Source organism: Silene latifolia, chromosome Y (assembly GCF_048544455.1).
Source record: "Silene latifolia isolate original U9 population chromosome Y, ASM4854445v1, whole genome shotgun sequence".
Lineage (NCBI taxonomy): Eukaryota > Viridiplantae > Streptophyta > Magnoliopsida > Caryophyllales > Caryophyllaceae > Silene > Silene latifolia.
The window spans coordinates 335067922-335140010 of record NC_133538.1 but is presented as its reverse complement, the minus strand read 5'-3'; the positions used below and the strand labels follow the sequence as shown (position 1 = coordinate 335140010).

At 38.5% G+C, this 72089-nt stretch overlaps 3 protein-coding genes across 5 annotated transcripts; 2 read left to right on the top strand and 1 right to left on the bottom strand.

Moving 5' to 3' along the window:
* Positions 1–12011: 12011 nt before the first annotated feature.
* LOC141631434 (uncharacterized) lies at positions 12012–14216 on the bottom strand. The gene is made up of 4 exons (XM_074444104.1): positions 14017–14216; positions 13098–13796; positions 12206–12994; positions 12012–12117 (listed from the first exon to the last, which is right to left on the bottom strand). Exons 1-4 carry the CDS (start codon positions 14214–14216, stop codon positions 12012–12014), a joined length of 1794 nt encoding a protein of 597 aa, XP_074300205.1.
* A 7297-nt stretch (positions 14217–21513) lies between these two features.
* LOC141631433 (uncharacterized) lies at positions 21514–22116 on the top strand. Its single transcript, XM_074444103.1, has one exon. The coding sequence runs from the start codon at positions 21514–21516 to the stop codon at positions 22114–22116; it is 603 nt and encodes a 200-aa protein (XP_074300204.1).
* A 21070-nt stretch (positions 22117–43186) lies between these two features.
* Positions 43187–71601, top strand: LOC141634479 (mitotic spindle checkpoint protein MAD1-like). Of its 3 annotated transcripts, none has more exons than XM_074446636.1 (17): positions 43187–43591; positions 44538–44637; positions 45042–45202; positions 45653–45850; positions 45961–46053; positions 50993–51121; positions 53459–53706; positions 60143–60314; positions 61207–61317; positions 61400–61603; positions 67492–67654; positions 67851–67941; positions 68042–68111; positions 68913–69041; positions 70391–70429; positions 71159–71280; positions 71400–71601. In XM_074446636.1, the coding sequence occupies exons 1-16, from the start codon at positions 43391–43393 to the stop codon at positions 71246–71248; spliced, it is 2199 nt and encodes a 732-aa protein (XP_074302737.1). In that variant the 5' UTR covers positions 43187–43390; the 3' UTR covers positions 71249–71280; positions 71400–71601. The 3 variants fall into 3 exon arrangements, with proteins under 3 accessions (XP_074302737.1, XP_074302736.1, XP_074302735.1); XM_074446635.1 differs by having other exon boundaries at positions 71395–71601; XM_074446634.1 differs by having other exon boundaries at positions 71159–71601.
* The last annotated feature ends 488 nt before the right edge of the window (positions 71602–72089 follow it).

Below are 72089 nucleotides of genomic sequence, written 5' to 3'. Positions count from 1 at the left end.
TTTATTTTAGCCCATTCTTACCCGTAGCCTCACAATCCCAAATCACCTCGGCATGTGTCATGGTCATTAAATGGTTGGAATGCATATGTACAGTTGTAGAGATTTTATTCATGTTAGATTGCAGGCATGTTTTTATGGGTCGTAGTTAGGTGAGAGACTTATTTCAATCATTCTTCTTTCTTGCACAATTAAATTCTCACCCTATTCTTAAAATTGAGTGAATGAGTGACCCGTGAGAGTCCGATATACACGAGTCTTGCAAGGTTGAAAGTTTGGTAAATTCTTGAACATGTTCAACTCGTTTGCGCTTGACAAAATGCTTTGATATTATCTGTTGCATTAAATTGGTTGGGCATGATAATACGTTCTTGTTTTGAGAAGAAATCCGTTCCAATAGGGTTTTAGATTGAGTCTTAGTGCTTGCTTGGGGACAAGCAAGGTTTGGTTTGGGGAGATTTGATACGTGCATATTCTATACACTTTATTAGCGGTTTTGGCACGTATTTCTATGCGTAATTGTTATCTTTAAGCTATTATTTCTCCCGAAACGGTTTACTTTGTATTTCCTATGTCATTATTATAGGAATGACCAAAAGTAAGCTAAATCAAGCCTTTATCTGTTCCCGGGGGCAGTTTATGGAAACTATGAAGTTAGGAGCTCAGAACTTGATTGTCTCGGAATGCGTGCATGAAGTTGGAGGGCTGGAATCTGCTACAGCACAACTGGTCTATCGACCAGAGACCCCAGTCTATCAACCATGGAGTTCAGCAGAGGACGCAGTGTTGCCAGCACTGTACTGGACGGTCGATCGACCGTGTCACTTGGTCGATCGACCAGGTTTCGAAGCTGCGGGTTCTTTTACGCGTTTGTCTTTTGAAAGCCCACTTGTAATTTATCTTATGGGCAGAACGTTTATTAGTAGAACGTAACAAATAATCTATGGGATGTTTTTTTATTATTCAACAACTGAAGTTTTAGACCTAGTTATGAAAACACGAAGTGGAGGCTACGAACAAAAATCAATTGTTTGTTCATCGAATTCTTTAGTAAGCTTTAATTCAATTTCAATCTTTTCTCATTCTGGTTTTGTTTATTTCTAGTTACTTCTAATTTATGCTTAAGCAATTAAATTTCAATCCCTTAGCTTTAATTCTAATTCAATCATGTCAATTTTATTCCGTATCTTTAATTATGCAATTGTCATATTCTTAATCATGTGTAGCTAAATTCACATGCTAGGAATTAGGGAATCCATGGCGCCATGAGTTGATTTTGTTAAGTTTAGGTTGAACCCGTACCGGTCTTATTTACTTTTGTGAGATTTCACCCCTTTGCTAGATTGAGAGATTAGCGGAGTTAGATTTCTTACAAGTAAGTGGATAGACTAGTGGAGCGAAAACAATCTAGTTTCTTTCTAGGGTGAAAGAAGACCGAGAGGCTTAGTTCGAATAGGGACTTAGAGGACCTATTTGACATCCTGAGACGGTATTGGATAGACCTTGACTTTGCTTGACTGACCCTTAAGCCATGGTGAACCGAAGTTCCTAGCTGCCTTTTAATATCTATTTTAAACTTCATTTACATTTCAGTAATTAGTTCAGAATCAACCAACCAACCCCCCCAACAATTGTTACTTCAATAGATTAAAAATAGCAAATAGAATTGATCTTGTCTCTCTGTGGTTCGACCCTTGCTATCACTAGCTATAGTTTTAGTTTGGTTTATAAATTTAACTTTGATACAAAATCACGGTATCACTATTTAACACTACTTATTTCTGGACTTTAGCTGAGTTCGGGGAACGTTTGAGTCTAGTTAGTGAAGGCTGCCTTGAGCCTCATAGGAATCTCACACGTCATATTTGGGCTAAACTTTCACACAGTCCCTATGGTCAGCGTCGTGGTGCCCACGTCCATTTACCCCCGCCTGCTATTTTCTCCGTCTGCTTGGAGAAACTATTTTTGCTTGTCATGAACCTAAGAATGTTAACAATAGTGAGTTATCCATCTTAGCTTGGTACCTGAACATTGACAGTGGTACCCCATTTGTTTAAAATATTGCATATTTGACAGCTCAGCATTTTAACAGTGTCGGGTCAAAAGTAGCGGGTACGATAGCGTCTGGTGGGCTAGTGACTCGTATTGCCCACCGCCTCTTTCCTGATTTTCCCCGTGGTCTTAAGTATTATGATAGGGATAATGTTCTTGACATTTCTGTTATGTATTCAATGAACTGGCTTGCTACTGACCGTAGGACGTGGAAGATTTGCACTTCCACTTCCGTGATTTTACCTTCACCTTCTCTACTCCGTCTTTCACCTTTGCCTACTGTGACGGGTAGAGTACCACCACCTCCACCTTCTTACTTCCTTTACTTCTCTCCTCCCGCTTCTAGGAAGCGGAAGAGGACTTCCCATGCTGTTAGGGAAGTTGGAGAGTCGTCTGGACCTCCATAGGCTGGGCCTACACCCGCGTCCATGCCCACGCCCATGCCTGCATCTTCTACCTCTACCTCTCAGCCGGTTTTACCGGCTAATTTTATTCCACCTCCTGTTTTTGAGGTGCCTGAGGTCATGGACCAAGGGCGTCGTGATACTTTGCTTTTAGATATGTGTAGGAGGGTAGCTAGGATGGAGCGGGATTAGGCCCTAGCCTTATTCCTTCTCTATGAGTATTATCTGAGTAGAGAGCGTCCGATGCCAGCTGGGTGGCCGCATCCCTCATTTTACCGGTACCCGGAGGGTGGGTACCCTCAGCCTGAGAGCGAGGAGGACACGGCCGAGAGAGAGGAAAGGATTAGAGCTGACCTTGATGAAGGAGGTCGTTCTAGGAGGAGGAGTGAGAAGGAGGAGGAGGAGGAGGAGGAGGAGGAGGAGGAGGAGGAGGAGGAGGAGGAGGAGGAGGAGGAGGACCCTACCTTTCAGGTGGCTGACGAGGAGGGAGTCAAGGCGGTAGTCTTTGGCTACTTACTTCCCGGTTCTTTGGGTTGGTTTGGGGAAGTTATACATTGTAAGTGTTATTGCTCTTTATTCTTTTTATCTCCTTTAGTTTAGTTTCATTTATATTGCATTTGAGTTTGTGTTTCCCTTTCCCTATTATTCTGCTAGTGTGTGTACTGGAGGACAATGAGGGCATTGTCCGTTTTGGTTTGGGGAGGGTAATGCATACTTTGAGTCTGCATTTGCATTTATTTTACATTCACGTTTATTGCATTTTAGCTTGCATTGTTATTTAATTCTTAAATAACAAAAATCACAAAAAATTAGAAAATTTCAAAAAAAAAAAAAAAAAAATACACTTTTATTTTTGCATTTAGGTTGAATCGGAATGGAGTTTTTCTGTGATGACTTTGCACTGTAAATAGTCAATTTGCTTAAGCCTTGCATAAATTACTACTTTTTAGCAAAACCTTTGCATTTCACGGATTTTTGTTTTGAAATTTAGTTGAACGAATAGACTTGACTTAAAATTTTGGCAAATTACTTATAAATTCTAAGGAATTAGAGCTTTATAAAACTGGTGTCATCCATAACCAGTTTCATGTAGGTTTGTGAGTAGTTACTCCTTGCATAGCATGTAATATCAAATGCATAAGTATGAAATTCAATTGCTTTTTGCCTGCATACATTCGGGTTAGTGGCCGGTATCATATGTAGGAGACTGCTTCCAATTCCCTTTTATTTCATTTCTACCCATATGTTCCACTTAGCCAAAAATAGCCTATTTTAACCCCATTTAACTACATTCCAAATCTTAAGCCTACCCTAGTCAAGCTAGTGTAGTAGTTACTGGTTGAGGTATGTTTTATTGTTATTTTGGTTCACATTGGATATTGTTGGTAGAATGAATGAAAGGAGAAGGAAGAATTGAAAAAGAAATTCGGAAAAAAAAATGAAAAAAAAAACACAAAACCAAGACGAAAAAAATAAAAGAAAGAAAAAAAATGGAAAAATAATTTGAATAATATCGGTTTTACTCCTATGCTCTAATTTTATATTATGAGGAGTTGCTTATATTTGGTTTAGTGAGTTTTATGCCAAATAAAGGCATTGTGTTTAATTTTGGAGTTGTATTAGAATTGTATATGGTTTATTTGGTTTTGTTAGGATACTAGCTTGGCCTATACCCTCTCATTCCCAAAATGGTTTGCCTCTTCTTACCCATTACCTCACTTTTCCAAACTATTGTAAGTACTCCGCATGTGATAGGACCTTAATTGGATAGAATGTATGTGCACGGTAGCTATAATTGTCTATCATACTAGATTGCATGCATGTTTATGTCGGTCGTAGTCTAGGTGAGAGACTATATTTTTCTTTCTCTCTTACATTTATACGCTTACCCTTTGCTTCATTGAGAGAGAGTGACCCGTGAGAGTCCATTTTTGAAAGTCTTGCAAGGTCGAAGGTTCAACAATTTCCAAAACAGTTATAAATTCGTTTATTTTGATGCATGGCTAATAGTTGCTAATTTTCATGCATTAAATGGTTTAAGTAGACGATTTGGAGCTAGCTACGAGTTTTACTCCTTTCCACTAGTCTCTAGTTTAGTTGCATACAGCTTGCTTAGGGACAAGTAAAGGTTTGGTTTGGGGAAGTTTGATGCGTGCTATATATATAGACTTTTTGTACTTATTTTGTACGCATTTCTATGCGATCCCCGTAGTTTTAGGCTACGAAATACCCCGAATGGTCTACTTTGGTTTGTTTGGCTTTAATTACAGGAATGAACCCGGAAAGAGCAAAACTGAGCTTGGAACTGCCTCTATAGCTTGCATTTAGGAGATGGATGGAATTGGAGCGGAAATACTACTGTCTTGGGATGCGTGAAGCCGTCTTGGAAGCTAATCAACGTCCTATATGCTGACACAGTGGTAGCTAACTCGATCGAGCATGTTGACTGACTTAATTGCTCGATCAAATCCTTTTTGGTGCTGAAGACTTCTCGATCGAACTCCTGCTATGCTCGATCGAGAAGAAGTGTTTATGGTGTTCCTCGATCGAGTAGGTGTTATGCTCGATCGAGAGGATTTTGTTGGAGTATGTTCGATCGAGTAGTTTCAACTTACTCGATCGAACAACTAGTGGTCTGACACAAGATTTTATTGCGTGATCTTATTTATTTATTTTATTAGTTATCGTATTTAGTTAATAAATATCTTTCTTACATAAATAAGAGAGACCTAATTAGGTTAAGGGGATTCATGGAGTTTATTATCGGTTTTGCATTGATATTAGGAGACTCTTGTTCGACGCTTGCCTTTTTATTTCTCGGATCTTAATTTGTGTAATTTCATACTCTCTTCTTATTCAATTTAATTCGTAGTATTAATTCCCATTTGCAACCTTTAATTCTCTTGTCTCATAATTACTGTTTAGGTTATTAGAATTAATATTTAGTTTATGCAATTTTTGTTAATTCATCTTTAAATCATGTCAAATCTAGTTCTATCTATTGTTATTAGTTTTATTACCGTTATGAGCAGTTAAATTCCAATTGCTAGGAATAGGGGAGCCATGATAGTAAAACAATGACGATATAATTAGATTTAGGAGGTTTTAATGTGAGAATTGTTTTATAGCAATATTACAGTAATTATTTAGTTGAGTGCATGCGACTATTTTAATTAATCCGGTTAAATTCAGACCTAGATTGGAAGGTTGAAATGAATAGGCCTGTTATGAACAATAGACTACCCTAATCAGAGCGGAAGCTATTTAGAAAGAATCTAGGACGGATAGCGGACCGGGAGGACCTTTCCACTACCCTTCTCACTACAGACCGACTGACCTTACCTTTAGCTGAATTGCGTAATATCTTGGTGAACCAACCTCCTAGCATCTTTCTCCTTATTTGATCACACTCTTTTTCATACTTTCCAGTTTTAATTGTTTTTCCTATTATTATTTTAATTTTAGTTCATTTAGTTTAGTTAAATCAAATAAACCAAAAGTCCCCAATTTGTGACCTTAAACAGACTAGATAACAAGTAGATAGCGACTGCCTCCATGTGGATACGATACCCAGCTTACCTCTACTGCATAAGTTTAGGCCGGTTAGGTTTTATTTTTGATAGGTTGCAACAATCCTCATCACCTCCCTTGTTACACCTCAGAACTCTCCTCTAGTTTTCCCTAATCAAAATACATCATATTTTCTCCTTTATCTCACACAAAATACACCTACACCACTCCGAAGTTGCCCTTATTTACCCAAAAACGTGAACCCTAGAAATTGGGTATTTTTCTAATTTCGGACAAAATAGCAGCAATAGGGGCGATTTTCGGGTCGTTTTTTTTGCGTATTTGAGTGTCCGGGGTTTGTCTCAAGACCGTCTCAACAAAGTTTGGAGCCTTTCTTCAAGGTTTGGTCTTAATTTTCACTTTTTCTTTTCTTTGAGTTAACTTGAATTAATCTATTTTACTCTTTAGAAAGGGTGTATATTGTTGAGTTGCTCTTACTCTTAGTATTGAATTTTTGTGGGCATTGGAGGAGTTTGTTGTTAAAGTGGTAAAAAAAGGGGAAAAAATTGGGTTTATTGCTGAAATTGGAGTTGGTTATTGCTGAAATTGGAGTCTTTGTTGGAGAATTGTTGTTAAATTGCTGACTAGTGTTGCTATGGGTAATAAAAAGCAAAAGAAATCACCTGTTGATTATATTGGGTGCGAGAATTTGAGTGCTCAACATAAGAAGGTGTGGCGACTTTTGTATAATAGGGTCATTATTGCTACAAAATTTATCGATCCCTTTGCTACTCAATTACTCGGGATAAAGGTGCGGTGGAGGAATTGTTTGAAAAGGTGGGTTTGGGAGCTTTTTGTGACCGTAAGGTACCCACTTTCCGGAGGTTTACCTTAGAATTCCTCTCCACATTACAAGTTCATAGAGATAATGACCCACCTAGGATCACTTTTCACCTTGATGGAGAGGAGAGGGAGTTGACTTATGATGAGTTGAGAAAAAATTTTGGGATTGATGAGAAAGGGGACGAAGAGTTTAAGAAATTGAGCTCACAAGAGCAAGAAATTTTATGGAAGGCACTAAAGGGGGGGAGGAGGATACCGTACTACGGGTGAGAAAAACGCTGATATTCCTCACCCAGCCCTTCGCTACATTCATAGAGTGTTGAATTCTACTTTCTTATGCAAGGGATAACCGACACACTTGCCCAAGTCGGATTTGAACTATTTTTGGGCAATGATGCCCGAGAGTCAGAGTTACCCGGATTGGCTTGAGATCTTTCTTTTCGGGTGTGAGAAGCACCAAAAAGCTGCATCTGGAAATATTCCATTTGGAGGTATGATTACTTTAATTGCTCGTCACTTTAAAATTAAGGATCCGAACAACATGGTTACAGGAGAAACATTTGTTAGTGTGGAGTTTATGCAGAGTTGTGATATGATTGTGTATGTGGCTGATTATGCGGCTTATGTATGGACCGTTGGTACTGATCATCGTCATTACTTGAAGTTACCTCGAGGTGTTGAGGGCAGGCCATTGCCATTGGGGCCCACTTCGGCCCATTTCTACATTCCACGGGATGTCGCTCACGGAGGTTCAGAACATGTTGAAAACCGGGAGACACCACTAGTGTCTTCTACTTTTGAGATGGTCGGTCCATCTAGTTCATCAGGTCCAATTAGTTTCTCAGATTTTGAGAAGTGGGGTGATTGGAGGGAGAAGATGGAGGATATGCAAGAAGAAAGCCTAGATAATTCTCGTCTTTGTGTTGAGATGAACCGGTGTGTGAACCAATTTTACTTGATGAAGTATCCGGGAGAGTACATGGAGCCTTCTTCAAAATTCTATGCTGAAGTAGCTGCGAAGATGGAGGCCCGGTTGGCTAGGAAAGCGGCACGTGATGCTCGATCACGTGGCGCTACTTTCTCTTCACATTCTTGAGCTTATGAGGTGCTCCCTTTCCTTTATTTTTGATTTTTCTTATTTTCACACATTTGAGGACAAAGTGTTGTTCAAGCGTGGGGAAGGGAGTTACACTCATTGTATATAATTTTCATTTGCATAGTAGTTGTTTTTATTCATTCATGTTCTTAGAGACAAAAAAAGCTAAAAAGGAAAAAAAACAGGAAAATCGAAAAAAAATGAAAAAAAATTGAAAAAAAAAAGAAAAAGACAAAAAGAGAAATACCCGGCTAGGTGAAAACCCGAAAGTACGCCTAGGCAAAAATGGGAAAAGTGGCCGAGGATGGAGTGAAAACCCGAAAGAGCTCTCCGGGTAAAATGAAGAAACGAGTTGCGTGCCACGAGAGTTAGTGTGAGGTAATAGTTAAAGTGAAAACCCGCAGGGGCGGGCGCTCTAGGCAAAATGAGAGATCTAGGAAAAAAACATTAATTCATTCTATTTTTGGTGGGGTGCCATAAGAAGGGTTCTAAAGAAGGTCGGTCGGGTAGGATTAGTGGCTAAGGTGAGGAGAACCGCGGTGCGTTTTTGTTGTGAGCACCTTGCTATAGCGGTTGTTGGAGCGGTTGTTGGTCTTTTGCTAGTAAGAAGGAGTAGAGGTGCTTAGGAAAATTCACATGGCTAGATGTGGGTATTGTTGAGGTCTATCTTGTTGGTTGTGAGAGGATTATTTTTGCTATTCATGTGAATTATTGATTAGGTTGGAGAGATAAGGGGCGTAGATTTGCCGAATTGCTAGGTGAAGCTTGTTGTTAACATTCTGAGAGAGGTGTTTTATTGTGGTATTTGAGTTTTGTTGACATGGTGACATTAATATACTTTTGAGGGATGATATAAGAAGGGCAAGAGAGAGTCTTTTGAGTCGCTTGTGATCGGATTTTTCCCACATTCCTCTTGTAAGACCTTGGATGTGGGTGTTGTTTAAGTTTCCAAGTCTTGCTCGAGGACGAGCAAAGGTCTAAGTGTGGGGAAGTTTGATATGGCGTATTTGGTATAGGTTAAGAGTAGTGATTTATGAGGATTTTTGGAAGAAAAAATGAAGTTTAGACTTGTAATTGCATAATTTACCATTTTATTGTTTTGATATTAATTTGGAGTAATTTGGTAGAATTACGGATTAACAAGTTTAAGGAATGTGTTGGGTTGACGTTGGTTTTTGAGATGTGTGTTAGTATGGATGGCAAGAGAAGATGTACAAATAAGGCTCGGTATGAGTTAATAAAACAGGCCCAAATATCCGTGAAGCAATCCGGGAATAAGAAGCAAGGAAAGGAAGGAAGCGGCATTTTTGGCGAAATTTTACCCGACCCGCGCTGGTCGCGGATGGTCGATCGCGCATCAATTGGCCAAAGACGACTTTTGTGCTTTGTTTTCCTAAACTTTATTTTATTATTATTATTATTTTTATAGAAGGATGCGCGCAGCTTTCATTAAAAGAAAAATAAAAGTTTATTATTATTATTATTATTGTTGTTGTTGTTGTTGTTGTTGTTGTTGTTGTTGTTGTTGTTGTTGTTGTTGTTGTTGTTGTTGTTGTTGTTGTTGTTTTGTTGTTGTTTTGTTGTTATTGTTGTTATTATTGTTATTATTAGTATTATTATTATTATTATTATTATTTTGCAAGAAGATATGCCTCTTTTTATTCATCCACAAGGGGGAAAAGAGGATAAAAACTTACAAAGCTCTATCCACTAGAAGATAAGAAATCTAGGAATGCAATCTAGCCTTAATAAGAGGGCATCTAGTATTCAGACAAGCAGAAAGTTTAGTCCTAATAGCAAATTTAATTTGGCTTATAAGTTGCAGAACATTAGACTCTTTGCCTAAGAAAATCCGTTTGTTTCGTTCTTGCCACAGGTGATATATAGCAGCAGCTATGCAACCCTTCCTCCATTCATGCTTCCAGTGCCTCTACCCCCTAGAGTTAGCAATCCATCTTAGTTCAGTACCAAGATCATTGCTTCTGCCTGTAATATCCATCCAACACAGCAAACCATTCCATAGCTCTTGAGAGTAGGAGCATCTGGAAAAAAGATGCTTGTGGGATTCGGCTTGAGCTTTGCATAATACACATCTATTAACTATGCACATTCCTCTAGTGGTAAGGAGATCAACTGTGGGCAGGCATTTTGCAGCAGCAAACCCAGCAGTAACCCTATGCTTAGGGATAATTGATCTCCCCTGCAGAGCCTTATTCCAGTGAACTGCACTACCCTTAGACCTAAACCAGTCATAAGCCATAGCCACCTAAAACTTTCCCTTCCTGGCCCAGCTATTAACCAGGGATATACCAGCATCAGTTAACCCAACCCTGTCCATAATCTCATCCTTTACCTTAATGATGTTGCACATACTTTTAGAGAACATGTCCTTCATAGTAGTGTGCCAAATAGAATCAGTAGGAAAAGTATAGGCTTGATTCCAGGCAACCCATATCCCTACATAATCATTGCCAAGCAACCAAATCCATTTAGTTATCAAAGCTTTATTCCAGGAAAGCAGCTCCTTAACATTGAACTCACCCTCCTGACAAGGCCTACATATATGCTGCCATGATTTGAAGATCATCTTTTTACACCCTTCCTCAATATTCCATAAGTAATCCTTGCATATCTTGTTTATTTTTTTTCATGATATTCTTAGGTAGTAAAGCACTTGCACACCAGAAATTGGCAATGCCAAAAATAACAGAATTCAAGATTTGAATTCTCCCTGCATAAGAGAGGAAGCTATTTAACCAATGGAGTAGTGAGTTCTGGAGCTTGGTAAGTAATGTACCATAGACTTCTATGCTATTCTTAGCAGAATTCAGTGAAACACCTAAATAGAGGAAAGGAAATTTCCCTTCAGTAAACCCATTACATTGTAGTATCTGGGCTTTAACAGAGTTTGAGACATCCCCAAAGTACACCTCAGTTTTATGAATATTAGCTCACAAACCAGACCAAGATGCAAAATTCTCAAGAATCTCAACTGCTCCTTTGACTGAAGGGACATCTCCCCTAGTAAAGAGTATGAGGTAATCAGCAAAAACAAAGTGGGTGAGCTTGAGTTTAGCACATTTAGGATGAAGTGACACCATAGGCATAGTGTCAAGCTTTCTCAAATATCTAGACAAAATTTTCATGCTCAAAACAAAAAGATAAGGGAACAAAGGATCCCCTTGCCTCAGGCCACTCTGACCTTTGAAAACCCCATGAGCTCCTCCATTGACCTTGATTGAGAACCAGGATCCAGAAATACAACCCATGATCCACTTGATGAACATAGCAGGGAACTTGAGAGCAGTTAGCATATTTTCAGCAAATTGCCATTGAAGGGAGTCAGAGGCTTTCTAGATATCAATCTTAACTAAACATCTAGGAGTAATATATTTCCTAGTGTAATTCCTGACAAGGGATTGGGAGAGCATTATGTTTTCAAAAATACTTCTCCCTTGCACAAAAGCAGCTTGTTCAGGACCCACCAGAGAAGGGAGTGCCCCCTAAAATCTACTTACTAGGATCTTACTTACAATTTTATAGATGGTAGAGCAATAAGATATAGGCCTGTAATCCATAACACTAGAACTGACTTTTTTCTTAGGTATTAAAGTGATGAGGGTAGAGTTAGCTTGCTTACTCATTTTCCCAGTCCTGAAAAATTCTTGCACAACTTTGCACAAATCTTGTCCAATTAGATCCCAGGAATCTTTGGAAAAAGCAGATAAAAATCCATCTGGCCCAGGACTCTTGCCAGAGCCTATACTGAAGAGAGCAAGCTTAATTTCATCAGCAGTTACATGCTTAATAAGTTGATCATGATCCTCCGCAAGGATACAAGGGCCTTGTTGGATAAAGGCAGTATCAAGAGGAGAAACAGCCATGGAGGTCCCCAACAGGTGTGCATAATAATCAACAAAGCCCTCAGCAACTTCAATGAGCCCAGTTCTCTCAATGCCATTTCTATCAACAATCCTCCCAATGATCTATTGTTGTTTCCTCTCCTGGATCCTGGAGAAGAAATATTTTGTTGAACAGTCACCATGAGTGATGTTATCCACCTTAGCTTTCTGTTGGACCATGCTAATCTCAGCAGGCTTAATAGAATTCTATTCATCCAGAAGGTCTCTTTCTTGAAGAATGAGATCCTGAGATAAAGGACAGCTTTGCAGTTCCTGTTGACATGCTAGGAGAGCAGCTTTGGCCTCAGTAACCCTAGAGGAAAGGTCACTATATTAGAGTTTATATATGCAAGGCCCTCAAACTATTCTTCACATGCCTTAACTAGCCAAAAAATTGGTACATAGCAGTACCAGCCACAAAGTGTTGCCAAGCCTGAGAAATGAGGCCTCTATAGGAAGGATGGCTAAGCCAGCAATTAAGAAAACTGAATCTAGATTTAATAGGGGGATCCTTATAAATATTAACCAAAACTGGTGAGTGGTCAGACGCACCAGAAGGCAAGAAAGCAGTATAAGTAGCAAGGAAATGAGAAAACCAAGAAGGATTAGCAAGAGCCCTATCCAGCTTGGACCACACCCTATTACTGTCATCTTGTTTATTAGACCAAGTGTATTCACATCCAGAGCCCCCAGCATCCTCCAAATGACAATTTAGAAGACAAGCATTGAAATCCAAAATATCATTCAAATCAGGTGGTAAGGGGCTAACCCTTTCACTGACATCTCTAATCACATTAAAATCACCAAGAACAATCCAATCAGTCACAGTGCTCTTAATGGAAGAAAGTGCCAGCCATAAATCCTCTCTTTCCTTGGAGTCATTACTACCATAAACCATGGTGATGAAAATCCTCTGAGAAGTAGCATGATGAGTTAATGCACAGTGTATGAACTGAGCATTAGAGATCAGAGGAATCACAGTGACTGTGATTGGCTTCCAAATGAACCAAATCCTGCCATTGTAGTGTCTATCATAGTTACATATCACACTATAATTTTTGAACTTACTTTTTATAATTTTCCCAGCATTTTTCTCCTTTATTCTTGTTTCAAGCACACCTAACACATCCAATTTATTAGCCCACAAGAAATCTGCAATTTCTTGTTGCTTAAGAGGATCATTACATCCTCTAATGTTCCAGGAGCAGATCTTCATGAGAAGCTTTATCAGGGGGCTCTTTTTCCACTATAGTAGCAGTAGGATGATCAGTGACAGCTTCCAAACCATCAAACCTGTTAGAGATATCTAAGCATATAGATCCCCCACCAGTAGTCTGAGTGTCTGTTAAACAGTCTCTCTTCGTGGCAATTCGAGACCTCCTACTAACTAACTTAGAGTTGCACACAAGTTGAGGGGAGCTTTGGCCTAGCTCATGGCATTCTGAGTGCTTTACAGTTGTTCTAGGAGAGGAGACTACAACCAGTGCAGTGGGAGAATCTAGCTTAGAACATTTTGAGTTCTCCACACCTTCACCAGAAGGAGCCACCTCCATTGGAGCAACTGAGGTACCACCTAGCTCATGAAATCCTGAGCCAAGCTCCTCCTCAGGTTGTGGGCCACAAGTTGGAGCAGGGACAGAAATGTTCTCAGTACTGGCTTTGGATTGATGCCACTTACAGCTACCCAGTTGGTGCCCAAGCTTCCCACACCCAGAGCAATGGAAAGGTAACCATTCATAGATAACCCTCTGATTAGTCTGGCCATGGAAAGGGGTGTTCAAGACAATATGATCTAGCAAAGTAGCAGCAACATCTGCTTCTACCATAATTCTAGTAAAAGAGAGCTTGGCTTTACATGTGGTGTTAACATCAGCAAATAGGGGCTTCCCTATCTTACTGGCCATCTTTCTTAAGACAGTCTCAGACCAAAGAAAAGGTTCTAAGTCAGGAAACAAGACCCAGATAGGAATTGTGGAGACCCTATCCATTTTCCTAGAGAAATTAGGGTGTCATTACTTCAGGATTAAAGAACTATTACCCAATTTCTAAGAACCATCTCTCAAAACATTGTTCATGTCTTCTAAATAGTTGAATTTGAAGCTAAACCACCCTTTTTTATAGTATTGCACAACAGGAGAGGCAAGATGCTTCCAGCTCTTCTGGGCAAACTCTTGAACAGTTTTCAGATTAGGTTTAGACCCTAAGAAGTTACCCATAAGAGTGCACTTCCAGTAAATCCAATTCAGCCTTAAAATCCTCTAATTCAACATCAATTTCTGTGGAACTATTACTATTTGCATCAAAAAATAAGGACATTCCCAGCTGACTTGTTCCTTTTACAAACTCATTCCATTTCTTGGCATTTCCCCCAATTCTCGGATTTGGCTCAGAAACTCTAGGATTTGCCCCCATTTTCCCCACTATTAGGAGCCTTAGTCAACATAGTACCAGCAGAATCAGGTACAGTATGAAAATTGCAGGTGCAACAGTTACAGACTCAATAACAGGAGACACTACAATTGAGCTCGGATTTTCTACAACAATGGCGGAATTCGCAGTAATAGTCGATGAATTAACAACTAATGTCTCAGTAGGAACAGGTGATGGAGAGTAGGGACGTGCTCTAGTAGCAGAATTATGAACAACATTAACAACGTAATCGCTAAGAAGAACAGGGGAACGAGAAATTATACCCTAGGTTGAAGAATTCTCAGGAGAGTGAGCAGGATTTTCCAAGATTTTAGTACCAGATTGATCAGCTTGAGTCAAGCTTTCCAATGGTGGTCTTCCTTTGGGAGGTCGACCCCTACCTCGAGCCATGGAAGCTAAGAAAAAGTACGAAAATGGTGATCGCAAGCTTTTTTAGTGAGAGAAACTTTTCTCTAGCACGGCCATTATTATTATTATTTTTATTTTTATTTTATTTTATTTTATTTATTATTATTATTATTATTATTATTATTATTATTATTATTATTATTATTATTATTATTATTAGTTTTTGGTTAAGAATTACTATCATTATTAGGTTAAGTACTTAGGTTTTGGTATGGATATATTATTCATTCAATATTGTTTTTAGAAAACTATCAAGAAAAAAACCCTATTGTTATTCATCAAGACTATGTGTAACTAATCTTTCAACTTGGACTCAAGCAATTGAAGTACTCAAGATCCGATTGTGATTTTGAATGTTTTAGTTCCTAATCTTGATTATTGTGAATTGCTTATTTCTTAATTATATGAATGTTGGTTGATAATTGGTAGGTGTACAACTAGTAACAGATTTCTTCATTCTAATGTTAGTATTGTTAATTGAACATGATTTATTGATTAACTTTACATTGGTAACAACTGGGAATTAATATTGAACGGGATATGTTAATACTAGTTCTTTGAAGCAATTCACATAAATTTCTAAAGTGCAACTGGATTGTATGCACTATTAATTCTCTATCGGATTCTCTAAATTATATTTCTATTGTTTAATTAAACCTTGAACTGGATTTTTAGGGTTGTTTTACAATTAGGGTTGATTAAGAACGGGATTCGTTTTAATTAACTATTCGTAAGGAGAATTATAATTTCATATTTACGATAGAGTAATCAAGATTAGTAATTAAAACCGTTTTACAGTGATCAATTGTTATTGAGTGTGGATATATGCTTGGCTCTAAGACCTTTTAAATCACTTGATACACCGAAAGTCATTAGCTTTATTACTTAATTTGCATTATCTATTCAATTTAGTTCGTTAGATAATCAAATCAACACCCCGCTTGTTACTACGATCTCTAAGTACATTAGAGATTGGCTTTTCCTACATTATTATTTAAATAAATTGCTAATTTGATTCCCTTGGATTTGACCCTTATTTCCTCTTTACTACTATTTAGTATTTTGATTTAAGTGATAAAAATTGTTAATTTGAGGCATACGACTTTAGCCTGTCAAGAGTGTCATATCGAGGGTTTGTGGTAAAACCCAAGGTAATGATGATTGCAGCTATGATTTTAAAGTCATATTTGAGGAAAGGATGTCATATGATCCTTTGCCATGAAGGGATACTCGCATGGAGGAGCCATCAGCAGCAAAGATACCGGTTGTGAGTGAGTTCGGCGATGTCTTTCCGGAGGAGATACCAGGATTATAATACCCTAAAATTTTCAAAACGGTTTCAGTTTTCGTCAAATCCAAACTTCGAGGACGAAGTTGTTTTTAAGGGGGGTTGATTGTAGTAACCCAAATATTTAAAGTTTATGACTTTTAATTTTGATTATATTTAGAATATAATTTTTAGAAGAAGAAAAAAAAATTATAAATCGTTGTGTTTCCCGAATTGATTTTTAATTCCATATAAATTACACCTTATATTAATTCCCCTAAGTTGTTTCAATTGCTCATCAGCTGACTAACCTATTCATCTTGTTTTTCCTTGTTTTCTATTTCCTTTGTTTAACTCATTTGCATTCTTGACCCATCTTATGTATAGATAACCATAATTAACCTAAATTGACAAGCCTTGTACTTTTTCTCTCTTTTATAATCCTTGTCTCTTATTTTTAATGTTTAGCCGTTAAACCCATTCTTGATTCACAAATTGCTCTTTGTTGTACTCAGTGAAGCACATATCCCCATGTGCCCTTCTTATTTTACTTTTTTTTATAAGGAAAGGAAACTAGGTTGAATAAAATCAACCTATAACATCCTCGCGGATGAGAACAGTAAAAAAAAGTCCAAACTTTTAATTTACCAAGTAAATCATAAATCATCATACAACTAAAAAAGATACTTCAAAACACCAAGAGGAAAAAAACAACAATCTCAGGAAAAGTAGAAAAAACAGAACAAGAGCAACAACATATGGAAAATAAGACCAAAGATCAAACTTACAAGCAGGAAATTAATGTGACAATTTAAGCCAATCTAAAATTCCAAAGAAGGAAAATAAATTTCCAATATCCAGAAAAAATGCTAAGAAAGAAGATTTATAAAATCAAATCCTCCCAATATTAATATTGTTTTGCTAAAATCAGATATTAAGATTCAAAAAAAGTTCTATTTCAATTCTTGAATTATACCTTCATTCTTAAGATAAATGACTGAAAAAACTCCAATGCTAAAACGGAGAGTAATTAAAGTCGGATCTTATAGAAGGTAAAACTCAAGAAGAGTGACAAGTAGAAAATTCTAGCAAAAGAGATGGGAAGAAGCTAGGGATTCAACCCCATTTCTATTTCTGGGTTTCTTTTTGCCTTTTTTGAGAGAATTTTATCTCTCTAAGTATTTAGAGAGAGAGAGCCCACTCCTCTTTCTATTCCCATTTAAATTTAAATTCACCCTTCTTATTTACCTTTAACACTACGTTCATCAATTTGTACTTCTTACGCTGCATCATCATCATGAAGTCCATCTATACCTTCTTATTTTTTTTTTTTCTAAATTCCTTATGTTGTTTACATATACTTTTATGAAAATCATCAAAATCAAAAATCGTGGCCTAGTGCTCTGATACCACTTGTGGTAAATAATCTGTATACTTCCCTTTATATTGAAGGATTATAACGAATTTAACAGTGATGATCAATAGTCATAAACAAAATACATAAACAAAGTATAAAAGATTCAGAATTAACCTTCGGTCCTAGCAAAATTGGCCTAAGAACAATATCAAAATTGATATTCGCCTATCAGTTGCTCCCAAGACGATATGAGATATGCCCTATTGTTTGTGCTAGAATCGATCTAAAATTTTCTGTAAAATTTAGTTGTTTTGTGTTTTTTTCTGATGAGAGAGAGAGGCTAGGTCAAGAAAAGAATTAGGGTAGAATAATTCTCTCCCTTTCTTTCTTATACTGACCGAGATTAGGAGTCAATTAGGAAAGAATAAATCTTTCCTAATTTCATCCTAATTGACCGAAATAAGGAGTATATTCTCCTTATTTTTGGTCTTTCCAAAAATATATAAAATGTGTTGAATTGTCATCTAGTGAGGATCGAACCCATGACCTTTTGGTATGTGTACCCTCACTATTACCACTATGAAACATTCATCTTGTTGATATTAAATATAACTGATTATATTTAATTACGAATTAACAGATTAATTCGTCCAAGCTAACATTACATATATTTAATTTAAATATAACTTATTATATTTAATTTACGAATTGACAGTTAATTCGTCTCAACTAATATTATTTAATTTTCATTAAATAATTATCTCATCAACACATTGACTAACTATTTAGTCATATTGGGCATCAATGTGATTATATTTCTATAATCACATTTCCCAAACACATCCTATAGGTGTGACCTGTAGGGACCAGTTGATCACCGCCATCTGTATGATAATAACGTCAAACTTTCTAGCAAGCCAACCGTTATTAGGTAAACGTTAATCAACTGATTAAATATACGAAGTATACCCTTGTGAACCTGTAAGAGATTTACAAATGTTATCACACTAATTTGTGGAGGACACAAGCTCTAACAAACTCCCACTTGTCCTCACAAGTGTATGTGCGATAACCGATTCTCATATCCTATAAAATTTCTCCCACTCAATGTAAAACAATTTGCAAATCCGAATTCACAAATGTCGTATTTTACAAGCAATCAATATCAAGAGTGGTTTCCCCGACTAGAGAGTAACTTAACTGATAAACGAATCAACATTCGAGCATGGCCATGCATTTCAGTTACAACTCCTCGAGTGGCCCTGAGAAATAACTATACCTGATAAGGGTTGGATATTTTCCTCAACTCGAATCCTGCAGATGTAAGCACAGTATGAAATGACCCAGAAAAAATCTACTTAGCCTCCGATTCACGGGCAGCATCGTGAGAAAGAAACCAAAGTCACCCAAAAGCGCCTTAATCTCAAGAGACAGTCGATAGTCAAAAGAATCAACTCTAGGAACACAATGGATGTCCTATCCACGACCTGGCACCGAATGTTTTAAACATTTAGGACTCCATTACGTTATCACAAAAAGTTGTCCTACGAGGTATCGACATAATCTCGCATCTGTGATCGATCAGTCAACCATTTGACTTATGGCTCGTTGAACCCACCATCAATCGACTGCACAATATAATAGCCGGAGTTATCAGCTCACATTGGCGATTACGGACCAAAACAAATATAATGCAATTCAGTTCACTTTGTGGCGATCAAAATTGTCAGTACAATCCACATGAAAACAAAATATTATATATAAGACGATGAAGTTATAAATAGTATATGAAAAAGATAATGTATCAAATCTATAATCAAGTACTACAACTCAGGAACATGTTTAATTCCCATGGAATTAACATGCCCTACATGCTTATCATAATTCAACGGTTTGGTGAGAGGATCCGCGATGTTATCACCCGTCGCAATCTTGTCAATCACTATCTCTTCTTGATCCACGTAATCACGGATCAGGTGAGCTTTCCGAAGTACATGTCTAGATTTGTTGCTAGACTTTGGCTCCTTAGCCTGGAAGATGGCACCTCTATTGTCACAATAGATGGTGATCGGGTCGATCGAAGACCGAGACATCAAGATGGGGCCGTACTTGCTAACTCTAAACGGCCACTTTGTGAAAGCCGGGGAGGAAATGCCGAGTTTAGACTTCCCCGAACCACTGTTCAACTCAAAGGACAACAAGCTGGTCCCCGGAATCGAAGTATTCCGTGATTGTTTCTATAATTCCGAAGACATTATGGCAGTAGCTACAATAAAGAAGGAGTCTGTTCCGATCGAAGATGGGAAAGCTATGGGTCTCCTCTTTGGAGAGGAAAAGAAGCCGGAAATACCAAACGAAGTCTTGGTAAACATGATCATAAGGAGTGATCGTTTCGATCCATCTACCCTCATTACTGATGTAGATCCTCAGAGGAATACGTCTGGATGGCGGAAAACCATGAAATGGACCGACAACAAGGGTTCGCTTTTCAAGATGACCATTGGAGAAGGGCAAATGTTCAAACCTGATGACGATTCTGAGTCTGAGTCTGAGTCCGAGTCTGAGTCTGACATAAGTCCTAAGGCTAAGTCTAGGGTTTTAGGTGTCGAAGATACCCCTTCCCCAGTCTTTCCTTTTCCCGTAACTTCCCCTAGTGCTGGTATTCCGGGGCCAGTCCCGAATACTGCTCCTATCTCGCCACTGACCTCTAATCAGTTGGCCCAAATGTTAACGCAATTTGCGCCGTTTCAAATCAATAATAAGATGAATCAGTTTGCTTACGACTTGTCTCATTTATATTGCGATTCAATTGATTGTTTTAATAATGTTGAGAATGAGGTCGAGGATAGACAGGTGGAAGAAGAAGAGGAGGAGGTGGAACCGCCTCCCCAGTTAGTAAAAGGGTTGGAAGAATACGACCAAAGAAGCTCGGTAATCGAAGATACCGAAGTTGTTAATGTGGGGACTACCTTAGAGCCTCAGGAGCTTAAGATAGGAACAACCTTAGATCCCGCAGAAAGGAAGGGGTTTGTTGAATTGTTGAATGAATTCAAAGATGTATTTGTTTGTTCCTACAAAGATATGCCGGGTATTGATAGGGAAATTGTAGAGCACAAGATTCCGATCAAGCCAGGGTTCAAACCAGTAAAGCAGAAGCCACGTAGAATGCGTACCGAGTGGTCTTTGAAAGTCAAAGAAGAGATTGATAAACTTGATTCAAGGCCGGGTTCATCAAAGTATCGGAATACTCAGATTGGATAGCTAATGTGGTGCCGGTCCCAAAGAAAGACGGAAAGGTTCGGGTCTGTGTTGATTTTCGTGATCTAAATAAGGCTAGCCCAAAGGACGACTTTCCGCTACCTCACATTGACATCTTGGTTGACAATACCGCTAACCATACATTATTATCCTTTATGGATGGGTACGCCGATTTACAACCAGGATAAAAATGGCCGAGGGAAGATATGCACAAGATCGCTTTCACAACACCATGGGGCACTTATTGCTACGGTGATGTCGTTTGGATTAATAAATGCAGGTGCGACTTACAGAGAACAAAGAACGCGTTGTTGCATGATATGATTCATAAGGAAGTAGAGGTCTACGTCGATGACATGATCGTAAAATCGAAGGAACGTAATAACCATTTGATGACATTACGAAAATTCTTCGAGAGGTTGAGAAAGTATAATATGAGATTAAACCCACAGAAGTGCACATTCGGGGTCACCTCTGGCAAGCTTTTGGATCATATCGTTAGCCACCGTGGCATCGAAATCGACCCATCAAAGATTAAAGCCATTATGGAAATGCCCCATCCTAAAACCGAGAAAGAAATTCGAGGTTTCTTGGGCCGAGTGCAATACATAAGCCGTTTCGTCTCAAAATTAACTATGATCTGTGAACCAATTTTTAAGAAATTGAAAGTTGGGGAGCATATTGTGTGGGATGACCAATGCCAAGCCGCGTTTGATAAGATAAAGGAAGTGTTATCTTCTCGAGTTCTCGATCCTTTTGAGCGGCTTGCCTCTATCATTGTATTTAACGATTCTGAGATACCGCGATGGGAGCAATCTTTGGCACAAACCGTTGACAAAGAAGAAAGAGCAATTTACTACCTTAGTAAAAAGTTCTTGGAGTATGAATCAAAGTATACACCATTAGAAAAGACATGCCTAGCTTTAGTCTGGGCAACGAAGAAGCTACGTCACTATATGCTCAGCTAGAGTGTGAGTATATATTCCAGAATGGACCCCATCAAGTACTTGTTTGAAAAGCCGGTGCTAAACGGCAGAATGTCAAGATGGACCCTCATGCTATCGGAATTCGATCTCAAATATGTGCCGCTGAAAGCGATAAAAGGAAAGGTCGTTGCCGATTTCCTGGCCGATAATCCAGTCGAAGAAACTGACATTGTTGACACTTGGTCGTTCCCAGATGAGGATATTGTCCATGTCGAAGATGGTGTATGGGATCTATATTTTGATGGGGCTTCGAATAACATGGGATGCGGAATAGGTGTCCTTATCATTTCACCGAGAGGAGAGCACGTACCAGTTTCGATCAAATTGGACTTCGCAGTCACAAATGCCGCGGAATACGAAGCATGCCTACTTGGTTTGCAGAGCTCTAACAAGTTAGGAGTCATGAAGTTGACAGTACACGGGGATTCCTCCTTGGTCATTAATCAAGTGACGGGGTCATGGAAGATCAAAAGTAGCAGCCTGGCACCCTACCAGGCTAAGATAGAAGAGCTAGAAAAACTCTTCGAAGAAGTGCGATACGTGTACCTCCCAAGGGAGGAAAATCAGTTCGCTGACGCACTGTCAAAACAGGCGTACAACAAATAAACTGACTAAATATACAAAGTATACCCTTGTGAACCTATAAGAGATTTACAAATGTTATCACACTAATTTGTGGAGAACACAAGCTCCAACAAACTCCCACTTGTCCTCACAAGTGTATGTGCGATAACCGATTCTCATATCCTATAAAATTTCTCCCACTCAATGTAAAACAATTTGCAAATCCGAATTCACAAATGTCGTATTTTACAAGCAATCAATATCAAGAGTGGTTTCCCCGACTAGAGAGTAACTTAACTGATAAACGAATCAACATTCGAGCATGGCCATGCATTTCAGTTACAACTCCTCGAGTGGCCCTGAGAAATAACTATACCTGATAAGGGTTGGATATTTTCCTCAACTCGAATCCTGCCGATGTAAGCACAGTATGAAATGACCGAGAAAAAATCTACTTAGCCTCCGATTCGGCAGACCGTGAGAAAGAAACCAAAGTCACCCAAAAACTGCCTTAATCTCAAGAGACAGTCGATAGTCAAAAGAATCAACTCTAGGAACACAATGGATGTCCTATCCACGACCTGGCACCGAATGTTTTAAACATTTAGGACTCCATTACGTTGTCACAAAAAGTTGTCCTACGAGGTATCGACATAATCTCGCATCTGTGATCGATCAGTCAACCATTTGACTTATGGCTCGTTGAACCCACCATCAATCGACTGCACAATATAATAGCCGGAGTTATCAGCTCACATTGGTGATTACGGACCAAAACAAATATAATGCAATTCAGTTCACTTTGTGGCGTTTAAAATTGTCAGTACAATCCACATGAAAACAAAATATTATATATAAGACGATGAAGTTATAAATAGTATATGAAAAAGATAATGTATCAAATCTATAATCAAGTACTACAACTCAGGAACATGTTTAATTCCCATGGAATTAACATGCCCTACATGCTTATCATAATTCAACGGTTTGGTGAGAGGATCCGCGATGTTATCACCCGTCGCAATCTTGTCAATCACTATCTCTTCTTGCTCCACGTAATCACGGATCAGGTGAGCTTTCCGAAGTACATGTCTAGATTTGTTGCTAGACTTTGGCTCCTTAGCCTGGAAGATGGCACCTCTATTGTCACAATAGATGGTGATCGGGTCATTCGAACTAGGAACTACCGAAAGCCCTTGTAAGAATTGACGCATCCATATCGCTTCCTTTTTTGCCTCCGAGCGGCATAGTACTCGAATTCAGTAGTAGAATCTGCTACAACACTCTGTTTGGAACTCTTCCAGCTGACCGCAGCACCATTAAGAGTGAAGACGAACCCGGACTGAGATTTTGAATCATCTCGATCCGTTTGGAAGCTAGCATCTGTGTAACCGGTTGCGCATAGCTTAGTATCGCCTCCATAAGTCAATACCCAATCCTTAGTCGTCCGTAGGTACTTGAGGATATTTTTTACTGCTATCCAGTGTGTTTCACCTGGAGTCTTTTGGTACCGACTCGTCATACTCAATGCATATGCCACGTCTGGACGTGTTCATATCATGGCATACATGATCGATCCTATTGTAGATGCATAAGGAATACGACTCATGCGCTCTATTCCTTCAGGCGTCGTGGGTGACTGAGACTTGCTCAACTGCATCCCATTCGTCATAGGAAGGTTCCCCTTCTTGGAGTTGGTCATGCTGAACCTCTCAAGGACCTTATCCAAATAAGACTCCTGACTAAGTGATAACGTCCGTCGTGATCTATCTCGGTAGATACGGATTCCCAAAATGCGTTGTGCCTCACCCAGATCTTTCATCTGGAAATGGTTCTTCAACCATTCTTTAACCGAAGATAGGAGAGGAATGTCATTCCCAATCAAGAGTATGTCATCGACATACAATATGAAGAATACAATCTTGCTCCCACTCGACTTGATGTATAAGCATGGTTCCTCGACCGATCGAGTGAAGCCATACTCTTTTATCACTTGGTCGAAACGATGATTCCAACTCCGAGAAGCTTGCTTAAGTCCATAAATGGAACGCTTAAGCTTGCATACTTTCTTAGGATGCCCAGGATCTATGAAACCTTCGGGTTGCACCATGTACAACTCTTCCTCCAAATAATCGTTTAAGAAGGCGGTTTTCACATCCATTTGCCAAATTTCATAATCATAAAATGCTGCAATCGCTAAGATTATCCGAATGGAACGTAGCATGACTACAGGTGCAAAAATCTCATCATAATGCAATCCGTGCACTTGAGTGAAACCTTTTGCCACAAGTCGTGCCTTATAGATATCTGGTTGCGCGTCTACAGAACGCTTTATTTTGTAAAGCCATTTGCACTGTAGAGGTTTTACCTTATTAGGTAAATCAAAAAGATACCATACGTTATTCTCATACATGGAGTCCATCTCGGATTGCATGGCTTCGAGCCATAGCTTTGAGTCGGAACAGGCCATAGCACCTTTATAGGTTGCGGGTTCATTACTTTCCAGAAGTAAAACGTCATTCTCCTCGACCATACCAATGTATCTGTCCGGAGGATGAGAGTCTTGATACGTGCATTTTATATAGTCTTTTTAGGCCTTTTTATGCACGTATTTCTATGCTATTATTGTAGTTTATGCTACGAAATGCCCCGAATATGCTACTTTGGTCTGTTTTGTCTTATTTGCAGGAATGAACCAGAAAGTAGTGAAATCAAGCCTTTTACCGTCCGTTTAGCATGCATTTGGAGGAAGAGTGAATTTGGAGCGGGAATGTAGCTATCTTGAGATGCGCAAAGAAGAAAGATAGCTAGGCGAGTAAAGGAAGAACTTCAAATTGCTAGTGCCTAATTTGAAGAGCCATATCTCACGTTCTACAACTGATATTCAGGTGATTCTAATTGGAGATGAAAGCTTGTCCTCTTAGATTTCCAACGCCACCGGAATCGCCCTGTTTGCCCAAGTAACGAAGAAATGGCAGCCGTTTGAAGTTCAGTGCGCAAAGCAGGAAATTGTTGCTGGAAAGTACTCGATCGAGTACAATTATGCTCGATCGAGTCCTTTTTCTACTCGATCGAGTAGTTGCATTTTAGGATTTACTCGATCGAGTAGATTTTCTACTCGATCGAGTGGTTTAAGCTTTAGTTTACTCGATCGAGTGGTTTTAAATCACTCGATCGAGTGGATTCTCTTACGAAATTGGGCTTTTAAGCTTTATTTCGCTATTAGGTTAATAACTTCCTATTTTCTTATAAATAGGAGAGTAGGACGTCTTTTGTAAAGCACCCACACACTATCAGACGATGTTTTACTATCGTTTTTCATTCGCCTCTTATTTTAGGATCTATTTCAAAGTAACCTTTCTCTCCCTTTTCCTCTTTAATTTAATGTTTGTTCCTCTTTCTCTCTTTATTTATGTTCTTTATTTAATTATATCTAGCTAAATACCTCTGCTAGGATTAGGGAATTTAATGAATGGATGTTAATTCTTTGATTAGGTTATTAGATTCGTCGTTGTTGTTTAGTCTTTGTTGTTAATTTGCCCTTAATCGTATCTTGCTAGTTGATTGAAGCAATTAGCCTTTTAATATTGGTAAACCTTGACCTGGACCGAAAGGTTGGAATAGGCGAGACCCGCAGTGAACAATAGGATGCTTTAGTGAGGGCGAAAGTTAAGCTAATAGTATTTTAGGGCGAATTGAGACCGAAAGGAGATATTCATTGCCCCTTAGACCGAGACACCGACTGATCTGTGACCTTACTTGCAATTAACTGACGTTCATTGATGACCCGAAATTCTAGTTTCCCTTTTCTCTGTTAATTTCCCTTAAGTCTTTCTCTCTTGCCTTAATCTCGTAGTTCAGTCAAAACATTTTAAACCCCCGTTACTCATAGACTAAAATTAGACAGATAAATCTCATTTTGCCTCCCTGTGGAGATCGACCCTACTTACCGCTAGCTTCTGTTAGTTGTACTTAGGTATTTATTTTTGATACTGCGACGACCGGTATCAAATTTTGGCGCCGTTGCCGAGGAGGCCGCGTAGTTTTATTTGTTTTTATTTAGTTTATTTCTTGTCTTAAGGAGCTTCGGTTCCTTGAGACCGTTATTATGTCTTTCGTTCTTCTCTTTCCGCAGGAAGAGAACAAAATTTTTGGTACTTATTTAGCCAGGTTTTTGGAGTGGCTCGAGCCCAGACGAGATGCATTTTCTGAACTCCAATTGTGCTGGACTATCTTCTGGGGTATGAATGACCCTACGCGAGCATACCTAGAATTTATTGGTAAGTGGGATTTTGAAGGAATCCCCGTAAATGAGGTATTAGAATTATTTGATTGGTTTGCTGCTGAATCTCTTAAACCCAACTTTTCTCTTCATGTTGACTCAAATGAGGGGGTGGGTGAGACCTTAGAAACCAATCTAGGAAGTGCTGACGGAGACATAGAGGAGACCACTAGCGTGGTTGACGATCCTTTTTATGAGGATAGTTTAGAACCCCTTTATGATTCTTGCACTGATAGTGAGGGTGATTTGAAGGCTCTCTTTGAGAATCTCCATCTTGACGAGTCTAGCGATAAGGAGACTGAGGAGGTAGATTTAGACAGTCTTGAGGTCAAATGGGATACTTATGATGATATAGATGATGAGCCTATTATAGAGGACCCGATTGACCCAATTGACTTTACAACCCCTTGCATCTAGGATGATTATCCACCTTCACCTTTAGCTGACCAGACTCCTTCACCTCACAGTTCTTACCCGTCTGAGCATTTAAATTCTACTCGCGTTATTTTTAAGTTGAATGCTCATGAGCTCTCTTATTTTCCACTCGCGGTTAATTTAAGCTTTTATATTCCGCCCTTAGCTGGAGGGCAGAATTATTTTGTGAATGATTTTAGGAGCTGTCATAGGAAATTTGTTAGGCTTAAATGTTATTATATTTCAAATTCCTATGCTATTACTATATTATGGTGCTACTTACAGTTTTGTGTAGCACATGCGTAAGTTTTGTGAGTTCTTTGCGAGCTTTGAGCTGCTTTGATTGGGTTCAATTAGAGTAGTTAGCTGAAAAAGAGGTCGAGCTGGGACCTGTCTGAAACTAGCGCTACCCGAGAGGCAACTCGGAGATTTATTTTTAGTTGTTTTTCAAACATTGCATTTTATTTCAGTTGTGTGTAATAATTGGTCTTCGTACCATAGAGTATATCAGTATGCTTGCTTTGTTAGTTTTGCGGGCTGTTTTTATTGCGTCTTTTGCAGGAATATACTAAGGATCACTCGATCGAGTACTTTTTGTACTCGATCGAGAGCTTTTCCTGCTGAAATCACTCGATCGAGTACTTTTTCTACTCGATCGAGTACCTGCAAAAAAAAATAAAAAAAAATACTCGATCGATCACTATTCCTCTCGATCGAGCTGTTTTGGACGCTCATTGCTTGGATTAGCTTCTTGTGACGATGTTTCGGAGCTATTAGTGACCTCCCACGTTGCTGGCTGGTTTGGGGAGGTCCCTTATTCGCGCAATCTTGTGAGCTTTCCGTATTTACTCTCTTTCTCTTTTAGTTTGCATTTCCTTTCCATGTTTTGGCACAATGAGGGCATTGTACGGTTTGGTTTGGGGAGGTTATGCATCCATATCTATCTCTGCATCTTGTTTTTATTGCATTTCTGTTATCACGTTTAATTTCAGTATGCATTGTTGTTTATTTTCATAAAAATCAAAAATCTCATAAAAATTGAAAATTTTCAAATATTCAAAAAATATTCACGTTTATTTTTGCATATAGGTTGAGTCGGAACGGTAGATTTCCGTGATGATAATGCACTATAACTTGTCATTTTACTTTAGCCTTGCACTTTATTGATAGTTATTAGCTTTGTCATACGCATGGTCTACGAGTTTCTGTTCAAATATAGCAGACTGTTTAGACTTGACCTGATAAATCGGCAAACTACTTGAAAAATTCTGAGTTTTAGAGCCTTATAACTGGTGACATTCATGGCCAGTTCATTAGGAATTGAGAGCAGTACTCCTTGCATAGCATGTTCATTATTTTTGCACTTTTATGACATTCGATTTCTTGTCAAATGCATACATTCGGGTTTGTGGTCGGTGTCACATGCAGGGAGGTGCTTATAAATTTTCCCCTTTTCTTATATTTTTCACCCATATAGCTCCACTTAAGCCAAAAATTGCCTTTTTGACCCATTAGCTACATCCCAAACTAAGCCTGCCTAGTCAAGCTAGTTAGTATGTCTTTTGTGGTATGATTTTCCGGCTGCAGTTTGGCCTGTATCTCTTTGTATGGACTTGGTGTAAATAGAGGAAGGAGGAAAAAAGAAAAAAAAATAGAATTGAAAAAAAAATAGAAAAACGTGAAAGAAAGAAAGAAAGAAAAAAAAATGAAAAAAAAGAATGAAAAAAAAGAATGTTGATCACGTGGAAAAGAAGAAAAAAAAAAAGAAATTTGAAAAAGTTTGACTTGTTTGATTTGGTCCATTTAAACGGTGTTAAAAGGGAAAGTTTGTGACCGTCTGACTCCTCCATTCTTATTCTATATTTTTGAGGAGATTGTGTTTGAGTTTAGTGAGTTTTGTGCCAAATGAAGGGCACTTGTACTTAGTTTTTCAGTCAGTTGAGATTCGGATGGTTTTATATGGTCCTGTTAGGAACTAGCTTGACGCTTTTACCTCCACATTACCATAACTTGTTTTGCCTTTTCTCACCTGAACCTCACTATTCCCATATTATTTGTAAGCCCTCAGCTGTGACGGACATTGTTGGTTGGAATGTATGTGTGGTACTTGAATCGTCTATCATTTTTGTTGCATGCATGTTATGTAGGTCGCAGTCTAGGTGAGTGACTGTTTTCTCTTTCTCTCTTATACATATACTTTCACCCTTTGCTTCATGAGAGAAGAGTGACCACGTGAGAGTCCGATTTTGTTGGTCTTGCAAGGTCGATAGGTCAACTTTATTTATGGACATATTATAATTCGTTTGCGTAATGACCATTGTAGCTGTAACTGTTGATTTTAGTTTGCATTAAACTGGTTTAAGTAGACAAGTTATAGCTAGCTCTGAGCTATCTTTTCAGTTCCATTAGTTGCATTTTAGTTGACTCGAGGACGAGTAAAGGTTTGGTTTGGGGAGATTTGATACGTGCATTTTATATAGTCTTTTTAGGCCTTTTTATGCACGTATTTTTATGCTATTATTGTAGTTTATGCTACAAAATGCCCCGAATATGCTACTTTGGTCTGTTTTGTCTTATTTGCAGGAATGAACCAGAAAGTAGTGAAATCAAGCCTTTTACCGTCCGTTTAGTATGCGTTTGGAGTAAGAGTGAATTTGGAGCGGGAATGTAGCTATCTTGAGATGCGCAAAGAAGAAAGATAGCTAGGCGAGTAAAGGAAGAACTTCAAATTGCTAGTGCCTACTTTGAAGAGCCATATATCGCGTTCTACAACTGATATTCAGTTGATTCTAATTGGAGATGAAAGCTTGTCCTCATAGCTTTTCAACGCCACCGGAATCGCCCTGTTTACCCAAGTAACGAAGAAATGGCAGCCGTTTGAAGTTCAGTGCGCAAAGCAGGAAATTGTTGCTGGAAAGTACTCGATCGAGTACAATTATGCTCGATCGAGTCCTTCTTCTACTCGATCGAGTAGTTGCATTTTAGGATTTACTCGATCGAGTAGATTTTCTACTCGATCGAGTGGTTTAAGCTTTAGTTTACTCGATCAAGTGGTTTTAAATCACTCGATCGAGTGGATTCTCTTACGGGCTGGGCTTTTAAGCTTTATTTCGCTATTAGGTTAATAACTTCCTATTTTCTTATAAATAGGAGAGTAGGACGTCTTTTGTAAAGCACCCACACACTATCAGACGATGTTTTACTACGTTTTTGTTTCGCCTCTTATTTTAGGATCTATTTGGTAACCTTTCTCTCCCTTTTCCTCTTTAATTTAATGTTTGTTCCTCTTTCTCTCTTTATTTATGTTCTTTATTTAATTATGTCTAGATAAATACCTCTGCTAGGATTAGGGAATTTAATGAATGGATGTTAATTGCTGATTAGGTTATTAGATTCATCGTTGTTGTTTAGTCTTTGTTGTTAATCGCTGCCCTTAACTGTATCTTGCTAGTTGATTCGAAGCAATTGGCCTTTTAATATTGGTAAACCTTGACCTGGATCGAAAGGTTGGAATAGGCGAGACCCGCAGTGAACAATAGGATGCTTTAGTGAGGGCGAAAGTTAAGCTAATAGTATTTTAGGGCGAATTGAGACCGAAAGGAGATATTCATTGCCCCTTAGACCGAGACACCGACTGATCTGTGACCTTACTTGCAATTAACTGACGTTCATTGATGACCCGAAATTCTAGTTTCCCTTTTCTCTGTTAATTTCCCTTAAGTCTTTCTCTCTTACCTTAATCTCGTAGTTCAGTCAAAACATTTTAAACCCCCGTTACTCATAGACTAAAATTAGACAGATAAATCTCATTTTGCCTCCCTGTGGAGATCGACCCTACTTACCGCTAGCTTCTGTTAGTTGTACTTAGGTATTTATTTTTGATACTGCGACGACCGGTATCAAGTCTCTACCCGACCTCCTAGGTTCCTCAGGAATATTAACCGTATCATCAGTTGAAGGTACAGCTTCCTCCATCTGTTCCTCGATTGTTGGTTCTGGAATCTCCGACAGCTCGAAGGTTCTATTACTCGACTTGTTCTCGAGAAATTCTTTCTCTAAGAACGTCGCACTAGCCGCAACAAAAACTCGATGTTCGGTAGGCGAATAGAAGTAATGACCAAATGTTCCTTTTGGATAACCTATAAAGTATGTCTTGACCGATCGCGGGCCGAGCTTATCCTCGTGTCTCCACTTGACATAAGCCTCGCAGCCTCAAACCCGAATAAAGGACAAGTTAGGGACCGTTCCCTTCCACATTTCATATGGAGTCTTGTCGATGACTTTAGACGGACTCGGTTAAGTATAAGAGCGGGCCGACAAAACAAAGATAACCCTATAATGAATCGGGCACTACCGTGTGACTCATCATGGATCGAACCATATCAAGTAAGGTTCGATTTCTCCGTTCGGACACACCATTCAATTGAGGTGTTCCGGTGGAGTTAAGCGCAAAACGATTCCTGAGTCTTTGGTGTTGATCAAACTCATTTGAAAGATATTCGCCACCCCGATCCGAACGGAGTGCTTTAATTTTTCTACCCGGTTGGTTTGTACCCTATTCTGGTATTCCTTGAATTTCTCAAAGGACTCACTTTTATGCTTCATTAAGTAGACATATCCGTATCTACTCAAATCGTCCGTGAAAGTCATAAAATATCTATAGCCATCTCTAGCGGTAATTGACATAGGTTCACATACGTCCGTATGTATGAGTCCTAATAGGTCACTAGGGTGCATTCCAACACCTTTGAAGGAAATTCGAGTCATCTTGCCAATGAGACATGATTCACACGTGCCATATGTAGAAAAATCGAATGCGGGAAAAGTCCCATTATCGACGAGTTTCTTCACGCGTTTCTCATTTATGTGTCTCATTCGACAATGCCATAGATAGGTTTTATCTTTGTCACCAACCTTTAATTTCTTATTCATGTGTAATACTTCCGTGGTTTGATCTAAGATATAAATTCCATTCATGGAAACTGCTTTGCCATAAATCACTTCATTAAAAGAGAAAATACAACGATTATCCTTTATTGAAAATGTAAAACCGTCTTTAGCAAGTACGGAAACAGAAATAATGTTCTTAGATAAACTGGGTACATAGTAACAGTTATTTAGAAATAACTCAAAACCACTAGGGAGTTGGATTACATATGTTCCCTTCGAGGCAGCAGCAACTCGTGATCCATTCCCGACTCGCAGGTCCACATCACCTTTTTCGAGAGGTATGATGTTCTTTAGGCCCTGCAAATGATTACACAGATGAGAACCACAACCAGTATCAAGTACCCAAGTTCCGAAACTTGCATGGTTAATCTCAATCATATGAATATAAGATGACATACCAACAGGAACGACGCGGCCTGCCTTGATGTCCTCACGGTAGACGGGACAGTTCCTCCTCCAATGTCCAGTCTTGTGACAATGGTGGCACTCTATGTCACCGCCCTTGCTCTTTGCCTTACCCTGTGAGCCACTAGTCTCACCAGGTGCACTCTTACCGTTTCCTGGCTTCTTAAACTTTGGCTTACCTACAGCTACGTCGCCATGAGCCTTGCCCTTACTTTTACCCTTGTTATAAATCGTGAGAACATCCTGGTTCATGCTTCCACTCAATTTCATATCCTTCTCGGTCTGTACGAGAAGGGAGTGTAGCTCATGAGGACTCTTTTTCAAGTCATTCATGTAGTAGTTCGCCCTGAAAAGGGCAAAAACATCGTGAAGAGAATGAAGCATTCGGTCAATGACAATGCTCTCACTGATTTTACAATTCAGTGCCTCCAGCTTCTCGACATTCTCAATCATGTGAAGAATGTGTGGGCTAACCGGTTGGCCCTTCTGGAGTTTCGCATCAAAGAAGCGACAGGTATGCTCATATGTAATGATTCTCGGTGCCTTTGAGAACTCATTAGTGAGCGTGGTGAAAATCTTATTTGCACCTTGGGCAATGAAGCGTCTCTGCAAATTGGTTTCCATTGCAAAGATGAGTACGTTCTTTATCGGACCCGCTTCCATAACGAAATCACTATAAGCGAGTGACTCGTTGGCTCCTGCATTGGGGCCTGGGTTGACCGGTATTGGCTCAGTTAAGTACTTGAGCTTACCGTCGAGCAATGGCAAGATTCCGTAGTGCCGCCTCCCGATCGCAAAGTTGGACCCATCATTCTTGATCGCGTGGACCGATTCATTTGGTCCATGAACACTTTTAGCCAGGATGAACGATCTAGTGTGGCACTAGCCATTGGGATTGCGTTATTTCCACCATTTTTTGTAATGATATTATCGAAAATAATCGTGTTCTACATCTGAAAAAGAAGAATAAAAATAATAAGCATGTGCATCGTTTTGATTTTAAGTCTAATGAACTAATGTCATAACGCGAAGACTCAAAACATTTACACAATTGACCTCCCTCAAGAATTATATAAATGATCTCAAGACTCAATTCTCTGTAAATTGATAAGCTAACCTTTTAGCTAATTCTACCGTTAGAATTCTTGGTCGATAAATTTCTGTAAATACTATCTTTAGTCCATCATAATCACGAGAAACTCTTCGGACTATGATGTTGAGGTAAACTAAGTCAACACAACTACTTACCCAACGTAGAAGGGGTTATATTAGGCCTTCCGACGAAGAAGGGATTCATAGATGTTTGCCCTTGTAAAGACTAATCTCAATTTCCGTTTTAGAGGAAGATCCCATCAACTTTATTTTAATTCATTTTAAGTGAACTATAAACTAGCATGCGAGAATGAATAAACTAAGGTGATGGCTTATAGACTGTGACATCTGCATGTCCATGAAAACTAACATACAACCTATATGAGTCAATTTTCATGCATTTTAGTAGTAGGTGGTTTGGTTTTAGGCGGAATATGATGCATAAAACTAACATGTGAATGAAAAGCAATAAGAATGAAAACGTAAAAACAGTAAAAGTTCTAGTATGGCCTATCCTATCAAAATGAACAATAAATACAAGTTTGGAATCCATCCTTGGACCCGAGAAGCTTGTCTTGATGTCCCATCTTGATCCATGTAGCGGGAGTGAGCTCCAATCTCCATCTTCAGTCTTCTTTGAAATTACAATAAATAAAATTACATAATTGACCTATTTATTACATTCTAATTTCAAAACCCAAAACTAAAATAAAGGAGATTCGAGATCTCATAATTACATAAAAAATCATGTTTCCTTCATTACGAAAACATAATTTGACTAAGGCCACACTAAGTATTACAAATTACAACCGATTGCAAAATTAAATACGTAAATAAAATCCATTCATTCGATTCATTCAACAAAATTAAAAGCATCAACTAAAATTAAATTAAACATACATGACACAATTCCATAATTATGTTGATTAATTTATCCAAACCACCTATTTAAATTAAACTAAGTGACAATTCCGCAATTAATCACATTAATCTCATTCTTAATCAATATCAAACTTGTAATATGAATTCTATCCGTCAAAATTTTAAACTGCTTCAAAAATATGATATCTTTAAGTTGCGAACCGTTTCACAATATCTAATCGGCCAAAATAAAAACAAAATCCAATTTTTATTTGGTCTCGGCTGAAAAATAAACAACAACAAATTTTTTTTTTTTTTTATAATTCCAGCTGCTCACGGCTGGAAATAAAAACGGCCCCCTTTTTTTTATTCGGTAATTAGGAAAACAAAAGGAAAAAAAACTTTCCAATTTTTTCTTTACGGCAATTAAGAAAACAAACGAAAAAAAACTTTCCAAATTTTTTTTTTTTCTCGGCTTACCAAGAAAAACAAAAAAAACAGAAAGTATTATTTTTTTTTCACGGAAAACCCTAAAAGAAAATAAGCCGTCCTCCCCTTTTTTTTTTCTTTGCGGCAATTAGCCCTAGAACAATACCGATGAAGAAAATGTTTATAGTTGCTATTTAGATCATGATTTAGCAAATGAATTAATGAACATGATTAATCTTATATGCTAAAACTATATAGCAAAAACAAGTTCTTGTATCATCGTCATGACAATTTATATATGAATTTTAACTTAAATCTGCATTAAATCAAAATATACCAATTCTTCATATGATAATTTTAACTGATTAAAACAATGATACGAAAACCGAAATTGGAAATAAATTATCAAACAAAGAAGAGGGAAAAACGAGAGAAAAAAAAAACAGACGGTAAAAAAAAATTACCTCACGGCCAAATTTTTTTTTTACAACCGAATTTTTTTTTTTTCGAAATTCCTTATGTTGTTTACATATACTTTTATGAAAATCATCAAAATCAAAAATCGTGGCCTAGTGCTCTGATACCACTTGTGGGAAATAATCTGTATACTTCCCTTTATATTGAAGGATTATAACGAATTTAACAGTGATGATCAATAGTCATAAACAAAATACATAAACAAAGTATAAAGGATTCAGAATTAACCTTCGGTCCTAGCAAAATTGGCCTAAGAACAATATCAAAATTGATATTCGCCTATCAGTTGCACCCAAGACGATATGAGATATGCCCTATTGTTTGTGCTAGAATCGATCTAAAATTTTCTGTAAAATTTAGTTGTTTTGTGTTTTTTTCTGATGAGAGAGAGAGGCTAGGTCAAGAAAAGAATTATGGTAGAATAATTCTCTCCCTTTCTTTCTTATACTGACCGAGATTAGGAGTCATCGGCCTAATTGACTGAAATAAGGAGTATATTCTCCTTATTTTTGGTCTTTCAAAAAATATATAAAATGTGTTGAATTGTAATCTAGTGAGGATCGAACCCATGACCTCTTGGTATGTGTACCCTCACTATTACCACTATGACACATTCATCTTGTTGATATTAAATATAACTGATTATATTTAATTACGAATTAACAGATTAATTCGTCCAAGCTAACATTACATATATTTAATTTAAATATAACTTATTATATTTAATTTACGAATTGACAGTTAATTCGTCTCAACTAATATTATTTAATTTTCATTAAATAATTATCTCATCAACACATTGACTAACTATTTACTCATATTGGGCATCAATGTGATTATATTTTTATAATCACATTTCTCAAACACATCCTATAGGTGTGACCTTTAGGGACCAGTTGATCACCGCCATCTGTATGATAATAACGTCAAACTTTCTAGCAAGCCAACCGTTATCAGGTAAACGTTAATCAACTGATTAAATATACGAAGTATACCCTTGTGAACCTGTAAGAGATTTACAAATGTTATCACACTAATTTGTGGAGGACACAAGCTCCAACATATCTAAGGCTCCGTACCGTATGGGACCAAAGGAGTTAGAAGAGTTTAAGAAGCAGCTGAACGAATTGTTAGATAAGGGATAAATTTGACCTAGTGTATTGCCTTGGGGTGCGCCAGTTCTATTCGTGAAAAAGAAGGACGGTAGTATGAGGTTGTGCATCGACTACATAGAGTTAAACCATGTTACCGTGAACAACGGGTATCCTTTACCGAGGATTGATGATCTTTTTGACTAGTTGAGTGGAGCTCGGGTATTTTCAAAGATTGATCTAAGGTCGGGCTATCACCAGTTAAGGATTGTGGAGGAAGATATTCCTAATATAGCCTTTTGGGGCCATGTGATTTCAAAGGATGGTGTAGCTGTAGATCCTAGTAAGATCGAGGCGGTCTCAAACTGGAAAGCACCAAAGAATGTTGCTGAAACTCGGAGTTTCTTGGGTTTAGCTGGCTATTACAGGAGGTTTGTGAAAAAAATTTCCAAGATTTCTAGACCTATGACAGCTTTAATGAGGAAAGACACCAGATTCCGTTGGGATGAGATTTATGAGACGGCGTTCCAAACATTAAAGGAGTATTTGACTACAGCTCCCGTCTTAGCTTTGCCGCAAGGGAGTGAGAACTTCGAAGTCTATACTGATGCTTTGAAAAATGGGTTGGGGTATATCTTGATGAAAAATGGAAAAGTCATTGCCTATGCTTCGAGACAGTTGAAGCCGTATGAAGAAAACTATCCTACTCATGATTTGGAATTGGGTGCGGTTGTATTTGCTCTAAATATTTGAGACATTATCTATACGTGGCAACCTTTAAAGTGTTTTCAGATCATAAGAGTTTGAAGTACATCTACACTCAAAAGGAGCTAAATATGTATCAGAGAAGGTGGATGAAGCTGATTGGGGATTATGATATGGAGATTATCTATCATGAGGGGAAGGCAAATGTGGTTGCAGATACTTTGAGTAGGAAGAGTGTGCATTCATTGTGCACTGCCATGTAATTGATTAAATTGAAATATGAAATGACAAAGATGGGGATTCACACGATTCGCAAGGGAGATGCCATTGGTGATTTGACTATCGAGCCCGAACTTTATGATGACATCAAAAGGATACAGCTACTTGATCCCAAGATTCAGAAGGGGAAGACAAGGGTAGGGAATAGTACTGCTTCAAGATTTTTGATCCATACAGATGAGAGTGTTCGATTCGATGGGAGGTGGTGTGTACCTGATGATGCTGAGTTGAAGATATTATTATGACGGAGGCTCATTGCACTCCTTATTCGGTACATCCGGGAGGTGACAAGCTCTATAAGGACTTGAAGAAGACGCTTTGGTGGTCTGATATGAAGAAAGAGATAGCGGATACAGGTGGGGATGTCAATGGATCGGGTTCGGGTCGGGTGGAGCCTCACCTGATCCATCACCCGACTAAAATTTCTCCACCCGATCCACCCATCACCCGTGTAAGCCATCATCCATATCCAATCCACCCGTCATTCGCGGATGAAACAGGTGGTTCGGGTGATAAACGGATTAACAATTAATTAATTTTTAACTTAATTTTATGCCAATCAAAACATTGTTAATTAGTAGTTTCATATAAAGTTACTTAAAAATGGTCTAATTAATTTACATGTTATAGAATCCAGAGTAATATTTTTAACCAATTTGTTAACATGTATCACTGTACAATCATAATTAAAACAACCAACGCGCACCATCCATGGTGCCGACTACCACCATCGATCTCTAATCGCTCGGAAAAATGAAGATCTGATTCGAAATTGCTTAATATAATCAATGGCGAACTTAGTTTCAAAAAACAATCTTCATATTTGTGCAGATCTAGAATATCAACTTTAATATTTGAAAGTTTGAAAACAAATTTAAGGAAAACGAGGAGTGTAGAAGAATGGGGAAAACTTGAAACTAATAAAGTGCTAGATCAAGAAAAGAAATTTTTACAAGTAGATTAAAACTAAATTAACAACGAAGAGTGGCAGAACAAACAAGAAGTGAAGAAAAATGGAGAGAGAGGTAAAGAAAGTAGTGAGAGATAGAGAGTGAAAGGATGAAGTCAGTGTAAATGAAATTTCACATGCTAGGTTTTCTTTAGTAGCCTATATATACCACAAATTTTTCAGTAAAAGAAAGAATAATCGGGTGATGGATCGGGTGGCGGGTGGAAAAACTTCACCCGAATACGACCCGACCCGTCACCCGACTCACCCGTCACCCGCTTTTCATCCGTTTAAGTCGGGTTTTCATCCATTTATTTAGCTCGGGTGGATCGGGTTTTGACGAATTCGGGTGAAATTGACATCCCTAGATATAGGACTCAGCCAACTGAATCCAACTGAGCTCTAACAGGACTCAAGATTTTCGATCCATACAGGACTCGGCTCTATAAGGACTTGAAGAAGACGTTTTGGTGGCCCATTAGCCAACTGAATCTTACATCCGGGAGGTGACAAGCTCTATAAGGACTCGGCAAGGTAATAACATGATTTGGGTAATTGTCAATCGTCTGACAAAGTCTGCTCATTTTATTCCAATGAAAGATACTTGGAGTAAGATTCAGTTAGCTAATGGATACAGGAAGCATGTGGTACGACTACACGGGGTACCAAAGGATATTGTGTCGGATATAGATGCGAGATTTATATCGCGGTTTTGGCAAGAGTTGCAGGATTTGATGAGGACTATCTTAAAGATGAGCACGACGTTCCATCCTTCGACAGATGTTCAAACTGAAAGGACCATCAAAACCTTAGAAGACATGTTGCAAGCATGTGTGATGGATTTTGGTGGGAGTTAGGAAGATAGACTTGATTTGATTAAGTTTTCTTATAACAACAGCTATCACACGAGTATTGGGATGACACCCTTTGAGACATTCTACGGGAGGAAGTATAAGAGCCCAGTGTGTTGGGATTATAGCACTAAAGCTATGGTTTTAGGACCACAAATGGTGCAAGATATTATTGAGCATGTACAGTTGATTCGACAAAAGATGAAAGCAGCTCAAGATCGGCAAAAGAGTTTTGCAAATTTGCATCGCAAGGATATCAAGTTCGAGGTGGGTGATAAGGTTCTTTTGAAAGTGTCATCTATGCGCGGCGTTATGAGGTTTGGCAAGAGATGGAAGTTGAGCCATAAATTCATAGGTCCATATGAGATTTTGGATCGGATAGGTGAAGTAGCTTATCGGCTAACTTTGCCACCATCTCTTGATCGGGTGTATAATTTATTTCATGTGTCAGAACTTCAAAAGTATGTGAGTGATCCATCTCATGTGCTTGAGGTGGGGAATATTACGCTCGATGAAGCTCTTACTTATGCGGAGGTGTCGAAGGAGATATTGGACCGTAAGGTGCGCAAGACAAGGAACGATGAAACCATCTTACTTGAGGTATTATGGTCTAACCATAATGCTGAAGAGGAAATGGGGGAGCGTTATCCACATCTTTTTAATCAGGTATGTTTTGTTACGGGGTCGTAACCTTGGTCTTTTAAGGGGGGTAGAAGATAATCGCATGTGTTTTGGGTAGTTTTGAGGTCACTTTGGTTGTGTTTCGAGTTGTGTGGTCATAGTTTGGTTATGGTTGGGAGTATGGTAGCTGTCTTTTCGAGTTGGGTGTTCTTTTCAAGATGTGGGGTTAGCAGGTTAGGTTATGCATGGTTATAACAGGTATTATGTGAACTTCTGGGATGAAGTTCGCTTTTAAGGAGGGAAGACTATAATACCACAAATTTCTGGGCATAGTGAACTCGATCGAGTAGGTTGTACTCGACCGAGTGGGTCGTCGAGTGTTTTTAGACAGGCTACTGTCTTGGGTGCATTCAGCCGAGTACGTGAGGAACTCGGTCAAGTAGGGCATACTCGGTTGAGTATGTCAGGTACTCGACCGAGTATCTGGTCTGACGGGTTATATTTCTGCGGTTTTGATTAAAATAATTAGAGGAGTATATATTCGCTTAATCAGTTTCTAAAACATTTTTACAAAAACCTAAACTACGTTCATTACTCCCCTAATCATCTTCATCAATTCCTAAGCCTAGATCGATCGATTGTGAGTTCTTGCATCTCGTTTTCTGCGTTGATTAAGTTGGTAAGTCTCTAGTAATCTCTTAATCAGTTTATGGTTATTATTAGGGGTTTATGCAAACCCTAATTTGGGTAGATTGGGGGATAGAGATTAATTAATGATGGTTATGATTAGTATTGCTTAGTTATCATTGTTATGTGACGATTTCGTAGAGGAGAAGTTCTAGCTTGCGTGATTGTTGTCTTTTGGAATTTGTGAATAAGGTAGGGTTTTCCTACTCAGTCTTTCGTACGATTGTTGTTCAGTGATGTGATGATTGTATGATTGTCCTATTGTGATAGTATTGTGGTGACTTGGTATTGATGGTATCATTGGATTGATTGTGGAGCCGTTGTCAGGAGATGGTCTTCACCCCCATGTTCACCCCTTGTGGCTCCCATCACAAGGGGATGTGCACATTAATGATCTGGGATCGCTCGTTGCGAGGAGCGGGGCTTGGGTGGCAAAGCTGCGGTCTCCCACTGGTGGTGTGGGTACCTGTTACGATGGGTAACGTGGCAGATCTGGGCTGCTGTTCAGATAATATACTTGGAGGTTGGAGATTGGAGATTGTATTTCACATAATTAAATTGGATGGTTTATTGTTGTTGTTGTTGTTGTTGTTGTAGTTATGTTTTATTGTGCAGTTGACTAACCCCTTTTCGTTGTTGCAAAACCTGCGGTAATCCATTGGGGGATGGTGAGTGATGCGTGACCTAATTACGTACTTTTTCTACTATTTTAGCACTCATTTCTATGCATAATACGTAGCAAATAACTACTATCCTCCCAAGAATGGTTTACTTTGGGTTACTTTGTTATTTTATGCAGGTTTGGACCCGAATGATTGAAAACAAGCCAAATCCTGTTCCCGGTGTTACATTTTGGGAATTGGAAGAGTCGGAGCTCGGAAATTGCCGCCTCGAGATGTTTGAGCAAGTGAGGAAGCCTGTTGAAGAGAAGAAATCGCTGTTGTGATGTGAGATTAGTCGATCGACCACTTGTTTCAGTCGATCGACTAATGTGAACTTTTGCTGAATTGGTTTTGGTCGATCGACTGGATTTTTAGTCGATCGACTGGTTTTAAGTCAAGCAGTAATCGTTTAGTTATTGTTTCGGCCCATTAGTTGTTTTTTCGATAATTATAGCCTTATGATTATTTAAGGAGCTGGGAAAACAGAAATTAGGTCATCTTTGATATTGCAAAAAAAACATATTACATTGCTTTTACTCAACTTTCGGATCTGAAACTTGTAATCCTTGCCTTTTCATTTCGGTAATCCATTCAATCTTTATTTCCTTTCTAATTACCTTGCTTTATTTCTCTTATTCTTTTAGGTTCTTTGTTCATTTATTTTTATGTTAAATTGTTATCGTCTTTTATTCATTATGTTTAATTCAATTTCGATAGTAAATCTTTTTATTGTTGTTGTTGTTAATATGAGTATGCGTAGCTAATTCTCTTATGTTAGGATTTAGGGAAGCCATGGTTTTAAGACGGTCATAGTTAGATTATTAGGTTTGGTATAAATATAAATTTGTGTTGTTAATTGTAGCAAATAGTTGAGATTAATTGGTTAAGTGCACGTAACTAGTTAATTAATTTTGAAAACTCCGACCTAGATCGAGAGATTGGAAAGAGTTAGACCTGCTACAAACAATAGATTATCCTAATTAGAGCGAGAGCTAAATTAGTATTCTAGGTCGAATAGTGGACCGGGAGGACTTGTTCATTACCCCTCAGACAGTACTTGTGCTTACCGTTGACTCTACCTCTGACCGTTATTGAGCATGGTGACCCGAGTCCTAGCCTTTTCTCCTATTATTTGAAATCCTTTTTCCACGTTTAATTTCTCTTGTGCTTGCTATATTAGTTAGTAGACAAACCAATCAAACCCTCATATTTTGTGACCCTGACGGACTTAAGATTTAACGAATAGAACACAATTGTCTCCCTGTGGATACGATCCTGACTTCCTTTACTGCATTAGTTTAGGCTTGTTGGTTATCTTTGATTAGGTGTGCGATTAGCCTGTCAGTGAGCAGATATCTAGCATGTTTTGGTTGATTGAGCTTATCGCGGGATGGATGGGAGAATCGTCGAGTCTAGCTAGCTTCCGCTATTGTGTCGACATTAGATGATCATTTCTTTTATTGGATTTGTATTTGCAGTTTTGGTTTTGGTATTATGGTTTGTATCCGATTAAACTTTATTCACTTTAATTAAATGTTCTTTTATGGTCTATTTGATATACTCTATCTCGGGTGACCGAGATGGTAGCACTCCAATTTGCTAAGGTAGGCCTTGGTAAGACACTTTGGTAGTTGGAGGTGTTACAATTTGTACCTTTTGAAAGAACACGCTACAAACTATCAACGAACTACTTCTGACTATATTACTGATGGGAGTCTAGGGGTGCTGACGAGCCGAGCCAAGCCCGAGCTTGGCCTTGCTCGGCTTGTGCTCAAGAACTAAAACTCGATCTCGAGCCGATCTCGAGCTTATCCGAGCTTGTAGAAAATATGCTCGATATCAAGCTTGCGAGCTTTAACGCGAACTCGAGCCAAACTCGAGCTCAAATCGAGCCTATATATAATGGTTCATTTTTTTTATTTTTTTTTTCTTCCGATATTTTCAATAACAAGGCTCGAAGGTTAAATGTAAAATATTTGACAAATCAGTAAGACATTTGATATACATGATACAAAGCTATAATCATGATAAAATATTTTTATAAAATTTGAGCAATATCTTATATAATTATACAAGTTCGAGCCGCTCACGAGCTTTTCGAGCCGAGCCAGCGTTTGCTCGGCTTGACTCATTAAGCTCTCGAGCCGATCTCGCAGGAGCCGAGCTTTGACCGAGCTTTTGCCGAGCCGATCTCGAGTTGCTCGCGAGCTGTCTCGTCTCATTAACACCCCTAGATGAGACTAAATCTACGAATAAAATAAGAGATAGAAAAACGATTCTCACCATAGGGAGAATTTTATTGAATAGAAGATAGATAAGCATACTATTGATTGAAATATGAAATAATTTTGGGGCTTATCCGATTGATAATCAATGGAAGTCCCGCGTATAGCTAAGGGAGGCTAGGGATTTTAGAGAGATTTTGTTAGAGAGAGAGAGAAATTGTATGTTTTGGCGCCTTCCAATTTAAACATAAACTTCCACAACACTCATTTCCTGAACCAACAACTTTACCTTGTTACCACTTTCACAAAACAGCAAACCCTAGCTAACATACAACAATGATCGTGCGAACTCCACCACCTCGTAAACGCCGTACGCCGGCGGAAAGCCCCCCACCTTCTGTCGTCGTCTTCGGCGACAGCGGCGGTGATGTCAGTGGTGGAGGTGGAGGCCTAGTCATTTACGAAGATCCGTCGCGGTCTTCGTCTCATCAACAACCCTCCGATCATTTGCTCTGCACCTATCAATGCTGTCAAATGGTATACTCTTTCTTTTCCGATTTCAGCTACCTTTTACGATTTCATATGAATTCATACCTCATGTTTTTAATTACAAGTTCAGTGAATTTGAATTCGTTAATTAATTATAATATTTTAATCGGCGAGGCATCATTTGGCGTCCCTACACATTCAATTTCGTGATTGCTCTGTGTTCGTGTGTAATTTTATTATGTAAGAGGTTTTTCTTTGTTTAATCACATTATCTTACACCTCGGTCAATAAAAAAGCCTAATTTTTCAGCTGACTTAAGATTCTACTTAGTTATATATGGTGTGTGGTCAATTCTAATATTCTCATTGGCGAGACATCATTTGGCCCCCCTACACACTCAATTTCGCCAAGTGCTCTATGTTCGCTTGTTATTTTATTATATAAGAGGTTTTTCTTTGTTTAATCACATTATGGTACACCTCAGTCTATAAGAAGCGTAATTTGTCACTGACTTAGATTCTACTTAGTTATGTCTGGTTTGTTGTCAACTCGAGTGCTCATTGGTGAGATCTGTGATGATGTGGTGCACTAAGTGTGTAACTACGAATTTCTCGAGTTGAATTATTTGAGACATCATTAGGGGTCCTTACACATCTTATTTCCCCAATTGCTCTATGTTCGTTTGTAGCTTTTCTACTCGGGATAAGTGAGAATTAGGCTAGTGTGCAGCATGTTTCAAGTCCTTGAACCTTGACAATCTATTGTTCACCCTTGCCGTTTTTAGACTATTCTCTTTAGGTGCTTTTTTTTTTTCTGAGTGATTTTGTTTTACATTTTGTAGTAAAAAAGACAATATAAAATTGGTTTCATTTTTCATTTAAGGCTTTTTGTTTATTTTGTTTTTTTGTTTTGTTTTTGCTTCTATAGTTTGGCACTTCTCGTATTGTTTGTTTGAATGTTGATTGCTGTTTGTTCCTTATTTGTTGTATTGAAGGTGAAATCAGAGCTTTTAGATAAATTTGCCAATATGGAGAAATCAGTTACTGAATATCAGTCGGAAGTAAAGACCTTGAGTGACAGACTTCTCAAAGCAGGTATCTTGTATGAGAGAAATATTATTAGTCTTGAACTGTTTTAGGACTTGCATATCCTTGACTATCATAAAGACAAACTTTTGATTATCTCTCCTCCTCTGACTGGTGCCTGCATCTGAGTTTTGTCCTTCACAATCTGGCCGTTAATAACCGGAGTTTTTCGTGAACTCCTCATTCAACCTTCGTTTGTTTGATTAATTGGACACGAACTTGACACGCGGACATTTCATTCTAACGATAAACACGTCATTCTTTCACAAATTGGCCTGAAGCCAACACACTGGTCTGTGCATGGTACTGGTATTTTCATTGTAATGCATGTAGCTGCTGTTGGTAGGTTTCTATAGTGATGAAATTGGGGAAAAAATTGTATGCTATTCTTATGCATGCTCCACACCTTTCAGAGACAGAAGGTAAGAAATATCGAGATCAGTTTCTGTATGCTGAGCAAGAACTTGCTGCTGCAAGGGGACGGGAACAGGCACTTCAAGATAGGGTACTAAAGGAGATCAATGATTCTCAGGTGCAACTGGAGAAACAAATACAACTCTGTAGTGAACTTGAGGTAATTGCTCTTACTATTTGCTGGCCACAGTTTCGCAGAAGTTGAAATCTACGTGTCACCTACACTTCCTTTTCCGACCTTTTTTTTAGAAGACGGAATTCATTTACAGAATGGCATGACACTTACAAAAAATATTTAGAATTGAAAACAAATCTAATAGAAATTAAAGAAACATTACTTCATGATGGGCTACATCAACGAACTAGCTTGTCTAGACCACCAATAAAACTAAAAAGCTTAAAACAAAATGGAGGATTGAGAAAACCATAGAAGAAAGAATTACAGAACGAATCTCACGAAAAGGGAGACCTTCTTTAACTAAATCATGAAATTTCATACTTAAGAGTGAAAATTACATTGAATTTGGGACTCACCATCGATCATTTGTCGATGGTAGCCCTGATTAACTAATCAGCTAACATCGTAGCCATTCATTTATCGGGGTTCCAGGTGAAGCTTGAGAAAGAAATGAGCATGCGCAACGCTGCAGAATCTTCAGCTGCTTCTGCTGAAGAGAAGGCAAACATGCTAGAGCGGAAACTAAAGCATTTATGTGACACTTCAGAGAGAGAAAAGAAGAATTTACAAGACGAATTTATGCATTTGAAAGGAGATTCTGGCTTCTCAATATCTAGGATAAGAGCAGATGTGAGTGATATATGCTAAAAGTGTTATATCTTTACTCTTCACACAGTTATTACGTTTTGAAACCTTGTGTATCTCCTGATTCATTTGTAGCTATTTGTTTATATATATAGCTTGAAAAAATGGAGTTTCGAGCTCAGAATTCTGAAAAGGAGTTAGATCTCTTAAAGGAGGAGTCAGAGGACATCTGTAGACAGCTTAGTAAGGTTGATATCTCTCTTGTGTTTGCTCCTTAATTTTTAAAGTTTCATATCTCGTGCCCCTTAATCGTCACTGTCTTCCGTTGCTCTAGTTGTTGTAGAAGTTGTTATTTCTTTTATTTTCTGTGTACTTATTGTTTCCAAACCTCTTGTGTTTTATTTATGTCATTGCGTTCTACTTAAATTTGTTTCCTATCAGTGCTAATGACTTGTATTCAAAAGTACAACAACAACAACAACAACATTAGAGCCTTAATCCCAAAATGATTTGGGGTCGGCTGACATGAATCATCCTTTCGAACCGTCCATGGGTGAACGCACGCCTCAAAATGCGAATAAAAAAGGGAAGATAAAAAACAAAAGGGAGAACGAAAATGTAATGGAAAGTCAAGGTGAACTTAGGGGTTTTAAAATCGAATTCCGTCTTTCTTTTATAAAAACTTAAAATTTAAATCGAGAAAAGATTAAAACGATTTTTAAAAACCGAAATAGAGTTAAGGATCCGGAATGAACCAGGTAAAATCTATAAGAAAGTGGTTGTTGAAAAAGTGTGTAATAAAGGAGAGAAAAATAAATAAATTAATTTCTTTAAATTAAATAAATAAATAAAAACACTAAATCTGTCAAAAAACATCAAATACTAAAAATCCACATGTATCATTTCCCTCCATTGTGCCCTCTCCGTCACCATACTCTCCTCAAGCCCCAGAACTCTCATATCGTGCTCTATCACTCTCAACCATGTCTGTCTCGGTCTTCCTCTGCCTCTAGGGACCTTTTCTGTTCTCCAAGTTTCGGCCTCCTCAAAAGTGCGTCCATAGGTCTCCTTCTCACGGCCAAACCATCTTAGTCGGTTTTCCATCATCTTGTCCTCTATTGCGCGCCACTTTAACCTTTTCCCTAATCACCTCATTCCTTAACCGATCTTTCCTTGTATGTCCGCACATCCACCTCAACATGCGCATCTCCGCCACACTCATCTTTTGAATGTGACAATGTTTCACGGCCCAACACTCGGAGCCGTAAAGTAGTAAGGTGCCTAATTGCCGTGCGATAAAATTTTCCCTTTAATCTTTGGGGCATATCTTTATCGCATAGAAACCCCAAGCACTTTTCCATTTCAACCATCCCGCTTTAATTTCGTGAGCCACATCTCCGTCTAACTCCCCATCTTTTTGAATAATAGATCCTAGATATCTGAAGAAATCCGAACCCTCAACAACATTCCCATCGAAAATAATACTCCCCGCCTCTGTCGATCTCAACCCCGCCACCTTAGTGAACTGACACCTCAAATACTCAGTCTTACTCCTGCTCAGCCTGAACCCACGAGTCTCTAAAGTCTGCCTCCACAATTCCAACTTTCTCTCCACCCCTCTTTTGTCTCATCAATCAACACAATATCATCAGCAAACATCATACACCAAGGGATGTCGTCCTGAATATCCCTTGTCAACTCATCCATAACTATAGCAAAGAGAAAAGGACTAAGTGCGGAACCTTGATGCACCCCGATGGTAATAGGAAATTCTTCCGTTCTCCCAACATTAGTGCGAACACTTGCACTAGCCCCCTCACACATGTCCGTTATGAGGTCAATATATTTTCGCGACACACCCTTTCACGCCAAAGCCCACCAAAGTACTTCTCTTGGTACCCTATCATATGCCTTTTCCAAGTCAATAAAAACCATATGCAAATCCTTCTTCTTGTCCTGATGGTATTCCATCAATTGTCTCATGATAAAAATCGCATCCATAGTCGATCTCCAGGGCATAAATCCAAATTGGTTTTCCGAGATGTCTACATATCTCCTAAGCCTTTGCTCGATTACCCGCTCCCATAACTTCATTGTATGACTCATAAGTTTAATTCCCCGATAATTGGAACACTCTTGGACATCACCTTTGTTCTTGTACAAAGGGACAAGAGTGCTTTTCCTCCAAGCCGATGGCATCTTGTTGCTCCTCCAAATCTTGTTGAAGAGCATGGTTACCCATTCAATCCCTTTCTCCCTGAAGCACCTCCAAACTTCTATGGGTATACCATCCGGTCCCTCTCCTTTCTTTGACCCCATCTTCCTTAACGCCTTTCTAACTTCACTCTTTTGTATTCTACGCACAAATTCCCGGTTAACCATGCTTGATGTTACCTCTACATCCCCAAAACCTTGTTCGATGCCCGTTGAATAAATTATCAAAGTAAGAACTCCATCTAGCCTTTATCTCGTTATCACGAACCGAGAACCTTGTCGTCCATATCTTTCACACACCTAACTCTCCCAATATCTCTCGTCTTTCGGTCTCTTATGCGAGCGTTTTAGATATCCTTCTCTCCTTCTCTCGTGTCCAACCTGGCATACACTTCTTGGTTAACTTTTGCCCTCGCATCCCGTACGGCCTTTTTAGCGGCTCGTCTAGCTTCCTTGTACTTTTCAAAGTTCTCATCACTCACGCATTTCCCAAAACCTTATAAAGCATTCACGTTTAGTCTTTATCGCTTGTCTCACCACATCGTTCCACCAAGATGTGTCCTTACTTGATGGTCTATTCCCTTTAGATTCCCCTAATACCTCCCTCGCCAACTCCTTTACAACATGCTCCAATTTATCCCACGTTGCATCAATATCTTTCTCCTCACAATCCGACCAAATATCGCTACTTCCAACCTTATCCAAAAACGCTTGTTGGTTTCCCCCTTGTAGCTTCCACCACTGATCCGTGCCTCGCCGATTATCTTTCTCTTCCTCAAGTCTCTCTTACCCCGAAAATCAAGAACCACTAGTCTATGTTGTGTTGCGGCACTTTCCCCGGGTATGACCTTGCAATCGGTGTACTCTTTCCTCCACACATTCCTTACCAAAAGGAAGTCAATTTGACTAGCATTACCTCCACTTCTATAGGTCACCAAATGAGAATGTCTTTTCTCGAACCAAGTGTTCATTATACCCAAGTCATATGCCAAAGCAAAATCCAATATGTCACTTCCTGCTTCATTTCTCTCCCCGAACCCAAAACCCCCATGAATGTTCTCAAAGCCAACTCGACTAGTACCACGCCCGTTGAGGTCACCACCAATGATCAATTTCTCTCCAATAGGGACACGTTCTACAACCTCTTCCAAATCTTCCCAGAAGGCTCGTCGAAAAGAAGCATCCAAACCTACTTGGGGTGCGTAAGCACTTATAACCGTCACCACCTCATCCCCGACTACAAGCTTAATACTCATAATCCTATCACTCTTTCTCGATACCTCTACCACATCATCAATGTAATCTTTATCAATGACAATACCCACTCCATTACGACTTTTGTCTTTACCCGTGTACCAAAGCTTATAACCCCAAGGCGCTATCACCCTTGCTTTATCTCCGATCCACTTTGTCTCTTGTAGACACATTATATGCACTCTCCTCCTTTTCATAACCTCCCCTACCTCAGCTAATCTCCCTGTCAAAGAGCCAACATTCCAAGTACCAAACCGTAACCTACTACCCTTCCTAAAGTCATGTCCTGATTTCTTTACCCGCTCTTGACCATGCTTCCTAGATCCAAACCTATTTGACACCACACCCATACTTCGAGGTGGCGCGCCGCTTTTGGGCGACGACCTAACAACCCTAGCATATTTTTCACTACACCCGGGTCTAGAAGATGTAGCGCACCCTTGCCTATTTGACACCACCCCCAGATGTAAAGATGGCGCGTCGCTTCCGGGCGACGACCTAGCAACCCTCACATACTTATCACTACACCCGGTCTAAGAAGTGCGGCGCGTCGCTTCGAGGAGACGCCCAACGATGTTCAAATTCCGATTCATGTCCATAAAATGTGACTAAGTTTTTATGCTGGCTGCCACAGACCTACCGCAACCCTCCTCCTTTATCCGGGCTTGGGACCGGCAGCGAATGCCCGAAAACACTCACAGGCGGAGTTCTTGTATTCAAAAGTACATTTTTTAAAAATGAAAATAGTGGTTTGGCAAGTTCTATTTAGTTTCCTGATTCGTTCTAATGACTCACTCTATGAAGGATTTTCTTTAACTCTAATGAGCAGCCATCTTGTTTATTCCTTGACACTGTGTGTGGTTTTTAATGAGCCATCTTGTTTGAAAGTACGTCACGCCTGAAAAGGATCCTTGCCAAGGATAGGACTTTAGGAGCTTAAACTGTTATACCACCCATCTCCTTCTCTGACATGCCTCTCACCCAACACCACTCATCCACTTAGCTACAAACACCACTGGAACCTAGCTCCAACAGCGATCAACCCATCCCCAACCACTGCCAACTGAGTCCATAACCACTGAATCCCCTCTCCCATTGCCGATGCCACAATTTTCTGGGCCATTGTTGTCCTTTAAAGATCTTTAAGATTCTAGGATTTCTCTCGAAAATCACCAGTTGGCCGTACTACATGGTGTATCAGGAGGTTTCAGCTGGCAGACCGGGAAGATTAGCAACACCTCTATTCTCAGAGTGATCTAGCTCAAAAATCCGCTTTGCAGAGCATTTCATATTTTATTTTAGGTGTGATGCTAATTTCTTATTTTCTTTAGCCCTGGAGCCACCAATTGATGCTAAAGGCAGTCTAATGTACCTGCTATGTTCCAGCTAGTTCTCAATCTGGGAAGATTAGATTAGGAACTAGCCCCTATCCTAAGTAGCTAGCAACTAGTTACCACATAAAAAGACTTTTGTTTATGTAAAGATACATTAATGAAAATGGGTGATGGCTCTATGACCTTGTATAAAATGATACCTAGAGGGTGATACATGCTTACAAATGGATAGGTGGGTAATTATACTCAAGCTATCATGGCTCATGAGTAGTTTTATGACTTTATCTGTAAAAAGAGAAGACCGACCTAGAAAGACAATTAACAAGTTTTATGTTAGTAAAGGAAGTTTTATGACTCAATTGCCAAACTATTATATATTTTGCAGTGCTTGCAAGAGAAGACCGATCTAGAAAGACAATTAGCAAGTTTTATGTTCGTAAAGGAGGAATCTTCTACCTCTTCTTCTCAGAACGATATTCTGGTGAGGCATTTACAAAAAGAGCTTAGGAATTATGTAAGTGGAATTCATTTTGCAACTGTTCTTCCTTTAAACCAATTACATTTTTGAAACTTTTTGTCTGTCTGGAATTTCAATTTCACTACCTGGGAAGGTATGAATAGGCAAAGTCACTGAGGCATGGGTGGGTGCTGACTTGAAGTATCTTGCAAAATCTGTATCTTGTGTTCAATTAACTAATTCGGGGCTGTGCATATACTCTGTACAACAACAACGACATTACCCTAGTGCCTCAATGGCTCCCGCAAATTGCGGGGTAGGGGGGAGGGGGGGGGGGGTCGGATGTACGCAGCCTTACTCTTGTGTTAGCAACACAAAGAGGCTGTTTCCGAATGACCCAAGATGGAAATTGCGTCGAGAACTGCATTGAAGGACCGCTACTTCACAAAAGAAAGAAGCGCAACCACTTTAGTGAGCCATTTAGATTTATTCCATTATAGTCCATACCCAAAGAGTAATGAGTCTTTGGCTCCATTGGAAATATGGAAATCTGTGCATATACTCTGTGCTGGAAGAAAATTAACTTGACTGTTTTCTGCAACATTCAGGGATTCTACCTTATTTGCATGTTGGTAGGATGTAGTCTCCATTACAATGTATTAGGATTATTACCGGTAGAATATATTGAACACTACTGGGAAGATGGTTAAGTTTGACGGATGTGTATATTGTTGTCCATTGCCTTATTTAGCCTTCCTTTGGGGCCTAATCTAGGTGGCATAGCTTTTTCAAATGCGCCAAAACCTAAACAAGCCACTCCAGAATAATAAATGAATTCCAAAAATCTTGGGCAAATCTAAATAAGGCTTTCCTGTAGATTCATCAGAAATTATTTCTAGATCACAATACACCAATGTGAAATAGCTGCTAAAAAGCACAAATCAGAAAACGCAATATGTGCCCCGACCACACGTTCATAACTCCAAATACCCGAATCCTATTATAGTCCCTCCTGTAAAACTCCAACTGCTCCATGAATCGGGTATTACTAAACGAGTCATGAAAGGTATAACGAACATACCCTGTCTCCACATTGGATGAAGGACGGGATCAGAAGGATCAACAACGGCTATTTCATATAGAGCCATCGAAGCAGCCCAACCGGCAACCATAACTATATGCATTATATGGACAGAATCATCCCGGCCAGGGCTTGTTGTGGCTGGAGTGGCAATGCAGTTGGATAGGTGGAAAGGGGGATATTTAGTTTGGGAGTCAAGATTGTTCTGATTCGTTTTTGTCTCTCTTCCTTCGCCTGTTTTTTTTTTTTTTTATTTCCTTTTCTATTCAACTGTTATGGTGGGTTAGGACTTGATGGAATGGGGCACTAAAATATATAGCTTTTGGGCAATGTGGTTTTCTTATCCATCTGAACCATCTTCTTTATGGCACTGTAAAATTAAAAGCTGAATGGTATCCAAAACCTTTGATTTCTTATGAGGTGAGGATGGGTTCATGTTAGATTCTTTGAAGATGTGTGGAAACTGAAGTATATATCTATCTTATTTCCCTGCATATATAACCTCTTTACTCTTCAATCTTCATAATGCCATGGTTTCAATTTTCCACTAACTCACTTTCTTCTATTTTTCTCATTTCCAACATTTGCTTTTGTAAGTGGACTCGGATCTATTGTGATAGTGATTGCAATGCAACTATTAACAAAAGACTGCCTTCCTAATAATGTATAAATATTATACAGCAAAGGCATATTACCTGTTGGACTCATTTAACTTTATTAGTCAGTTAGCAGCAACTAGGCGAGGAAGATAAAGCCAAAATGCCAATATCAGTATACTTGTGAAGTGGGAAAGTAAACCTTTCCCCAATTAATTAGGAAACTCGTGTAATTTCTCAGCTTAAGACTTCCTCTCAAGTCTGACATTCATCTTAATGGAGCTTTCTCTTGTATCAGGGAAAAAAACTAACCCAATCAAAATTCACAGTATGTGTTGAAGTGCTATCTTCTCACTATACTTTGGACAACATTATTGGTTTTATATTAAGTTACCACAATTTCCATTTGAATGGAGGGAAAGACTTATTACTCGTTGGCTTTTGGAATGATAACACTAAAGAAAAAAGGCTCGCTATATAGCGGCTGACATTTTTTTTTATTGTGGGTCATTCAATCTATCTATGCTCTTAAAACATGGGCAAAGGCGTGCAGCTGCCCAGAGACTTTGAGGCAATGGGATAAAGTTGTTTCTTTCATTGGTTGTGAATTAGCGCGCTATATAGCGGCTGATCTGCTCTCTTTTATGGTTTCCTCTTATTCAACATTTTTTATGTTATAATCTCATATTGGCTTAATTTTTTTCTTTTTATTTGAAGGAGCGTGAACTGCATGAAGCAAAGAAGTTGAAAGCATCGCATGAGAACATCGAGTTGTTGAAGGAGAAGTTGGTGGAAGAAAAAAGGCGCAGAGAAAGGATTGAGGCTGAGCTAGTCAAGTTACAAGAGAATCAGCTAAGCTTGAAAATGCTTGAGGATGAATTGTCTACTTGGAAGAAGATAATCGAAGGCATTCCTGGTGTTTCATCAGCTGATGACATTCCTCTTAAGTTCGCTTTCTTACAAAAGTATGAGCTAAGCTTTAATATGTCTTGTTTTCATTGTTGGTACTTTATTATTCACTTAAAATGTGGCCTTTATATCCTGGAAACTCTGCTTGCTCACTGTTAGAATATGGGATTCGCTGGCATCAACAGTTACTATACAGATGTAAAACATACAAAAGGTGAAATGTTCAAGACAAAAGGTAAGACAAGAAAATTCAAGAGGGAAACAAAGAGAATTGATGAAAAATAGTAAACAAGAAGTCAAAAACACAGCAAAAATGAAACAGAGATAAACAAGGAGAAAGAAAAGAACAAGGAGACCAAAAGGGAAAGTGATGGAATAAATAAAAAAGAGAAAGCGAAACGTAAGAACTAAGAAGTATAATGAGAGAAGAATTCAAGTCATTGAGATAATTTGTATTTTCAGTGCTCCTGCAGTAGCATATTCTGGAAGGATCTAGGGGTTACTAGGTTTCTAATAATCTGTTGAGTCACATTTAATATGTCCTAGGAAATTTAAGTTGTGAGTTGTATTTCTAGTTCCTAGGGTAGCTCTAGAATTCTCTATGAGGTCTATTTAAAGGCAAACTACAATCTGATTGTAGCAACCAAAAAAAATCAGATTCATAATAAATAAAAGAGTAGCAGCTCAAACCGTAAAAATCAATTTCTCACCAACAAATTTGGCATCAGAGCCAGAAATGGCTTCCGCAACTTTTACTACTGTTTTCTCCTATTCACCAAACCAAATCCCCATCTTTGAAGGCACGCATTACGATTATTGGCACAGCCAAATGAAGTTTTTCTTCATAGGACCCACCTGCTGACAGGACGACCTGGACAACAGCCCAGCAAGCAGAATATAAAGAAAATGTGAAGAATGATGCTAAAGCATTACGCTATATTCATCAAGGTGTGAGTAGGACAATCTACCCCCAAATAGCATTTCTAAAGCCAAGGAAGCATGGGAAGTTCTCGAAAAAGAATTTCAGGGAAATCAAAGGGTAATTTCCATCAAACTTCAAACTGCATGGAATAATTTTGATAATTTATCAATGAAAGATGATGAGACAATTCCAGATTTTTGCTCCCGTGTAACGACGATAGTAAATCAAATTAAAAGTTGTGGTTATAGCATTCCCGAGAAAAGAGTTGTTGAGAAAGTTCTAAGGAGTTTAAATTCAAAATTCGATTATATTGTTCCCGCCATCGAAGAATCGAAAGATCTCTCACAATTCTCAATGTTTGAGCTAATGGGCTCACTTGAAGCACACGAAGAAAGAATGCGAAAGCCTCCAAATCAGCCCTTGGAGCAAGCATTTCAGTCGCAACTAAATCTGTCCAAGACAGATTCTTATATGAAGAAAGGAAGTGAATTTCAAAAGAAGGAGCAGCATGGAAGGGGCAATCGCAAGAATAATTCCTACCGTGGCAGAGGCAGAGGAAGGAGAGGATACCGACAACAACGACAAGGAAATTCCAGCCCCTACTGCATTATTTGCAAAAGGCCCGGTCATGAGTTAGCCGAGTGTCGCTATAAGTGCAAAAGATGAAAATTCCCAACCATTCTCAAGGGGATTGTTGGCATCAAAATAAGGAGAAAAATGAGGCAAACTTCCTTCAAGAAGGAGAAGGAGATCAAGTGTTTTACACTTGTTTGAATGTGGAAGAGAAGTCGGATAAGGTGTGGTTTCTAGACAGCGATTGTAGTAACCACATGACAGGAGATAAGGAAATCTTTAAAGAGCTTGATACAACCTACAAGAGTCAGGTCATTCTTGGAGATGGCAAAGCAGAAAGTGTCGAAGGCAAAAGAACTATTTCGATGGCATCAAATTCTAGAAATCAGAAGTACATTAATGACGATCTCTATGTACCACGTCTTGCTCATAATCTTCTAAGTGTTGGGCAGCTCGTGCAGAAAGGCTACAAAGTGGTGTTTGATGGTGGTCAATGTGAAATCATTGACAAAAAGACAAAGTCTGTTATTACAAAAATTGGTATGGCTCGAAATAAAGTCTTTCCTCTTGTGCCACGCTTGGCTGGGAGTAGTCTTAGGATAAGTGACCTCCTGGGAAGGTTCCCGGGATGCGTATGAGTGAGGACAAAATGCGCTATAAAGGACCCGTGTTGATCTGTGGGCCATGTACACCGCCTGGTGAGTTATCATAAGTAACTGCTCTCGATCCGGTTTGGGCCGGGGTGTTACAAATGGTATCAGAACAACCCTGCGACTGTGTGGTGATGGGAGACAGTTGTTATACGATACGCTCCTGGAGGCAGTTGTTATACGCTCCATTGTGATCACCCACCTAGCGGGGGAGGATTCTGGGTTAGCGGTTATGTTCCCAGGCGCAACGACGCAACGAGGACGTTGCGTTATTCAAGTGAGGGTGATTGTAACACCCCACCTTAATTGAAGAGGTCCAGTGATAGGCTTAAATGACTAGTGCTTAAAGGGATTGAAAGTACTACTCATATTAACAAAGTGCACTTTCTTTTATGGTCATCCATGCAAAAGAACTCCACAGTTAAAACTGGGAGTACTCTTAGCATGGGTGACCTCCTTGGAAGGTTCCCGGGATGCGCATGAGTGAGGACAAAATGCGTTATAAAGGAGCCGTGTTGATTTGTGGACCATGTACACAGCCTGGTGAGCTATCATAAGTAACCGCTCCCGATCCGGTTTGGGCCGGGGTGTTACAATGCCTAGTTGTAAGAAAGTTGCATTAAGTAGTGAAGTCGTCGACGAATCGCACCTTTGGCATTTAAGATATAGTCATTTGCATGAGTGAGGGTTGCAATTACTTAAGCAGAAGGGAATGGTGGCTGGACTTCCGGAGATCAAGGGACAAAAAGGAGTATGTGAAGGTTGTATATATGGCAAGATGCATTGCTTACCTTTTCCAAAGACATCTTGGAGGGCAAAAGTATCATTGAAGCTTGTTCATGCTGACATTTTCGTCCCCACAAGAACTCCCTCCCTAGGTAACAAAAGATATTTTCTTTTATTTGTGGATGATTACACTCGCATGATGTGGATCTATTTTCTTGATAAAAAGTCAGATGCTTTTAGTGTCTTTTTGCAATTTAAATCCCTTGTTGAAAGACAAAGTGGCTTCCTAATCAAGACACTAAGAACTGACCGTGGTGGAGAATTTATCTACAAACCCTTCATGGAGTATTGCAAAAGGGAAGGCATTATGAGGCAACTGACAGTTCGTTACAGCCCCGAGCAAAATGGTGTTGTTGAGAGGAGAAACCGAACAATTGTTGAAATGGCTAGAAGCATGCTAAAGGGTAAACTACCAAATAGTCTATGGGCAGAAGCTGTCCTCCACTCAGCTGTTTACATCTTGAATCGCTCCCCAACAAAATCAGTTCGCAACAAGACTCCATTCGAAGCTTGGAGTGGGAGAAAACCAACGGTTGACCATCTTAAAGTGTTTGGCAGCAATGCATACGGTCTAAATCAATCTCCAAACAAGAACAAAAATTTGATGAGAAAGGTGAGAAGATGCTTTTTGTTGGTTATAGTGATGAATCTAAAGGCTACAGGCTGCTAAATCCGGAGAACAAGAAGATTCTTGTTTCTAGAGATGTCATTTTTGATGAAACAAGAACTTGGAAATGGGCAGCGAATGAAAATTCACCACCAGAGGTGGATAGTGGCCGCAATGACCAGCAAAACAGAAACACTAACAACGAAGCTGCTGCCACAAAACACTAAAGAGCAGAATAGCACTTCTCCTATGAGATCAGCCTCTTCTAATTCACCATTGAGTCCTTCCACCAACATCTCCAGTTCTTCCTCCAGTGCACAGTCAGATTCTCCATCACCACCTCCGGTTCGACGCACCGAAAGAGTAAGGAGGCCACCTGACCGCTTTGGCCAATGGACATCTCATGTAGTATTAACTGATGAAGTAAGTGACTTTGCTCTCTTTACATGTGAACCACATATTTTTGATGAAGCGACGAAAGAAGATGTGTGGAGAAAAGCAATGGATGATGAGATTGCCATGATCGAAAAGAACAAGACTTGGCAGCTTGTAGATCTTCCAAAAGGCAAAGAAGTGATTGGTTTGAAGTGGGTGTACAAAACAAAATATAATGAAGATGGAAGCATTCAAAAATTCAAAGCAAGATTAGTTGTCAAGCGGTATGCCTAACAATCTGGAATTGATTTTAATGAAACCTTCGCTCCGGTCGCTCGTATAGAAACAATCAGATTGGTATTGGCTTTGGCGGCTCAATTGGAGTTAGAAGTATTTCAACTTGATGTAAAGTTTGCTTTTCTTAATGGCGAGCTAGAAGAAGAGGTGTACGTGGAGCAACCACAAGGCTATGAGGTAAAGGGAAAAGAGGATAAAGTATACAAATTGAAGAAAGCTCTATATGGGCTTAAACAAGCTCCAAGAGCGTGGAATAGTAAGATTGATAGCTACTTCTTGAACAATGGCTTTACTAAAAGCCCAAATGAGCCCTCACTTTACATGAAGAAAAATGGGAAGAAGTTCCTCATTGTTTGCCTCTATGTAGATAACTTGATATTCACCGGAAATGATTACTCTTTCATAGCCGAATTCAAGAAAAGCATGATGAAGGAATTTGAGATGACAGATTTGGGGCTTATGAAGTATTTTTTGGGCATTCAAGTCAAGCAAATAAAGGGGGAGATATTTTTCTCTCAAGAAAAATATGGCCAAGACTTGTTGAAAAAGTTTAACATGAAGGACTCCAAACCAGTAGCAACACCTATGGCAGCAAATGAGAAGTTAAAGCAAGAAGACAGTGGAGCTAAGGTTGATGCAAGCATGTATCGAAGCCTTGTTGGGTCACTATTGTACCTCACTCATACAAGGCCAGACCTAACACAAGCTGTAAGTATGGTGTCTAGGCTCTTGAATAATCCTAGTAAGCTTCATTTTACAGCAGCAAAACGGATATTGAGATACTTAAAAGGCACCGTATCACATGGCATTAAGTATACTAAGGAAGATCATATTCTAGTGTATGTTATGTGCCTAGGTTCGAAGGTGATTTTGTGGAGTTCAAGGAAGCAGCAAACTAGGGCATTGTCATCCACAGAAGCTGAGTATGCAGCAGCTACAGAGGCTGCTTGTGAAGTGGTTTGGTTAAGAAGAATGTTGGCAGATTTGGGCCAAGAGCAAAGTGGTCCTACAACAATCTTTTGTGATAATATGTCAACTATTGCCCTTGCTAAGAATCCTGTATTTCATGCAAGGACAAAGCACATCGAAATTCGCCATCATTTCATCCGTGACTTGGGGCGATCCAATTGAAGTTCATTAACACCAATGATCAGCCAGCAGACATGCTTACTAAGCCGGTTACAACAGAAAAGTTTCTGAAGTTTAAGGGGAAGCTGAAAATTACAAATTAAAGGGGGGAATTTGTGAGATAATTTGTATTTTCAGCATTGCTTCTGCAATAGCATATTCTGGAAGGATCTAGGGGTTACTAGATTTCTAATAATCTGTTGAGTCACATTTAATATGTCCTAGGAAATCTAAGTTCTGAGTTGTATTTCTAGTTCCTAGGGTAGCTCTTGAATTCTCTGTGAGGTCTATTTAAAGGCAAACTACAATCTGATTGTAGCAACCAAAAAAATCAGATTCATAATAAATAAAAGAGCAGCAGCTCAAACCGTAAAAATCAATTTCTCACCAATAAAGTCAAGGATCATTTCCTTGAATTGAAGACCTTATGCGTTAGTCCTCTCCGTCACGATCACCAAATATAGTTGTTCACGAACTAGGTTGCCATATTGCTTTATACATGAAACTAGTAGCATTCTATGAACCCGAACCCTTTCCTTGAACCAAATCAAACACGGACCATGTAGCACCTTTCCCTGAGTATCCCTCATCCCCCACTGTTTTTTTTCAATCACCATTAGACCTATGTCACTCTCAATCATCTTCATACAAGTCTTCTTAATCTTCCTACATTGACAATTCCGTCACTTTGTTAGAAGACGTGTCACTTGAACTCCATCCTAGTGTTGCATGATTTTATGTTCGATCTGGTAAATGATATTTAACTTTTCAGAAAGTAACTAGCAAACAATTATATAGATGATAACTGATCTGATCTCTTGCCAAAACAAATGATAAGTGATCTACTGATCCTTTCTAGCATGCCATCCTTGTTATTAAATATGGGTTGCGACACTGCATCGAGACCAAGTTATCAAGGTTTTGAAGGTTATTGCGACCACGTTTTATGGATAAATGGTCATGGCACAACAACGAATATTTTAGTGCTTTTATCAGTTGACCATACAGTGTAAAAGTTGCCAATTTTCTATGAAGCTGAAAGTGTCAATGGGATCTCTTATTTGTTTGCCATTTTGTTCTGCATGTCCATCTAGGCTAATAAGTCGTGAACAAGTAATCTATGTTTTTTAAATATTTTTTTGGTGGTTGTACAGAGAGGTGATTGAGTGCATGACAAAGCTAGGTGAGGCTAATACACAGTTAAAACAACTTGAGGTTGCTTTAGGAACCATTGAACTTGATAAGAAGAATGCTGAATCTGAAGTTATGCTGGCTAAAGAGAAGGTAGAATCTTCGAAATTGGAGATTAAGCAACTCCAATCAAGGGTAGGTAATTTAGTATTTTTCCCTGTTTTACCATGAGGCTATCAAAGTACCTATCTCGACATAGGAAAATCCTGGAAATTGTGGCTCTGCTTAAATTGCGGGGTTCCGGCTTTTGAAATGCTTTGACAAATCATATGCTTTAAATTCGTTGATATTGTTTTTTTGTAAATGTTGAGCTAAAAATGAAAGTTCTGCTCTTGGGTAAGATAACTATACATTCTATTCTGTATTCATAGAGTGGATGATATCTTTATTTTTTTCTTATGCTGTTGTTATTGCCACTTTTCTTCTGACAATATTCTCTTACATTTGGGAGAGCACGTATTGTTAAGGGGAGGAGTAGGCTAATTAGGTGGGCATAAGTGAATCTGTCTTACATTATTTCAAATTGTGGGGAAAAGAAATTTTCACAACTGAAACCCGACAAGTCTAGAAATGAGGCAATTGCATTGAATGAGCCAAAAAATGAAAATGGGGAATTTCCTTGAAGGAATTATATGATCGATATCTAGAAAGTAGAAGGAACTCTTATTAATTGAGGTACGATGAGTGATGCCCCCTTTGTGTGTTTATAGCAAAACCAAAAGTAGTAATCAGAGCTCACGAACGTGAAATAATGGTGAATCGGATATCTATTACACAAGTTCAACTGTGCAGCTTTTTGTACCTCTGATCATATCTTTATGTCTCAATCGGATCACCAAAACACTAGTTAAACACCCCCCCCCCCCCCCCCCCCCTCCTAATGGCAGAATTTGGGGCTGAGATGATGAAATATTCTTGAAATACATTATTGTTTACCACCTGGTTTACTAGATTTTGTCTGCCTATAAAAGTCGATCGTGTTAGTCTTAATCTTTAACTGTCTTTATTATGTTATCGAAAACTGTAGCTGTCTTCAGTTGCCCAAGAAAGAGATCAGTTGAAAAGTGTGGTTAATGATTTGAAGAATCAGACAGATAAAGAACCTGGCAATGAAGCTGTCAGCAGAACCTTCATTCAGGTGCTCTCAGCCCCATGCCTATTCTTTTCTGTATCATTCTCACATGATTTCTAATAATAGTGTATGTGATTATCTGGGACAGGGGGTCGAATTGTCTCTTACCCAAAAAGACTCTCACATTAAGGAACTGGAGAACAGCATGAGTGAACAGAAGGCTGCAAATGATCGTCACTATATTGAGTTAAAAATGCTGAATGAGAAGCTGAATAGTGAATCAAGGAGAATTAAGTCTCTTGAGAGAGAGGGAGATCGACTTCGTTCGGAGATTGCTTTACTAGAATCCAAGGTATGTTGTAATTTAATGAAGAAAACAGTTCTTTTAAATGGGTGTTGTGATTTGTTTAGTGTTCAGTGTCGTAAATATGCTGGCTTATGCTCTTTATTTATAATGTTTGAAAATTGACAAACATGAGAAAAAGGAACATACATTGGGTGTACTACCTCGGATTTTATTTTGTTTTTGAGCACATATTTTTTCTGAGCTTATTACCTCAAACTTTATTTGTTTTTGAGCATATTTGTATTTTTTCTGAGCTTATTGAAGTTTATAAGTAAAATTTTAATTTTTTTTTCCGTTAAAACTCAAAATTTAACTAAGCTTATATGTAATGTTTTTGAGTTTTATTGTAATTTTTCGAGCTTAATGTTTAAGTGAATGAACTCAAAAACTTTATAGTAAAACTCATAATTTTTAAAACAAAACTCGAAAACTTTGTTATCTCAAAAACTTTGTTAAAATGCTCAGAAACTAATTGGTGGCCGTACATCGGATGTATATCGGATGTATAATCCACTTACTCCAGTTACATGGTGACATGGTGATATCTGTGCCAGTTGTTTTGGGATAAGTTTCCTTCGTGCATCAATTACAATGTCGGAACACCAGTAGTCTTAATAAATCTCAGGGAAAGGAAAATATAACTAATACAGTGAAGTTTTTTTTTTTTTTTTTTAAAAATTTATCTTCAGAAACAACAACAACAACAACAACAACAGAGCCTTAATCCCAAAATGATTTGGGGTCGGCTGACATGAATCATCCTTTAAAACCGTCCATGGGTGAACGCACACCTCAAAATGTGAAAAAAATAGAAAAGGGAAAAATGAAAAACAAAGGGGAGAGCGAAACAATAATACAAAGTCAAGGTAAACTTATAGGTTTTAAAATCGAATTCTGGATTTCTTTTATAACAACTTAAAATTTAAATTGACAATAAAGATTAAAACGATTTTGAAAACGGAAGTAGAAGGATCCGGAATACCTTAAAAGTAAACCAAGTAAAATACATAAGAAAGTTTTGGTAAAAAAAGTGTAATAAAGAAGAGAAGAACAAATAATTTTTTATAAAAATTAAATAAAAACACTAAATATGTCAAATAACATCGAATACTAAAAATCTACATGTATCCTTTCCCTCCATTGTGCCCTCTCCGTCACCATACTCTCCTCAAGCCCCAGAAATCTTATATCGTGTTCTATCTCTCTCAACCATGTCTGTCTCGGTCACCCTCTCCTAACTGATGCGTCCATAGGTCTCCTTTTCACATGGCCAAACCATCTTAGTCGATTTTCCATCATCTTGTCCTCTATTGGCGCCACTTTTACCTTTTCCCTAATCACCTCATTCCTTAATCGATCTTTCCTTGTATGACCGCACATCCACCTCAATATACGCATCTCCGCCACACTCATCTTTTGAATGTGACAATGTTTCACGACCCAACACTCAGAACCGTAAAGTAAGGCAGACCTAATTGCCGTGCGATAAAATTTTCCCTTTAATCTTTCGGGCATATCTTTATCGCATAAAAAACCTGAAGCACTCTTCCTTTTCAACCATCCCGCTTTAATTCTTTGAGCCACATCTCCGTCTAACTCCCCATCTTTTTGAATAATAGATCCTAGATATCTGAAGAAATCTGACCCCTCAACAACATTCTCATTGAAAATAATACTCCCCGCCTCTGTCGATCTCGACCCCGCCACGTTAGTGAACTGACTCCTTAAATACTCGGTCTTACTCCTGCTCAGCCTAAACCCACAAGTCTCTAAAGTATGCCTCCACAATTCCAACTTTCTCTCCACCCCTTCTTTCATCTCATCAATCAACACAATATCATCAGCCAACATCATACACCAAGGGATGTCGTCCCGAATATCCCTTGTCAACTCATCCATAACTATAGCAAAGAGAAAAGGACTAAGTGCGGAACCTTGATGCACCCCGATGGTAATGGGAAATTCTTCCGTTCTCCCAACATTAGTGCGAACACTTGCACTAGCCCCTTCATACATTTCCTTTATGAGGTCAATATATTTTCTAGACACACCCTTTCTCGTCAAAGCCCACCAAAGTACTTCTCTCGGTACCCTATCATATGCCTTTTCCAAGTCAATAAAAACCATATGCAAGTCTTTCTTCTTGTCCCGATGGTGTTCCATCAACGGTCTCATGATAAAAATCGCATCCATAGTCGATCTCCTAGGCATAAATCCAAATTGGTTATCCGAGATGTCTACACATTTCCTAAGCCTTTGCTCGATGATCCGCTCCCATAACTTCATCGTATGACTCATAAGTTTAATTCCCCGATAATTGGAACACTCTTGAACATCACCTTTGTTCTTGTACAAAGCGACAAGAGTGCTTCTTCTCCTGATGGCATCTTGTTGCTCCTCCAAATCTTGTTGAAGAGCATGGTTACCCATTCGATTCCTTTCTCCCCGAAGCACCTCCAAACTTCTATGGATATACCATCCGGTCCCTCTGCTTTCTTTAACCCATCTTCCTTAACGCCTTTCTAACTTCACTCTTTTGTATTCTACACACAAATTCCCGATTAACCATGCTTGGTGTTACTTCTACATCCCCAAAACCTTGCTCCTGATGTCCATTGAATAAAGTATCAAAGTAAGAACTCCATCTAACCTTTATTTGGTTATCCTGAACCAGAACCTTGTCGTCCATATCTTTCACACACCTAACTCTCCCAATATCCCTCGTCTTTCGGTCTCTTATGCGAGCCAATTTATAGATATCTTCTCACCTTCTCTCGTGTACACTTCTTGGTTAACTTTTGTCCTTGCATCACGCACTGCCTTTTTAGCGGCTCGTCTAGCCTCCTTGTACTTTTCAAAGTTCTCATCACTCATGCATTTCCCCAAAACCTTATAGCATTCACGTTTTGTCTTTATCGCTTGTCTTACCTCATCATTCCACCAAGATGTGTCCTTACTTGATGGTCTATTTCCTTTAGATTCCCCTAACACCTCCCTCGCCAAATCCTTTACAACATGCTCCAATTTATCCCACGTTGCATCTATATCTTTCTTCTTGCAATCCGACCAAATATCGCTACTTTCAACCTTATCCAAAAACGCTTGTTGGTTTTCCCCTTGTAGCTTCCACCACTTGATTCTGTTGGAAATCGTATTTTAAATATCACATATTTTAGTTTAAAGTTTTAGTCATAAAAACTTAAGAATCTTATGCATGCAAAGCATATAAATAAGTGTAGAGGAAAACCGGTTCCTTACATTGAATATTCCGGTTTATGGGCACAAGTAAGGTCTCCTACCTTCATTTGTTCTTGAGCTATGATGAGTAATAAGATGATCCTCCAAAGACTTCAAGTATAGAAGCCACTCCTCTTGATTGCACCCAAGATTATCCCTTATCTCTACTAAATAATATGTGCTAGATATTTGTTTAGTAGTTTACCTTAAAATTGATTACTAATACTCATATATTACATTAATAATATTAGTAATGTGATTTGAACAATTTGGATCATCATTTCTCAAGTTTTAGAGAAAGATGAACAAGAATAAGAGAGATGAATGCATGTGAATATGAATGAATGGTAAGAGACAAAAATGAGAAAAACTACTCATCATGAAGAGTAAGGGGAGCCGTGAAAGTGGAGGCTATATGCCAAAATATGGCATCTCCTTTTTCGTTTACTCTTTTCTAAATATGTAGGTGTGTAAGCTAGTTTTAGGCTAGGCATGATTACATTATTTTATCTCATAAAATAATTCACCCACTAACTACTTCTACACCAATATTTCGGTCCATATACATAAAATGGACTACCATTTTATTTTGTCAATTTGTCACTTGTCACACAATATGTCACATGTAGTATGATACATGTTATTAATTAATTTAATGCATATTTATCACATAAATATCATTTTATAAATTAATTAAATTATATGTAACAAATTGACTAGTGATACTTGATCACATAAATAAAATGGGTCATTTAATTATAATTCATAACATCTTGTAATTATAATCAACCATTCATTCTCATCTCTATTGTTTCTCAAACAATAAACAATTTTAGTAATAAAGCATTTTTATTACTAAAATAAATCTTATTTAATCTCATTACAATAAGAAATAATATTCTCTCTCACAATTGAATTGTTCAATTTTAAGGAATTGATCAACTTGTATCGTCATTCAATTAATCAACTTTACAGATAAGGGCATCATTCCTTAGGTGTGACCTTAAGGGATCAACTAATCACCACCGTCGCACGACAGTAACGTCAAACTCTAGCAAGTCAATCGTTACCGATTAATGTTGGTCAGTTGACTATATAATTGAATCATCCCTTACGTATTCTTAAAATGAGATTTAAACATGTGATCATCATGATCGACAATTGTGATCGCATTATTGTCGGGGCCACTCCAACAGATTCGTGCCTCTCCGATTATCTTTCTCTTCCTCAAGTCTCTCTTACCCCGAAAATCAAGCACCACTAGTCTATGTTGTGTTGCGGCACTTTCCCCGGGTATGACCTTGCAATCGGTGTACTTTTTCCTCCACACATTTCTTACCAAAAGAAAGTCAATTTGGCTAGCATTTCCTCCACTCCTATAAGTCACCAAATGAGAATGCCTTTTCTCGAACCAAGTCAAACAGTAAGTTTAATTAAAAAATACAAGGAAAAGGTGTGTATCCTATCAACAACTTCTAATACTTTCATTTCCGTGTCGAACACCATATTCGATTATTTGTCACCAAAATCTTTATGATACTTTGAAATGGGCGCACTTAACAATCGATGTTCATTTTACATTGTTAATTTCAAAATTTGAATGGTTTATGTTGAATGTCTTGCTCAACAATCAACATATCTTATTTTAAGGATGAACAACATAAACCATTTTGTACGAAGGGAGAGCTAATGATGCAAATGAGTATGAATTGTAGTAAAAGTACAACATAAGACCAGTGTAGCCAGACAATGTTGAGGGTTCTTAACTGCATCGAGTGGCTTTAAGTCTGTCAAAGAGGTGAGACGTAGGTATCTTGAATTCCTTTAAGCCAATCAGTTTGAACTCACATGTAAAGATAGGGGATCAGCACAGCAAATGAGATATTGGGAATCCCTGACAATTCCCTGTGCCTTTTATGTTGTCCAAATTGTGCGCTGATGAGAATGGGCAAATGATATGAGCAGCAAGAAATTCAGCTGAGGTTGGAGGGCAGCACGTAATCATGGAATATTTTTGCCCACACAATAGCAATTCCATCTCACTTATTGGTGCAGTTGTCCAGGAGGAATGCTGAGTGCTGACCCTTGAAGTCAGCTAAAAGAATTAAAGGTCATAATCATCTGACATAAATCATGCAACAGCTAGACATGATAAGTTATCACCCACTGACCCACATATTGTTGCCTTAAGCCCTTAAGATTTTACTTTCTAAGGTGGCTACTTGAGGACTTTGTGGTTTGTAGGGTCGAAGTGTTCCTTTTCTCTGTCATCTTTCCTTCACCTTTACCTTCTCCCTTTTAATTTTTTTAGTGTTTTATATTTAAACGAAGGCTATTGGCGCATCAGCTACATGATAATCTGATTATAGAAAGGACTACAACAATGTTATCCCAGTACCCAAAAAAAAGGCTTCAGCCTATGGCTGAGTAAGTAGTTGTTGGATGTACGTGATGTTTCTGTCTCTTTTTGACACAGAGGCATACTTGTGTTCTGTAAGGGACAAATGAAAATGTGTCGGGGATTGTCTCCAACTGTCCACCTGTTGCTATTCCACAATATAGAAGCAGAAGCACTTGAGTGAGACAATTTGCTTTACTAGTTTCATAATTCTTCCATTGCATAACGTTCTTTCGTACTCTTATTGTTTGCTTCACAGTTAGGTCATGGTGATTTCTCTGCTGCCAATACAAAAGTTCTGCGAATGGTGAATGCCTTGGGAGCTGATAGTGAAGCCAGGGAAACTATAGAAGCACTACAAAGTGAACTTCAGAAGGCTAATGAGAAACTGAAGGTCGTGGAAGAGTTAAAGAAACAATCAGGTGTGTAGCTAGCCATTTGTCTTTTAAGTGAACTTTGATCTCTTCCTTGCGCCTCTTTTGGTTTGGGGGCCTTTCTAGTATTGACTCTGGAGCCAAGTAAATATGAAGTGACCACAAGGAAGCTTTTGATACTAAAACTGAGTACCCCTTGATGCTAAAACTGAGTTCAACCTTGACATTGGTGTTAAACTTGCAGCTGATGCAGGTCAGCTAGTTGACTCATATATATCAGGCAAAATAGTGCAGTTAAAAGAGCAAATAGCAACCCTTGAAAAACGAGAGGAAAGGTCAGAGATCAATCTACGACATGCATCAACAGCTTTTTATTATAATATTGTATGATTGGTTTTGACCTAACTCACACTTACGGATTTGATGATGTTACAGGTACAAGACTGTCTTTGCTGATAGAATCTCAGTGTTTAGGCGGGCATGTTGTGAGCTCTTTGGTTATAAGGTATTCTTTCGCTGATTTTTCTTTTCTTTTCTGGCTGTATGCTTTTGGGTTGCGTGCATTTGTGGGATTAAAAAGATTTAAAAAGGATCTCAAAAACATTTGATAAAGTCTAAAGATTATGTTTTTCCCAAATTGTTCTTTTTGGGTTAGGTAACAAAGTTGACTAGGGTATTTATTCTCAGATACCGAAACCTTTGGAAAAAGGTAAAGGTTTTTCTTTGTCGTGTTAAGATTCATTTCTTTTGTTTGTTTCTCTCGTAGTGTTTTCCTTATATTTTATCCACTCTGTTTGTGACCACATACAGTTGTAATATAGAAGAAGATGGGATGCTCATATACCATCCACCATCCCTGGATTTAGGATTGTTATAGTGAGCTTATAGTCTATTTGTGCAATTCTCGTCAACTTTGCATGTCTTTGTTCATTTCTGTTAGACAATTAGTTTCTCGAAGTAGAAAGCAAGAGCAATATAGTTTATAAAGTAATGCACTGAAGCAAAGGTTAATGTTGTTGATAGAGAAATGTGTCAAGTATTTTGCATTGACATATATGGTAAAAGTATCATTATTGAGATATATGTGTCCTCTCAAAGCATTGAGAACTGTCAAGTTCTAAAATGAACATAAATCTCCAAAATCTTGTGATGTTCTGAATTGAAATGGGAAGGTTGTGCATAGATCATGTTGTCATCTCCAATATAAGAAAGGTATATACATTTTCTCTGACGTGTTTGCTATTAGATCTCTTTAGTACGCAGTCTTTGGTTATTTTGATTTATTAATTGTTGACACATTTTGCAGATTGTAATGGATGATAAACAACGTTCAAATGGGATTCCTGTGACTCGTTTCACTCTTCAATCTATTTATGCACAAAGTGGCGATGAGAAGCTAGAATTTGAATATGAGTCTGGGAATACAAACATCTTGGTGCGTATATTTCTTCAGGTCATTGAATATGGCTTTTGCTGCATTTGTTCTATAATTGCTCCTTGATGGAGCCCATGGTGGACATTGCCATTAGAAGTAAATTAATGGCATGATATTGTACATGAATCCTCTATAAGTAAATTTAGGTGAAAATGTGTAACTCTAATTTGAAAGTGCGTCTATAGACCTAAAATGTAGGGAGTCGAGTCAAGAACTCAGCATTAACTTGAAAGTAATTAATTGATGAAACCTAGATTGTGAAAAATATTGCAATTGAAAGCTACATGATAAGTGAGATTTGAGATTCTTGGAAAGTCTTGGTGGTTGGCATTTTGGGAGCTGGCGCCATTTTGAAGATCTAGATGTACTACCTAAATAGGTAGGTGGACTAAATTGTGCAATTAATGGAAGTTGTTGGATTGCTAACGGAGAAATATAAATAAGGTGGAAAATATAATAGACCTGAATAGTGGGATATATAAAGCTTAGTTTAAAAAAGAGCGCCTAGGGCATATTTAAGCCCAGCTCAGTGTCTCATTACCTAAAATGCCTCAGTGTCTTAGTTTACAAACACACGCCTTAGACGTGCTTAAGCCCACGGCTCTGTGGGAACTAGCCAAAAGGCATCAATGCGATGTTTAGATTAGGCACCGGCTAGAGAGACGCGCTATACAAATTCCATTTTTTGTTTGTCACGTCCATATATTTTTTACTTTATCTCTAGCTTTTACTCTATATTTGATTTTGAAACCTAAAAAACAGTATTGCTGCACTATATTCGATTTTGAAAAACAAATTTGTGTGGAAGTACCGGATGCCAATTGTCTACGAGATATGTGCCTTCAGCGTTGCCACGGACTCTCGTTGCCTCACCTTTTAAAACTAGGGTCGATAAGGCCTAACTATGCAATTTTCATTTTTCCTTCTCTTTCTTTTATTATGCCTTTTCACGTGCAACTTTATTGGAACTTCTTACTCTATACCCCATTTAAAATCCAAAATGGGTATAGTTGCAGAATTGTTTTAAGTACAAATATGTTTACAAAAAACTGTGCGCCTATATAAAACTCGCGCCTTGTGCCTTGTTGCTACTAGACCTTATCGCTTTGATGTGTCTCTCGAATTTTAAAATTAAGATTTGAAGCAGGTTTTTGAATATGGTATGCTGTAAAGTGAGAGCTGATTGGAAACATTATCAAGGGAAAAGGAAGATAAGCTACATTATTTTTGTCCTTGCGTGGAATTTGAAACACTGATTTTTACACTTGCAACTTCTAGCCAAATATAAAGCGAACAATTTACTGCCTATATAGAACTTTGTCTCAAACACTATTATTTTGAATATGCAGGTGAATGACTACGTGAAGCAGCGTGACATATCCCAACAGGTGTGTATAATGATGCTTTCTGACTGCAAGTTGTATGTTAAGAATCTGGAGATATCTTTTGATTGTCTTGAAGTTGATCTCTCTTGGGTTCCTTTGTTTAGTTATCATTTTTTTTTTGCATGGAGACCAAAGAGAGGGAAAAAAAAGGAGTGATTTTATCTTTTCAAAAAAAAATAAAAAAATCTGCATGCATATAGAGACAACACACAACTATGAGATGTCCCCGAAGGGACGACAATCATTAACAACAGAAATTCTTCATAAAGGTGATGGTATTTATGTCAATTTAATGAAATTGATAACACTATTAATTTATTAAATGTGGCACCTTAAATTGAAATGATAACTATTCACGGGTTGGAGGAAGTAGAACTAAAAACCATAAGGTTTCTTGGGCCTGCACAGCGTTACTTACTAGAGATTGTTTTTTGCTCTCGGATCACTGAGCTTTCTCAGCTACGCTTTTGTGGAATACTTCTTTGGTTCAGTGATTGTCGATTTGTTGTATCTCTTGAATCTTATGTCTATTTTGGCATAGATATTCATATCAAAGAGTAATAGGTCCAAGTGATGGTTCAAATATTGTTGGTCTTTTGTGTAGGGCACTCCGTATAGCTCTGATGAGTTGTTTGAAATTTGAATCTCTTTGTAACAACATTAGTTACGATGCTCTGGTAAATGTCAATGAGCTAATGTAAAAATACTTCGCTCCTGTTTTGTGCTTTGTAGGTTGAGATATTTATCAGAAAGCTGAACTCAATTCCAGCTTTCACAGCTAACTTGACAGTTGAATCTTTCAATCGCCACACTCTCTCATAGTGTCAAGTAATTTATCTTCCTGAACAAATCAGGTAATTCTTTGAAGGCTCTGTAAACACTCGTTTTAGGGTATGCCTTGCATTTCTGGAACTTCAGGGTAACGTCTTTTTATTTTACTATTTGGATGTGTTGTGTTTTTTTTGGAGGCAAGTTAAGTACGCTGTCTTCTCGCTCTGGTTGAAAGCTGAGGAATATGCTTCAAGGTTGTGACGCTATCCGTCGGTTTAGGAAATTATGTAATTTAATTTGTACAATTTGAGGTTTCCCCGATTTGTACTTTTACATGTTTATATACCTAATAGAAGTGTTCCTAAGATCTTTGGCAATTGAAATTCATGGAAAATTGTTCTCAATTAGTCTGAGTGGTGGTCTTCCTCTCCAGGTTCACCTATCTCAATGTTAGCTTGCCTTGACACATTTTACCATGTTTTGATCTACCAGCATTCGATAAGATTAAAACTCAAAAAGGACGAAATTAGTTTCTAGAGAATATATCGGAATTTACTTGTTTCTTAAGAGCTGTTCATTCACATCTTTCCGATTGGGTTTGTATAATTTTCTTGTAAATCTTGATTGTCCATTATAATTTGATTTTCATTCCCAATAATGGACAGTGATTGTTATAAAAATTAGTTACGTAATTTTTAATAAAACAGTAGTTACCTATGTAACCCAGTTTACAGACGTGATCGGCTGCTTTACACACTATTTATGCATATATTTAGAAACAGTTTAAATGATTAATGTAGATACCCGGTATCTGTTGAATCCCCAACAAACAACCGATGATTATCGAACTACAACATGCTTAGAAATCGCTACGTTTGATCCACAGTTTTGT

What these genes read in the sequence shown, in the direction of transcription:
- LOC141631434 (XM_074444104.1), bottom strand. Translation starts at nt 14,216, where the DNA reads ATGGGGGCAAATCCTAGAGTTTCTGAGCCAAATCCGAGAATTGGGGGA. An exon ending in CTGGAAGTGCACTCTTATGG is followed by an intron (nt 13,797 to 14,016) that starts GTAACTTCTTAG and finishes TAATTTCTCTAG; the next exon opens with GAAAATGGATAGGGTCTCCA. An exon ending in TGCTTAGATATCTCTAACAG is followed by an intron (nt 12,995 to 13,097) that starts GTTTGATGGTTT and finishes CTGGAACATTAG; the next exon opens with AGGATGTAATGATCCTCTTA.
- LOC141634479 (XM_074446636.1), top strand. Translation starts at nt 43,391, where the DNA reads ATGATCGTGCGAACTCCACCACCTCGTAAACGCCGTACGCCGGCGGAA. An exon ending in TCAGCAGAACCTTCATTCAG is followed by an intron (nt 61,318 to 61,399) that starts GTGCTCTCAGCC and finishes TATCTGGGACAG; the next exon opens with GGGGTCGAATTGTCTCTTAC. An exon ending in GTGAGCTCTTTGGTTATAAG is followed by an intron (nt 68,112 to 68,912) that starts GTATTCTTTCGC and finishes CACATTTTGCAG; the next exon opens with ATTGTAATGGATGATAAACA.
- LOC141631433 (XM_074444103.1), top strand. Translation starts at nt 21,514, where the DNA reads ATGGACCCCATCAAGTACTTGTTTGAAAAGCCGGTGCTAAACGGCAGA.